The sequence below is a fragment of the Esox lucius genome, chromosome 3 (genome assembly GCF_011004845.1).
Source record: "Esox lucius isolate fEsoLuc1 chromosome 3, fEsoLuc1.pri, whole genome shotgun sequence".
Lineage (NCBI taxonomy): Eukaryota > Metazoa > Chordata > Actinopteri > Esociformes > Esocidae > Esox > Esox lucius.
The window spans coordinates 2,307,630-2,379,718 of NC_047571.1; the positions used below are offsets into that span (position 1 = coordinate 2,307,630).

General features: G+C 39.9%; 1 protein-coding gene across 2 annotated transcripts; it reads left to right on the forward strand.

Moving 5' to 3' along the window:
- Window positions 1-11,836: 11,836 nt before the first annotated feature.
- On the forward strand, window positions 11,837-31,325 carry lhx8a (LIM homeobox 8a). Of its 2 annotated transcripts, none has more exons than XM_010865269.4 (8): window positions 11,837-11,918; window positions 12,713-12,865; window positions 13,202-13,323; window positions 29,621-29,841; window positions 30,098-30,201; window positions 30,399-30,494; window positions 30,568-30,754; window positions 30,933-31,325. In XM_010865269.4, exons 1-8 carry the CDS (start codon window positions 11,856-11,858, stop codon window positions 31,007-31,009), a joined length of 1,023 nt encoding a protein of 340 aa, XP_010863571.3. In that variant the 5' UTR covers window positions 11,837-11,855; the 3' UTR covers window positions 31,010-31,325. The 2 variants fall into 2 exon arrangements, with proteins under 2 accessions (XP_010863571.3, XP_034145207.1); XM_034289316.1 differs by lacking the exon at window positions 11,837-11,918 and adding an exon at window positions 12,460-12,561.
- Window positions 31,326-72,089: the final 40,764 nt, after the last annotated feature.

Sequence of the window (72,089 nt, forward strand, 5' to 3'; positions counted from 1 at the left end):
CTGGTTTTCGATCTGGCTCATTCCTCCCTTCTATGCTCTTTATCTAGATGGAGCTGAGTGAAACTTTTTCCACTAAAGAATCTTTAGATCTTTACTTTCATTTGTTGAAGATTTGATTATTTGATTATTTAAAGAACACCATGGTTTATCAATATACAACTGGTTACAGAAAGCATTTACCTTTGGAACTATTCTATTCTTCCAAATATTGACAACACATAAGGCAATAATTTCTGCTTGTTAACAACTTATTCTGAAATCTGTCAGTCATTCCATAGTGCAGGATTCTCCTCAGACACCCATGGCTGAAACTTTTCTCTCCAAGTCAGCACTGAGGCAGGGTGCACACACAAGGTCAGAAGGTCAGGCGACTTTGGTGAAAAGACACGTGTAACAGATCAGACCTGTCAGTAGAGGCATAAATCAATGAAGAAGGATCAGTATTACTGCCAGTCAATCTTGTTTAGTTACAAAGCAGCTCAAGTGTTGTCAAAGACCTAGAACTTCTCTGTGAAAGTAGCTTGTTTGTCCGTTTTATTTGTATATACATTTGTATATACATACACGTACACTGAGAAGTCAAAACCAAACTGTGGCCATGGGCGACTGACTGAATTTGGCAAGGTACCTCACCCATGACTCTCACTATTTTTGCCGACTGGATGATGTCATGTATTCGATGTATGTAATATTGGGTTTAATGTTGTCCAAGTTGTTTTCAGTCCCGTACAACAACAATGAGGTGAGAACTTCTCCAAACGCCCCCCCTCCACTGTTCGTTTCCCCTCTGGGGCAGCTGGAGCAGGTGTCGGTGATGCCTGCGTTCTCTCTTGCTTCACCTTTGTTGTCATTGCTGGAATAATTGTGCAGATTTCTGTCATCGGCCTGCTTCATGCCTGCCTTCCTCTCAAAGCTTTTCCTTTGCACCTTTTTCAATTGTGTCATGTTCACACCTTGAAATAGGAGGAGAGATGTAGAGCGTGGGGGGGGGGTCAGGCCTACTCCTCCCTTCGTGGGTGTTGTGTGTATGTTTTGTCTGTCTGTGTGTGCAAGCAGTGCAGATCCCAAAGTATAAATCAAACTAGCCATTTTCCTACTGGTCATGATTCTTACATCCCTCCAGAAAACACCCAGAATGCAAGAAGCATATAAACAAAACCAGAGATTTGCTGGTATTTACCTTCTCTACCTGCAACAACACAAATGCAATGCTTGTGGTTTCTGTCACCATGCCAGGTTTTCTGGGTGTACAAGGATGTACTGAACAGAGTTCAAGACATAAATAATGTCCTACGCATTCCACTGCTTTGATTTTGTTTGACTCTAGAAGTCAAATATATGTTATGTGTTCCTGCAAGAGCATGCACTTGTGTGCCTGCATAATACTGAATCTGTTTATGTTTGTTAAAAGGATATGCCTGTGTGCATTCATAAATTACATGTATAAATACATTGTGAGAATTATTTCCATTTAGGTTTTTCAGGCAATTTTATGTGTTATTTGACAAGAAAATGTGTAAAGACAAAGGTAAGACTTTGCTAAAAGAGCAATGGGCAGGATTCCAACGCACACTCCAGCATACATATTGTATGTACTAGCAGCTTATACCAGTGGACCAAACGAGGACACATTTTAAAATGTTCTGTTGAGATCTTTTTCATCAGAGAGTGTATAGAATACAAAATACATGTGTGGCTTTCTAATACAGTCAATATACAATGGGTTGGGAAAATCTCAACTGGGTAAGTAAGGTAAAGGGGAAATGTACACGTCAGAGCTTAACAAAGTATCTGTAACACTAGCGATTAACGTAACACAGTTAACACTCTTAATAACTTACCTTGCTTAACAAAGATTTAAGACCTAAATGCAGGTTATTCTCAACAACAGGCCCTCCTCCTCACTTAACACATGTAGTAATCAGAGTACTCCCCTGACTCTCCATATAGACCTGCTTGACCCCCTCTCTTCCACTCTCTCCCTCTGTGTGTATGACAGACGCCAGCCTGACTAAAGGCCATGGGTACATGGGTACACAAATCAGTCCCAGATGAAAGCAAAAAGGCTTGTGTGTGTGTGTAAGTATATGTGTGGACAACTGTACAAAATACCGTATTCTTTCCTCTCTTCCAACACCCCCCCCCCCCAACACACACACATTCAGACAAACACTCAACTAAACTAGCATGGCAGGGAGATGGATGTAAGGCTTTAGCGTGTTTTTGAGTGGACAGCCAACACTAAATAAACCCAAAATGTTGATCATAAAATTAAGGAATGTTGTTTGGAGAGCGTTTGCTCAATGGCAAGACGTTAGAGACACAATAAAACGGTCATGCTAGGCCAATGTAAAAACTACATAGGACAAGACTATGTTGAACAAATTTAGAAGGTCTTCACTTTGTATCATCTGTACACTGTGCCTGTGTTACCCAGAAGTACAGTATATGTGCTTTCTGGGTTCCAATCCAAAGAGAAATGCTGTTATTCAAACTCCAAGGGCCAGACACAGATCAAACCTAGTCAAAGAAGTTTTTGTTTTATAATTTTTTTTGTCATGGATTACACTTAATCTGTGCCTGCAAAAAAATGGCAGCAGGTGTTTAAAGATTTTTGTTAGGTCTCTGCTGGGGTGCATCTAGACATCTCTATATGCCTGGATGTCACAGCCAGGCCTTGACTGTGGGGATGCCTCTAGGCCGGTGTTTCTTAATCCTGGTCCTCGGGACTCAAAGGGGTACATGTTATTGTTTTTGCCCTAGCACTCACACCCGGCATGACCGTGTGGGATGCCTCTAGGCATCTCTGCGCTACTGTTACTGTTCTCCCCAATCAGAGGCAGCTGCACCTTGTTGTCTCTGATTGGGGACCCAATTTAAGTTCATATTTTTATTTTCTAAGATTGTGGATTATTGTTTGCACCAGACGGTTTGACACTATGAGTGGCAGTTTGCGGCGCCGTTTGTTCTCTGGTTAAGTCTGTTCATGGCCTGCATACCAGTAGTTATTTTACCAATATATGGATAAAGAACTCCAAATCTATCTTAAAATAAGGTTGTGGATGTAATGGTTATATTTTGGCCTCCAATGATCATGCGGTTCTTGTTAAGGTGAATGGCATCCTTTACCAAGAACCTGGTTGCCTTTGGTATGGGGCTCACCACTTTGCCAAAAAAGATCTTCGCAACAAGGTAAAGAACTGTTCCCCACTTTCAATCTTCATATTTCTTATTTGCTTTGGCTTATAAGCAAGAGTCCCCAGTTTAAATTCGCACATTATTGTATTCATTATTATTATATTTATTATTATTTTGAGACACCATTCAGCCTACAGAGACCAAACCACATTTTCTTCATTTTTAGGCTATCCTGTCTTCAAATGCTTAAACATGTATTGACTTTGACAATGTACATTCACATACATTTGCCTTATCAGGAATTAACCTTTAATCAGTATCTCTGACCAAACAAGCTAAAAAGGCAAAAGCCAATTTGTTTAGACCATCCAAACATACAATTCTTAAATCACAATTAAAAATGAAAAGAACAGTTATGACAAACCCCATTAACTTATAATGTAGTTGATTAATCAATCAACTGAGTCTGCATACTTGAGCCACAATGAAAATGTGGTTTGAATAGAAGGCAATCATTCATAGCAGGCTAAGAACTTTAAGGATCTATATTTAGGATTGGTCTAATATTCCTTTAAATGCGCTCTAGTATCTCAATGTACATACAGTTCTCACACTTATCATTGTAAGGTGAGGAATTAAAAAAGTAAATATTCAAAATGAGGTTGCCAATAATTTTGACTACTATCATTTTAGAGAAAAAAGTATTACTTGAAGATAATAGCAATGGTATTTGTATGAAATAATTTCCTAATTTGCATCATAAAATAGAGCTTATATTTCTCAAGGGTGGCTATATTTTTTGATGCAACTGTATGCTAAAGTACATGCAAGTAATTTTACAAGCAACCACCCCTTTCCTCTTGTAAGTATGTAAATATGTAAGGCCTCAGAGTTTGTATCTCATTGCTCAATCAAACTAGATCATGTTCCAGTGTGAGTGTAATTGAGTAGTGTGTGCTGCTGCTCTAGTGGGGCTTCCCTTAGCTTGCTTTACCCCAGCATAATTGACTCAGCCCTTGCCAGATGAAAGGAGGCTGGGCCCTAAACACTCCGCTTACATCCAGGCCTTTTCCTCTGGGTGCTCTGTAGCCCAGCCAAACCAGCTGTCCCTCTGTGAGTATAAAGTGGAGGGCTTTAGCGGATGTGTGGGGGTCCAGGGGTTGCTGTTTAGGGGTGTGTAAGGGACACAAGGAAGTATGTATTGAAACTGAAGCACTGTGACTGAAGCTGAAGCGATTTCAGCTCACCTGGGCTACAGGGAGAAGGGACATAGTTCAAAGCTGAATGTCTAGACATCTTCCTGTCTGGAGGAACCCGGTGTGGCCCCAAGATGGCCACCAGGGTCCAGAGAGGGATGGGGCTGGGAACAAGCAAATAGGGGTTAATTTGGAATCCACATTGAATGACAAGTAGAGTATGTGCTCTGCAGGTTCAATTTGTATCTTAATTTTAACCGTTCTGGTCCTCCCTCAAAACCTTCCTTTTCGACTTTTTTGCTAAAGTCTTTTTTGGTAAAGGAAATAAAAAGTTGCAGTGGTCTCTTAATTTATTCCGGAGCTGTATACAGTTATGCTCAAAAGTTTGCATATGTTACTGGTCTCAGGCCTAGGGGTTACCTGGACCGGTAGCAAGCAATACACAGGCAATTAAGTCTGAGGAAGCAGTAGAGAAGCAACACAAACCTTTAGTGCATTCCTGTCTGCAGCACATATTTATTTCTGTGCAAATCTCAACAATTAACAATTGTTCATTAATAAAACATTTCATTATCTAATTAATTCTTAACCTTCCGAAGTATTGCAAACAGCCATCCAATACACATACAATTAACGTACACAGACATTCACTACAATATATTCACCATACTGTTACTAATCTAGTCGGATGAAAGCAGAATAGTTAGGTGTATATATCCATTCAATATAACTGTGTATATGTAATGTAATAGTAACATATCCTGAGTAATTGTATAAATGTATATGTCCATTCTACGTTAACAGCATTTTCATTACCATTACCAGTAACAACAGTAATCATTCCCTCCAGGCATAGCAGCATCTACACCTACATTAGCTATTAAAAGTGCCTCTGAAATGCACACACCTATCACTAACTTCGTGCCAAAACCGTACTGAGGAAAGTATCTCAAATTGTAAAGTGTAACTTCTTAAAACGTTAACACCTTTCTGATGCAACATATATTATACAAATTACAGTACATATTATCTGAATACAATATATTAACTCGTAAGACAAACCAAGCAATCAAATACAAACTGGATGACTCAGGACTACTAGCACCATGGATAGCTAGCTTTCGCTTGGTTATAAAATTCCTGTTTCCTTCACACTCAAAACTGTTTCAGCTCCATTATTTACACATTTGTTTGCAGATTATCCTAACTAGCTCATACAAATCACACAAACTCTGAACCAAAACAAACGTCTTTTAAAGTATATTTTACAGGGGTGTCCAAACAGTTCCATGGAGGGCAGAGTGTCTGTGGGTTTTTGGTTTCCCCTATAAACTGGTTCCCAGTTCACACCTAAACAACCAGGTAAGGATAGAAACTAACCAATTAGTAACCTAATTAGTCAATCAAGTACAAGGTGAGAGCAAAAACCTGCAGACACTCAGCCCTCCGTGGAACTTTTTTGACACCCCTACAGTAGAGAAACAATACAAACTTTTAGTGCATTCGGTCTGAGCACATATTTATTTCTGCACAAACTCAGGACCGTTGCCTCCCTCATGCAATTCCGCAGCAGCAACTATTGATCAGGTGGAGTATCTACAGTTTTGACCAAGACCAATACAATTGTTAGAAACAGACACCAATGTTAAAAAAAAATAAGGGTGGGTGTCTGATAATAGGATTTCCTTTTAATAGAGGCATTTTTCTAACCCTCTACAGAATTGGTAATATATATATACCATTTGTAAAGAAAACATGAGTAAGCAGGCAAATAGTTTTTGGTTCAAGTATCTTCGTATTGTGCTCCTTGAAACAACCACACCATCTTATTCCAGAGAAGCCTGTATTTCTCCTGAGATTACCTGGGGAGTTTTCTTTGTATCCTGAACAATTCTTCTGGCAGTTTTGGCTGAAATCTTTCTTGGCTTGGTATCTAAAGATCCTTGAATTTTCCACTTCTTAATAAGTGATTGAACAGTACTGACTGGCATTTGCAAGGCTTTGGATATATTTTTATATCCTTTTACATCTTTACAGAGTTCCATTACCTTATTACCAGGTCCTTTTGTCAGTTATGTTCTGGCACCCCATGGCTCAGTATCTAGCCTGCTCAGTGCATTCACGTGAGAGCTAACAAACTCATTGTCTGTTTATACACAGACAGTAATTGCAATTTCAAAAGCCACAGATGTGGGAAATTCCCCTCTAACTGCCATTTTCACCTGTGTGTCACCTTGTGAGTCTGTAACAAGTCCAAACATTCAAGGGTATGCTAAACTTTTGCTCCAGGACATGTCTGAGGTTGATTTCTGTTACTACTATTATGATTTAAACCAGCGCCAACAACTATGTGATAATAATTGCTTCCAATATTTTTTTATTGCATGATCAGTCATATTTCAAACACAATTGCCCAAAATGTCTATTTTTGCCAGGATGCAACTTATGAGCACAACTTTATTATAACTTTCCTCTGAGTAGCTTTGCTGTTTTTGTCAGCAACAAGTAACCATGGATGGGCAACTACTGCAAAGGAACTTATTAAAGAGTCTTGAGTTGACGTCATAGTGGTAGTCGGTGGATTTTACAAAGTGGTTCACAGAGCCATTCGGCATTCAACCTACAGCTTTGCTTTGAGCACTATGATTTAACCAGTTGAGCCATCAGACAGACATGAATGATAAGAGTTAAAGAGATCAGTCAGAAGTGTTTTGCAGGTCACTTGTCCGCAGCAACCAAACAAAACAGTTCAGAGAACGGACGTCCAGGGCAGAGTTGCCATTTGAGCTGGCACTGAGATGTTTTGGGTCGGACTTCCACGTGGGAGTGATGTTGTATTCTCTGTTTCCTGAGGCCTGAGTGATAGTGGCAGCACAAAGCACAGTCTTTCGCAGAGGGGCTGTCATCAGCGCTATTTTCTAATACCAAAACAGCATCCGTGTACTGAACTCTGGCACGCAACAGACCAAGACAAGTGAGTCGTTTATGCCAAACTAGCCTACCAGGCTGACCTTGAAACGTAATGCCACAAGATGCCCCATATATGTATCAAAGTGTAACACTGGAACATTTTTATCATCATTGTAAACATTTACCATCCTAATGCTCAACACCGGGTTATTTTTTAATTGAAATCAAATGTCAAAAAAAGCCTACATCCTCAGAAGAAAAAAAACTGGGCTCAGTTGTAATGTCACCGAATGAGACCTGAAGCACAGCCTGACAAAAGTGAAGATTTCCCTCCCTACCAGAAATTACCTTTGCAGCCCCATCTACCAACTCAGGTTAACCCGTCAAAGCTCATTACTGGACGTCAGGAACAGAGAGTGCTAAGCCCCCCAGGCCATTTGGGTCATATAAGTCCTGTCTCTTGCCCACCTCCTACCCACCTTCACCTTTGTTGGCTATGTCAACCGTTTGGTCAAAAGCAAGTGTACGGCCAAAATTCTGGCTATATTATGCTCATTGCACCACCTTTAGAATTGTCATCATTAGGACTTGAGAACCTCAAGAGAAACCTATATTTAACATATTTTGGAGAAAAGAACAACAGTTACAGGTAAATGTAGCAAACCTGTCCATCAACACATGATAAACAATACATAGTTTTCTTTAAGTTTGTTATTCTTTAGAGGGTAGATGATGAGATGCAACGCTTCGAAGGGTATTGTTTAAACACTTTGTTGGACATAGCATATCTTCACAAACACAATAGAGAAAGCCTCGCAACAGAAATGCAAGAGAAAGGGGGATGTACTAAAGTTTTTCAGATTGTTTTTGAAGGAGTGAAAATAGCAACAGAAGTCTCAAATAAAGGATCCATTTCCTGTTTTTACACTTTGATCACTTATCAGTTCACTTTGTTAATGTCAATCCTTCACCAGTTGTTGTTTATGTTGCCATTTCTACTCTGCGTAAAATGCTTGTTCCACCTATTTTTGTTCAGCTTGTGTAACAGGATGGGTTGGGGGTTTCATTGTAATCGGAAATCAAAAGAATGCAATGAACACAGGAGAACAGGATTAACCAGGTTATTCTTGTAATGTTGTAGATCAGCATTAGAATCTAGTAGATACATTAACTCTGCACTCAGGGGTCTGTTGAATAGACCATATTAGTAAAAGTACTGTAGCAAAGAGTATTACACTGTGCTTTGGTGATTACAATAGATCTATTTCAGAAATGTTTATTTTTACAAAAGCATGTGGGAAAAACTGACCCTTTAATTTTAGGGTCAAACAATCAAACCATATTTCTTCATTGTCTTTTTTTGTATGACATCACTTGAAATGATATCATGACCATTATCCAAGCCCTTATACACATTGGTCTAAGGCACAGAATACACTGACTCAGAAAGATGGAAAATCCAGATGACTGATTTGGGAATGACGTCGGGCATAATTTGATGTACCTTTCAGCACAATTTTATCATGTAAGCTTTGCCTCAAATGGACCCATAACAAACCAACTACTATTAGTAGTAGAGTCTTATTCATAATTTTTTTGCAATGTGTAGAATAATAGAATACATGTAATGAATATACAAGACTGAATTCAAAAACACAAAAATCCAACAACAATAGACAATAGATATACAAAGTAGATAAACATCACTATGGCTTGAGCAAATGTTTTGCAGAAGGAATAAATTAACATTTAAACCTATTGGTTTTAAACAGAGTCATTTGGTATCTGCGGTGCTGAGGAAAGAATATGAAATTCACCAAATAAGGGGTGTTGGGAGTGTCAGAATAGACCGTGCCATGCGTAGGACACGTGTCTGATACAGGTTAGTTAGGCTTGTTAAGGTAATACCAATAATCTTACCCGCTTTGTTTCACAATGTTGTTTAGTCTGTTCTTACTTTTTACATTGTTACCAAAGCAGCATATCATTAAAGGTTACATTTGATACAATAAATGAGTGATAGAAGCAAGTCTTCATTGTCGTATCCACCCTGAGAATGTGGAGTTTCCTTATAAAGAGGCGCTGATTTCCCTTAGCACAAATGGCACCCACGTTAGTTATTTTTAATTTACTATCCAGTAAAGTAACCAGATATTTGTATTGGTCAATGATCTCCACCGACTCACCATTAATCAGAGTCTGCATAGCAGACTAGAACAAAACAACAGCAACCCGAGACAACAGCTTCTTGAAAGACCACTGTTACAAAATGTCAGTCTACCCGTCTATCTGTCTGTTGTGACCCACAATTAAGAGGGACAAAAAAAGATTATTAAATTGACTTGTTGCTATTGTATCCACATTCCATCACATTTCTATGGACAAACAAGGAAATACAGTTCTAGAATGGTTCATTATCTTTGTTTCATGGGCAAATTTGCTGAAGAAGGAAGGGTTTGACATTTCTTTGTAGCATTTGAAAACTGATATTTTGAATGGTTGTGGCTTTGCTGTGAAATCCCCTAATAGGAAGAAACACCTAGATGAATAGTCTGATACTGTCAATCTAAAAAAAAGTACTAAATGTGATTTTAGGCCACTAAATGTTATTTAGATATTGTCATCATAGCCCTTACTTTTCACTACATTTGATTCAGATGGTTGATTCAGAAGATTTAGATGGTTTCAGTGGCCAAATGTTTAAATAATTATTTAAGCAATTCGAGATTGTGGTATATATGGCCAAGGGTTGTTTTCACCAGCATGACAGTGCCTGAATAATACAGCTGTTAGCTGTGGTATATTTGCCATATACCACAAAACCCATAAAGTTTGTTATTGCGATTATTAACAAAATTAGAGCAGTAAAAAAAATATGTTATACTCATGGTATAAAGTCTCATACACCTGGGCTGTCAACCAATCAGAATATATAAATTATAATTATATTTATATAGGATCTATGAATCTCATAAAGAAAGTTTAATAGGCCTTACAATATGATACAGTAGGTAGGGCCTTCTATCTATACTAAATTATTTACTCTCTTGTAGTCTCATATTTCAAGAATATGAGACTACATTAAACTTAAGAATCAATTTTTTTTCATGAATGAAACTTAAAAATATATTTACATGTATAAACTTAAACATCTGAGAATCAAGTTTAGGTATAAATCTAAAGCATAGTGATTAAGTTCATGTTTAAGGCCCTAGCAGCTAGGCAATTCCTGACATCTAGGTGGAGGTCTCTTTTTGGCATTGATGATAGTAATAGCATGCAAATTTAAACTGCAGCCAGCTTGTTCGCTTATAAAAAAAATATCTCACAAAAGAAATTAAAAGGTATGATCAAATGCATTCATACTGTAACAAGTTTTTTTTATTATTATTTCGAGGCACATGCTTTAACAGGGAATCTGTGAAAGATTGAGAACTATTTATTTGCTGAAAGAGCCGTGAGTTAGATTCAAACAGCAGTATGCAACAGCCTAGACTAGACCACTTCATTAAAAATCTGATTAAACAGTGGAACTCAAAATCTCCACCATTGTGGATTGTGGTGCATCTTGTGCTACATCAATACAAGTTGCCTATACCAAACTGTATTCACACTGTACTGGCTATTAAAGCAAATAGTCACATTTTAGTACAATAATATAATTTGCATGCATTTGTTTTAAGTATTTAACGAGTATTTATCTAGATATTTATTTAGAGAAAAAACAGGGAGGTTGAAAAGGTAAGACAACAACCTACAGAGGCTGTATAATATATATAATGTCAACATTTTCGCATTTCTATCTTCGGTTTTAACTGTTGGCTTTCCTATTGAAAAAGGTCCCCACTCCATTTGCATCCCTTTAACTGCTGCATTTTTCATGTGATTTACCTTGAAAAACCTCTTAACACAAGCACACATTTACTTACTAAAAGTAAGCATTCACAAACCTGCTTGTATTTAACAATGATATGGCCGATCGTTCATTTAAACACTAACTACTACCATAATCAACAACAGGAAGCAACTACGTTAAACTCAGCTGGGAGACAATATGCCCAGAGTGCTGTCGGTTGCGCGTTGCCCAGATGCCACCGGTTAGTACTAATAAGGTAATGGATTAAAAACCAACAAATTGCTGCTGTGTGATTTATTTATTTTTTTGAGGCCAAGGTTGCAGACATTAGGCTGAAATTGTTGCAGGAGAGTTCTAAATGGGATGTTAAATTTTGTGTATTTCGTTTTCTTTTCACGTTTGACTTTGGCTCATCGGGAAAAAATTTCAGTGGCTTCTGTTGTCCTCAAAAATATAAGAATAAAATGAAACAATCGAATAGAGGTATTGCTTCTGACGTATAACTAATATTTTTCATAGGCATATTAGCATGTCACCATGTTCACGGGAAAGGCGGGCATATTGTCAGGGAGGCGCGGCCAACACTGTCAAAAGGAAAATGGAGAGGAAAAAGTTCCACCCTCACTAATACTAAGACCGTTTTCGGTGGAGCATGGGGTTGGTGCCACAGCCTCCAACACTGGACTCTATATGGGATTATTCTCCTGGCGTATTTGTTTTAGGGTTACAAAGTAATGTTTTGGAAAAGTGAACAAATGTTGGCTTGCTCCAAAGTGAACGAAATTGAAAATGGTTTCACCTCCATCTCCGAAAGTACGGTAAGTCTTTATCCTTGTATTACGTTTACTAATTATCTTCTTTTTTTTTTCTTATTTATGACTACCTTAGTATGAACGGCTTAACATTGAGTTGAGGCATTTTTGGATCTAATTAGATTTCCAGTTATAAGTTTTTTTTAGCCAAGCATATTTGAAGTGCCTCCCCATTAGATTTCTAGCAAAAATCAGTTTGGTGTTGTGTTACATGGATCTAATCTAATTTAAATAAATCACCTGCAGCAGTTACAACTGCGGGCTGCGTGCGTGGTTTTGAAGTTGTAGCGTTAACTGACTAACTGCAGCATACAATATTTTATGTGCTTTAGGGATGTTTGTCAATACAACATGTTCGGTTTAGTCGTATTTGTCTAATCAGATCAGAAGAATTATCCCCCTGACTGCATGTAATTTGACATCCGAATCGGGGAGATTAGGATATGAACCTCGAAGGTTGTGTAGCCTAGACATCTCAAGAACTGAGTATTTCTGTTCATAGAAAATCTTAGATTGAGTTTAGGCTGTAGTCCTTAATTTGTTGTAATTTATTTTAATCCATGCCTAACGAGGGACGTGAAACTGCATTTTCGATGCTCAGGCTATTAGCCTACAAGTAAAATGATAAAAATGAACAGATGGCCTTAAGGTAGCACTATACGTAAAATCCAAGACAAGTGTAAAAACGTAGTGTAAAGCCTTGTGTACACGACTTCTCAAACATGTTATAATAAACGTATTATCGTATAATTTACGCATGGGAAATGTTGCTTTGACAATTGACTTATTTTAATATCCAGGGCACCTCGGATGATACTTTTGAAGACGAGTCATATTCACCATCTTCGTCTTTGTCGTCATCTTCGACACTGCAGACTATGGCATCAGCCACGCTGGGGAGAAGCCTTTGTACTAAGTGTGGCTTGGAGATTGTTGACAAATACCTACTGAAGGTAAATTGTATAACTTATCAAGGGCTTACCTAATAATGTAAGACTTAGCACGCTTAACGGAAGGCCTAGCGTGCTAATGTTAAATTAGTTTAAGCTATCGTAGGCCTAAACCCACAGTCTTCTCATTTTCGAATGTCCGATGATATTACCTTTCAGTTCAGCAATAGTCAATTCAGCCAAATTGTAGTGCATAGCCTTAATTTGCAATTAACAGAACATTATGCAATATTAAATGGTGCATATACTTAAATTTAACGTAGGCCTATTAACCACGGTGCTGTTCTGCCAGTCAAAACAACCTGTTGGAAATGCGATTATGCTGTGGCTACATTTCAGGTGAACAACTTGTGCTGGCACGTGAGGTGTCTCTCCTGCAGCGTGTGCCAAACTCCTCTGGGAAGACATGTCAGTTGCTACATCAAAGAGAGAGAGGTTTTCTGCAAACTCGACTACTTCAGGTAGGTAGAAGGTGCGGTTAGTTTTGTCCAGGCTACATCCAGAGAAATAATTGTATTTATTTTTTTATTACGAAAAGGCATCGAACGAGTGAATAACGAAGATAATTCGTTTGTAGTATCCAAATGTTTGATTGACCCAAACAAAAAAGTATTTAAAGCACTGCAAACGCAACGTTTTTTAACCAAGAAAAGTAGTCTACCCACTTTTTTGCCACTACACTCGATAAAAAAAAAGGTATTCGGGCCGTATACTTAAGTTTTGCTGTGTACACAAACGTGGTGATCTTATTCGTTTTATTGCCTCAATGTATGGTATTGTCAAAGTTCAAAATTCGTTGTACAAAATGTTTTATTTCAATATGAATATGTTTGGAATGTCACAGGAGGTAAAATTTAATTCATAACCTGTCCCGTGTGGCTTTTTTTGGTCTGTAGTTTAAATGTTTTGTTTTTAACGCTCAAAATAAGTGCTTTTTAAAAAATATAATTATTTTATGACTTCACAAACATTTTAACCCTGGCGCGAATGCTTTTTCCAAATGCCTGTCTGTAGCCAATTGAATTAGAACCGACTATTAAGGACTCGTTTTTCGGAGAATGTTGAACATTTAGCCTACAATTTCACCAGAATTAGTTGTCCCCATTCTCTTTATTGAAATGCAAAAACTGTTGCTCATCACTTTCAGTGTTTAAACGTTAAGGAAGCAATGTAAAATATTATATTCATGTTTTACTTTTTGGAGTTAAAATATTTTTTGCACTTAAAAAGATTTGGGGACATTTTGAATTGCATAATCTCAAAGTACATTATAATTAAAAAAAATCCTTATTTTTAGATTGTAAAATAGTATTTCTCAATTTCAAGTGAGAATATGACACAATTATTTTTGTTTAATGCCAGTTTTCTGAGTGATCAACCCATTGGTCTATAATTTGATGAATGGAACCTTTATTTAAATATTTGTGCCTGTGGCGATATGATTACAAGTTATCTACAGGCTTCCACCAGAGGGTGCCCTGTATGTTATTTTAATCATCCTGACCCCTATCTCCAAACATCAGTCTTGAATTTAGATACAGCTTGAAATCGATTAAGAATATATTGTGTATTCTCTTAGAATCCATTGTGTAGGTTCAGCTCAACCCCTGTTAGGGTAGGTAAATACCTACTGGATGCTTGATCTTTGAAAAGGGTTGGACAGCCCTGTTTTTGGGCAAAAGAAACAATGCAATCCGCTGTTTCAAGACGGTTGTAAGGTAAGACACTGCTCAAAAAAAAAATCTAGGGAGTGCGCGTGCGTGCGTGCGTGCGTGCGTGCGTGTGTGTGTGTGGTTAGGTCTTACTGAACGAATGGGGACCAAATGTCCCAATGAGTATAGTAAAAACAGAAAAAATTGACCTAATTGGAACCTTTTGCCGGTCCCCATGAGGCAAAAGTCAATTTCCGGTTTAGGGTCAAACTTACAATTGATTTTATAGTTAGAATTGGGGTTTCTTTAAAGTCCAGGCATTGTTGGTTAAGGTTAGGCATTACATCTAGGTAAAGTTTAGACATAAATGTTACTTTATTGAGGTTAAGGTTAGGTTTAGTTTAGGGCAAGGGAGCATGCAATTTCTATTTTCTGGTCCCCATGAGGGTAGCTGTACAAACTTGAATAGGATAACCGGTGCACTGGAGAGGTAACAGCAAGACAACCCCCAAAGGGAATGGTTTTGCAGGTGATGCCAAAGACCGTTGCTCTCTCCTTAACCTTCGACTGATTCTCCTCTAGCTGGAGCATGGGGCGGTACCTGCAGCCCATTCAGGTTGTGCAGGCAGTCCAGCACCTCCAGGATGGCACATGTTCTGTCACAAGGTTTGCTGTGACTCCCAGTACAGTCTCGAGCATGGAGGAGATACCAGGAGATTGGCTGTAACATGTTGAGAGCAGGACAGGGCTGCTCATGGACATCTTCAGATGAGAGCAGGTTCACACTGAGCAAGTGACAGACATGAAAGTCTGAAGATGCCGTGGTGAACGTTATGCTGCCTTCAAGATCATCCGGCAAGAACGGTTTGGCGGTTGGTTGGTGATGGTCTCGGGAGGCATATCTTTTGAGGGTCGCACAGACTTCCACGTGCTAGCCAACGATACCCTGACTGTTGTTAGGTACCAGGATGAAATCCGTAGACCCATTGTCAGACCATACGCTGGTGCTTTGGGCCTTGAGTTCCTCCTGGTGCTGCACAATGCCCGACCTCATGTGGCCGGAGTCTGCAGGCAGTTTTTAGATGACGAAGCCATTGATGCCATTGACTGACCCTCACGTTCCCCAGACCTGTTTCCCATTGAGAACCTCTGGGACGTTATGTATTGGTGCATCCGCCGCTGCCAAGTAGTGCCATTGACTGTCCAGGAGCTAACTGATGCTCTGATCCAGGTCTGGGAGGAGATACCTAGGACACCATCCGCTGTCTCATCAGGAGCATGCCCAGGCATTGAGTCGCATGAGTTCAATTTTTTACTTTGGTTTGAGTCCAGCCCTCAATTGGTTGGTGATTTGTTTTCCATTGACTGTTAGGTCATTTTTGTTCTCAACAAATTAGTGTACTTCAGTGTATTTTGATCTTTAATATTTCATTCATTGTGACCTGATTTGTGTTGCCTTCATATATATTTTTTTGTGCATATCACATCAGAGGTGAGGATCTATTGTCAGTGATATAACATTAATGCAGATACATGTGTAGTCAGCTAAAACTGTTCGTGCATGCTAGAACTAATTGTACCTTCAGTGTGCTGTTTATGGGCATGGGCGGGTGGGATGGAGTGGTTGGGTCTGTGCAGACCTTTCAGTAGTTGGCAGTATGCTCCTTGACCATCGCAGGAAGCATATGTAACTTGATACCTTGTACTTGGTTCATGTTATAGATCTGAGTCATTTGTTTAAAATGTGTATTATTGTGTAAGGATTCCGGGGTGACTGATAAGCACTAATGATTGTTTCTGTTGCTGGGTGTTTTCTTGTTTGGAATTAGGGGGCAGTGTTATATCAGCCTGTCAATGAGCTAGTATTAGTATGTAGTATTAGATTATCCTAGTATAACTGAGGTGAAAATGTATTCCATCTGTTTGAATGCTGTTTTTGATTTACTAGTTTGACTACACTCACCTAAAGGATTATTAGGAACACCATACTAATACTGTGTTTGACCCCCTTTCGCCTTCAGAACTGCCTTAATTCTACGTGGCATTGATTCAACAAGGTGCTGAAAGCATTCTTTAGATATTGATAGGATAGCATCTTGCAGTTGATGGAGATTTGTGGGATGCACATCCAGGGCACAAAGCTCCCGTTCCACCACATCCCAAAGATGCTCTATTGGGTTGAGATCTGGTGACTGTGGGGGCCATTTCAGTACAGTGAACTCATTGTCATGTTCAAGAAACCAATTTGAAATGATTTGAGCTTTGTGACATGGTGCATTATCCTGCTGAAAGTAGCCATCAGAGGATGGGTACATGGTGGCCATAAAGGGATGGACATGGTCAGAAACAATGCTCAGGTAGGCCGTGGCATTAAAACGATGCCCAATTGGCACTAAGGGGCCTAAAGTGTGCCAAGAAAACATTCCCCACACCATTACACCACCACCACCAGCCTGCACAGTGGTAACAAGGCATGATGGATCCATGTTCTCATTCTGTTTACACCAAATTCTGACTCCACCATCTGAAATCGAGACTCATCAGACCAGGCAACATTCTTCCAGTCTTCAACTGTCCAATTTTGGTGAGCTTGTGCAAATTGTAGCCTCTTTTTCCTATTTGTAGTGGAGATGAGTGGTACCCGGTGGGGTCTTCTGCTGTTGTAGCCCATCCGCCTCAAGGTTGTGCGTGTTGTGGCTTCACAAATGCTTTGCTGCATACCTCTGTTGTAACGAGTGGTTATTTCAGTCAAAGTTGCTCTTCTATCAGCTTGAATCAGTCGGCCCATTCTCCTCTGACCTCAAACATCAACAAGGCATTTTTGCCCACAGGACTGCCGCATACTGGATGTTTTTCCCTTTTCACACCATTCTTTGTAAACCCTAGAAATGGTTGTGCGTGAAAATCCCAGTAACTGAGCAGATTGTGAAATACTCAGACCGGCCCGCCTGGCACCAACAACCATGCCACGCTCAAAATTGCTTAAATCACCTTTCTTTCCCATTCTGACATTCAGTTTGGAGTTCAGGAGATTGTCTTGACCAGGACCCCACCCCTAAATGCATTGAAGCAACTGCCATGTGATTGGTTGATTAGGTAATTGCATTAATGAGACATTGAACAGGTGTTCCTTATAATCCTTTAGGTGAGTGTACATACTATTGTATTCACTTACTATTTGTGCCACCTGAATGTCTTCAGGTTTTTGGCTGCTGCTTCATGCCTTATCCCCATGCCTACACTGCTCGGTTATTAGGCTTCTTTGCTTCTGATCGGATTGATCGGTTTAGGTTTGATGGTGCCTTTTCATGTCACATTGTAGACAACTGTGCTTCATGGTGTTGCGCCTCATCTTGTAGGCCTGTCCCCTAGTTGCGCCACTAGGGGAAAATGAAAACATGGATTGCATTCATCTTACACGATTAGGGTGAACTAGTGAAAGCATACCCTTAAAGTCCACTACAGTTTTTGGGTTCTAATCAGAGATACATTTTGTTTAATGTCTCTGCCATTATGCTTTTATTTCATCCATGTAACGTAATTCATAAGAGAATTCTAAGCCAATCAGTTTTGCCATTATTATGGATGTGCTGCTACTACCTGCTGGTTACTTTTAAGTCAGTATATTGTGTCACCTAGTAAATTAATGTTTGTTTATGCATGTCTCCATTTTACTTTTAAAATAAGTCACCAACTGAAGATGGGCATGATATTGTTTACCGTATTTATATTGCCAAAATATTTCTATTTTATGGTGTTTAGTTATTGTCTTTTACTGTAAATCGCTAGTTCCTATTAAGCCCATTTGGTTAGTTTGTGCAGAGGGCATAGGTGTTTAAATTACATTCAAACTGCCTACCTTAATTAGACCTACATGATATTTTAATGACCATGTTTTTGCTTTTTGATGCCTAAACAAATAATGGTTTGTGCAAGGAATGCAACAACTAGTTGAGCACAACAATATTAAAGATAGCTGAGGCTGCACTGGCGGAAAGTCATGTACAACTGATACTGTCTAAAATATGCATGGTGAATCAGTTGAGGTTTTTTGTGGAAACTCATTACTACAAGTCATTTGAGTAACTCAACTAGTATTTCAGTGATAATACCAAAGTGTCATTGCTGCCCTTCTAACTTTAAATTATAACATAAATTACGTTAGCAACATAGAAATGTATGCTCCTGTGTACATGAATGATTAGTCATTAATAACTCTCCTGTAACTAATTGATAGGAACATTTTGTTTCATATGACAATCTGTCACTAACCCACCATGGCAGGTATTATCTAACATGTGACTGTGCTTATTTAAGCAGTATCTGGTGTAATACAGCAGTACATGCTGGATTAGTTTCTGTGCTGCAATTTACTTTCTTGATGGGACCATTGGTATTTTCCTGTTGCAGAACATTTTCCCAAATGGTTTTGATCTGTTAATTATTTTAGTTACTACTCAGTTTGAGTTAGCCATTTACTTTTTACGGTATGGGAACACAGCATTGAAAAAAAAACTTACTACATTGTCACACTGAGCATAACTAATGCATGATGGACCTGAGAACCCATTGGAGCCATAATGACAGGAGTAAAAGGTATCTGCACATGAACCTGAATGAATACATTTTTCCAAATTAAATATGGCTCCAGAATCCTTTCCTCAATTAACTCTTACACTAGCCTCCAGTAGAGCTGTTGGTGCTTGACATTGTAGTCTTGGAAGTTAATACCCAGGATTCTATGCTTGTGCATCAGAATAGCTTCTCTGTTAGCTATCAAAAGGAAGCCACTGTTGTCTTCTCCCATTGTATTAGCAGGCATGTATTTGGCTGTCGTATTGCATGTACTAACAAGCATAGAGGTATTGGTTTTAGTAATCTCATTCTTGTTTTGTTTTTTTGTCTTCTGTTAGCTCCAAAACATCATACATTTTGAAGATTTGACTTGTATTGATACACCAGTGGAATACAAAGACCATAAAGTTTTAAAAATGGTGCACTTAATCATACGTAGCCTTCTCTCAAAAATGGATCACATTAAGATCTGGGCCATTCATGCACATCAAGACATTTTGGTTTTATCAGAAACATGGCTAATGGAAAATAATCTGAACTCTGAAAATGCTCTAGCTTGTTACAGAGTTTAGTCCAGATAGGAAGGGTAAGGGGGTGGTGTATTTATGTAAAAGAATCTTTCAGTTCCAGTATTGAAGTCTGTCACCATCCTAAAGCAATTTGAATTTGTGGCCCTACGGCTACAACTAGGAATGAATTAGAATATAACAATCATCAGCGTTTACTGTCCTCCCTCTGCAAAGGAATGTCTGCTAGTTGAATTCATTGATCTAATGGCCTCCTTGGCTATCACTCCGTGTTAATTGCTAGGGATTTTAACATTGACTAGGAATGTGTATAAGGGGTTTTGGTGTTAAATTGAATCGGATGCAGTTAATTAAGAAATTAAGCCAAGAAGTCCAAATCTGAAGGACTCTAAAAATCTACCATGGGTGACGATTTTTTTTTTTTTTTTAATATATATATATTTTTTACACATTCCCCTGACAAATGTTGCAAGTGGGGTGTTCTCCTTAGATGTGACCACTTTCCTGCTGTGTGTATTATGGATGTGTGAATGCCTAGATCTAAACCCTGTCTTATCAGTCAGGAATGTTTAATCTGTTTAATGAATGTGCCTTTTTTACATGATTTACAACTTCATGATATTGAATGTCACATTCATGGTTGTTCCAGAATGAGTACTTCACATGTTATGTAGCATCTTCAATGTTATTGTGGGTAAGCATATTCCCTTAACCTTGACTTAAAAGTCTAACCATTGGTTTATGTCGGTGCTAGCTGAATTTATACATAATGGGGATGTTGCCTGGGCCAAAGCTTGATTTACAGACAGAAGCCCGGATTGGCAATCATTTAAGTGAATAAATCGATGTGTAAAATGTATTCAAAAAATTATTGGATTATTTTGTTAACCCTTTATCCAATTGTTCAGGAAACCTGGCCAGGTTCTGGGAAACCTTTTAGATCTCTAAAGGGCTGTGACTCTTTCGCTCCTGGGTCAAATTAATTCTGTCTCTGGACCCATCACTGATAAAATAATTAAAACAGTTAATCGCCATTATATTGCTGTAAGCTATATTTGATTCAGTAGCTAACTCGACTCTAATTGTGATCTGGATACTGATGGAGGAAATTTGGGTTTGGGGTTTTCAGACAACTTTCTGTTAAAGAAGTCCTTGATTCTTTACTAACTTTAGACTCTATAGGGGCAAATAATTTGGAACCTGGTCTGCAGAAATTTACCGCATCCCTTTATTGCTGGTGCGGTAACCCATCGTTTAAATTTGACATTTTAAATTTTAAATCTGTGTTGCCTCATTGGGAACTTAGTAGTAGTGATCAAAAAATATTGACAATTTAAGGCTTCCTTGTTTAGCTAAGAATCTTGAGTAATTGTTAAATGTGCAGCTTAGCTCCTTCTTGGCTGAGAAATGTATTTTACATGTGAATCAGTCTGGTTTTAGATCTTGTCATCGCACTGTTAGTGCATCTACATTAGAAGTAAATTATCTTGTAAATGCTCTGGATTTGAAAATGCTGCATTGTTCATTTACTTGTACTTAGGCCTTTGATACTGTTGATCATGGTATCTTGTTGTAGAAACTGTCATCAATAGCCCTTAGCCCTGCCGCATGTTCTTGGTTTTCATCTTAGGGACCGAACACACACTATTGTGCTGGATAGAGTTATGTCTGATAGTCTTGAAGTATACAGAGGTGTTCTTCAGGGATCCATCTTAGGACCTGTTCTTCTTACTAGACCAATAGCATTTATGTATATATCTGTAAATAGTTGTGCTTTTTACCTCTATGCAGATTACACTTTATTCTTGCGCTCCAACAATCAGTGCAGCTATGTCCAGTTTAGTCTGATTTTAGTCTGTGCAGGAAGCACTTAACGTTTTTAAAGCTTGTACTTAATAGTAGCTAAACCAAATTGAATGTTTTTGAAGTCCTCTCAAAAGATCTCACCTGGCTTACATCTTCACTCTGGATGGTTCTACAGGTGCTGGTCATAAAATTTTAAAATATAAAATTAGTCCTGTAGGCAACACAATCATGGGGAAACCTGCTGACTTGACATGTCCAAAAGATGACCATTGACACCTTGCACAAGGAGGGCAAGACACAAGGTCATAGCTAAAGAGGCTGGCTGTTCACAGAGCTCTGTGTCCAAGCACATCAATAGAGAGGTGAAGGGAAGGAAAAGATGTGGTAGGAAAGTGTACAAGTGATAGGGATAATCGCACCCTGGAGAGGATTGTGAAACAAAACCCATTCAAAAATAACAAAAAATAACAAACATAACAAAAAAACAAAGAGTGGACTGCAGCTGGAGTCAGTGCTTCAAGAACCACCACGCCCAGATGTATGTAAGACATGGGTTTCAGCTGTCGCATTCCTTGTGTCAAGCCACTCTTGAACAAGATGGTGTCAGAAGCGTCTCACCTGGGCTAAAAACAAAAAGGACTGGACTGCTGCTGAATTATGTTCTCTGATGTAAGTAAATTTTGCATTTCCTTTGGAAATCAAGGTCCCGGAGGAAGAGAGGAGAGGCACAAGAATCCACGTTGCTTGATGTCCAGTGTAAAGTTTCCACAGTCCGTGATGGTTTGGGGTGCCATGTCATCTGCTGGTGTTGGTCCACTGTGTTCCACTGAGGTCCAAGGTCAACGCAGCTATCTACCAGGAAGTTTTGGAGCACTTCATGCTTCCTGCTGCTGACCAACTTTATGGAGATGCAGATCTAATTTTCCAACAGGACTTGGCACCTGCACACAGTGCCAAAACCACCAGTACCTGGTTTAAGGACCATGGTATCCCTGTTCTTAATTGGCCAGCAAACTCGCCTGACCTTAATCCTACAGAAAATCTATGGGGTATTGTGAAGAGGAAGATGCGATATGCCAGACCCAACAATGCAGAAGCGCTGAAGGCCACTATCAGAGCAACCTGGGCTATCATAACACCTGAGCAGTGCCACAGACTGATCGACTCCATGCCATGCCGCATTGCTGCAGTATATCGGGCAAAAGGAGCCCCAACTAAGTATTGAGTGCTGTACATGTTCATACTTTTCAGTTGGCCAACATTTCCAAAAAAATTTTTTTTTGTATTGGTCTTAAGTAATCACATTTTCGGAGATACTGAATTTGGGATTTTCATTAGTTGTCAGTTATCACAATTAAAAGAGAAATTTTGAAATCCGTCTGTGTGTAATGAATTAATATAATATACAAGTTTTACTTTTTGAATGGAATCACTGAAATCAACTTTTTGATGATATTCTAATTTTATGACCAGCACCTGTATAATTGCCCAGGTCCCTTCATACAAATACCATGGTATTTGGATTGACAGCAACCTTTTCATTTAAGAAGCTTACAAATGAGCTACTTAAGTTTCTTTAAGTGTAAATTGGGTTTCTTCAATAGAAATAGGTCTTGCTTTTCTCTGGCGAACAGGGAACAAATTTTACAGTCAACTTTCATGCGTGTGCTTGACTATGGTGATACGATATACCAAAGTGCATCTGATTTAGTTTATCATAGCACCCTTTGTTCTATTAAATCATTGATAATACTCATCACTGCATCCTTTACCAGAAAGTTGGCTGGATGTCCTTAAAAGCCTGTAGATCCCTTCATTACTCTATTTTTGTATACAAGGCTCCACAGGCTTCTGGTATACATAACATCTCTGACACCCAGATCCTCTGTCTACAATGCAAGATCAGTTGGTTAGTGTTAGACAACTTTTGTAACTACTGAGTTGGGTAGTTCTGCCTTTTCATATAAATCACCTCATTGGTGGAATAGTATCCAATTGGAGTTTCGTTTGGATTCCGTGGTGTCCATGTCAATAAAAAAAAAAAAACATTAGGTTTTTATAGTGAAATGTTTATTTTAAATGAGATGGCTAATGTCAGTGTATGTATTTTTTTTTTTTATTGTTTTATTCTTGTGAATGAGACCTAGGTCTCAATGTCTCCCTGGTTAAATTAGTGTTGAAAGCTGGTTTCATATATAGGTTGAAGAAACCGTGCTGCTTGAAGTTTTCACGACAATGTTTATTTAGTCAAAAACAAAATCCCCGACATGTTTAATTAGCAATTCCGTTTGTAGTAGTAAACAAAATAAAAATCATGCTGGTGCAAAAAATAATGTAATTGGTTCATTTGGCCACCTTAGTTTACCAATCAAAGTGGTCTTTAGGAAAGTTTGGGTAAGATAATTAGACATCTGGTTTGGAGTTACCCATACAGGTGAATGCCAAACACCATGCTGGGTGGAAAGTAGATCTGAGGACATCAGGAAGGGGGTTGAGAGCACAACTCTAGAGAAGGCTAAACCACCTTCAAATATTTCAACACCATCAGTCCACTGTGAGGCAAATATATCAATGAGGGGCATTTTACATGACAAACTCACCTGTGAATTGGACGCCCTTCCACAAGAACAATAAATGTGGGTATATTCTAACCCAAACACAACTTCTGCGATTTGCGGATGTCCCCTTGTGTCATTTAGGTTACTGTGTGTGCTTTGTCATTAGTGGGGGGGTTGCATTGTCATTAGTTTTGTTTTTCATTTTTTTATTTCTTTTTGACTTTGTTTTTAAAGCAGGTCATTAACCAGCAATATTCAACTGGACACAACAGTACATAAAATATATAGATGTGGGAACAAATATGTAAAGTCTACAAAAGATGCAGCCTTATGTGCAAAGTGTGTAATTCTGCTTCTGAGTTGAGATGCAGGTAGTGTGCGTGTTAAAAATCTAAACAGCCAATAGACTAAAGATGCACAAACATACATTAAACCATTAATGAGCCACACATGATATTGATTGGGAGCTAGACATTTCAGGAAGCTAAAAAAAAACACACACACAAAAAGAATGTACTCCAGAGGTTATTATAGTGAATATTTTGGACGCTTAAAGTGCTCTGAACCAGACATCTGGCAAGATACTATCCATGCTTTAATTATCTGTGTTAAGTTTATATAGCCTTGTGTACAACATTGTAAATAAAACAAAAAATGAAGTCCCTTGCACTGAATGAATCAGCGGTTTCAAATTCAGCTTCTTAAGATTGCAAGTGTGTGGGTGGTGTATGAGAAACGGTATACTTTAGTCAAGCAACAATTTGTTGTTGATCTTGAGAAAAACACATTGTTCCAGGGATGTGGTTGTTCTACTTCTCAGGCCAGGTGTGCTCCACAAATGCTTGCAAGGCAGGAGCACTGAGATCCAGTGCCACAGGGGCAAGGTTTGGATAGACTGCCTCTCTTTATCTGCAACTGTCTCAAACACACCCTGTTTGACATCATTAGAGTACTTTATTTCGGTCACATTAGGCTGATTTGTGGAGGTCATGTTGACTTCTGTATGGGACGCAAGGAAGCGGTATTTCTGAAGGACAGCAGAGAGGCTCCTGTTGAAGTTTGAGAACCAGCTGGTTTATACTGAGCTGCCAGGATCTGCACAAAGGCCTGAGCTGCTGTCTGGTGATTGAAGAACCAGCGAAACACTTGGATCCATTTGGCAGGCTCCTGCTGGTGTAGCATCAAACCCTGTGGAAGCAGGGCTAAGAATACCAGTGCCATGTTCTTGCAAGGACTTCAGCATCACTTGAGCAAATTGCTTACCAACAGTTGTTGTCAGTAGGTGTGCCTCAAGTTTGAGCAGGCATGGCACTTCTTGAGTGCCTGGCTGTCACTCTGAAGCTGGTCTCTGAACGGCAAAGGGCTCAAGCAGCTTGACAAGGTTCTCCAGCTTAGCCCATTCGCTTGTTAGAAGTGTCCCTGCCCTTATCTTCAAGTAATTGGTTTAGTTCAGCTCTGGACTCCAGCAGACTTCTCAACATTTCAAAAGTGCTGTTCCAGCATGTGCTTCAATCACAGGCCAGAGTTTTGCCACACCTTTTGATAAATTCATTTGCCACTGATTATTTCCTCGCAGCATGTATCGGTGTTCTTGCTTTTATGACTGAATCAGCACATGGGTGCTTCATGGCATCTAAGTGTAAGCTGAAGGTTGTGGGCTAGGTATGGCATTCTCGGGATCTTGTTCTCCCCATCTTCTGGCAGGTCAAATTCTTAGCAAAGCAAAAAGATAAAACGGACAGAATTTGATAATTTAAACCTCAAATGTTAAACGCGTAAAATAGACAAAGTTCTGTTACAATCCAGAAAGAGCTATGCATTTTATTGAATTAAAAACTGATTCATGGCTCTACTCAACCTAGATTCCAGAGCTGGGATCATATTTATGTAAGCTTACCTGTTTTATTTAATTTCTTACACTGTGAAACAGTGGTTGAATCTTGGCTTATTTTAAGCTAACATCAAGAACTTAATTTACTGTCCTAAACACAGTTGTTTTAACTAGGGATGGGCATATGAAATTATTTCACAAACTATAATCCTGTAGGATACTTTTTTCACATCCAACAATTGTCATAAGAATTCAGGAAAGTATTTGAAAACTAACTTAAGGATATTCTGATATTTGATTAACCATCCCTAGTTTTAAAATCTTAAGTTTTCATATTTGTCACTATAAGATGAGAAACATCTTCTGACTCGCTACTTTGCTCTCACCTTCTATCCCTAAGCAGCCGCACAGTCTTGACGATGTTGGGGCTGTTATCTGTCACAACAAGCAGCCCTTTGTCTTGTGCTATACCCCACGAATCTAATGTCTGTTCAATGCATTGTGAAATGGACTCCCTGGTGTGAGGGTGTTCCATTCGCTGTAGGTTAAGAAGTGCATGGTGAACCTGGCCTCTGGGCGGATTGGAAAAACAGGCTGACACACCCATGAAAGACGCAGTTTAATCCTCTCTTGCTCCAACCATCAGCTTTCTCGCCTCACTTATGATCTCTTTCAATTTCTGCTTTGCCATATCCATCTTAGCTCTAATAAGGCTATTGACTCTTGCAGCTCCAGGTGTTTGGAATTTTGGTTTGAGTGCTGAACTTTTTGAAGGCAATTGACTCGCACAATCGTGTAGACATCCCAGTCTCAAACATGAACCGATGCTTCCTCCTGCTTGTGGCGTTCCTGCATATTCACTGACCAGCAGCAATCGGGTCGCCAGTGGAAGCATTGCATTAGTGTTTTCTGGCCTACCGTTGTCTCAAGCTCCATCATGCTACCTGGAGTGGGGTCAGCTGTTTCGGGGAGGGGGGCTTGGCGTTCTCCCTTACCTTGCCAAGGTAAGCTAGGTTAGCCTTGTGCACGCTTTTCAAATGGACTTTCGGATTTGTGGGATTTAAAAAATTTTATTCCCTTGAGAAATGCTCCACATATTTGATCACCTTCAACTGCAAGGCCCTTGCTCTTATCTGAGAGAGTCACATTCGTGGAAATCCCAAATGCGACTCTGCCACTTTCTCCTGACTTTTACCGCCATGATGCCAGGTGAGGGGCGTGAATTAAAACTTGCACAGCTAAGAAATTGGAAAATTGGTTTCATATCCTCCCAAAATACTAGGCTTACGTAAAATAAATCGACAAACAAAAACTAAAGTTCTTCATAATTTTAGTGTATTTTAGTTTTTGTTTTTTTGTCAAGCCTTGTTTTTTATTTCGGTTAACAAACTTTTTTTCCACACCTAGTTTGGTTTATTTTTGACAGCAGAGGCTTTCTCCTGGCAATCACCAAGGTTATCGTTAACGAAAAAACAAACTCCATATCTTTGCCAAAGACTGAAGGTTTCTGGAAGTTCATTCTCTGGACAGATGTCAAACAGCCGTTTTGATTGTTTAGTCAAAAAAGCCCTGGCTTAAGTCATGATGTGCTGTGGCAGGACTTTATTTGTTGTTCTGTAAGGAGTGAGCAAAAATCCCTTATGTCAGTGACTGATTAGTGACTTTAAGAGATGTTTACTCCATTATCACTGCTAATGGAGCCACAAGCTATTAAAAGGGTTCACAAATATTTGCACATGAGTTTAAGTAACTTTCTTAATATTTTTTAAACTGTCTTTTTATGACACTTCAAAAGGACAAACAAGTATTAGTATTAAATGAGTTCCTTCAGGCCTTTGTTCTAATCAAAATCATTATTGTTGCCACTTTTCCAAATTGTGTGTGAACCAAACCCTACAATGGTGAGCGGTGTTATTGATATACCTTTGTGATAAATCTCCAGTTTATTTTGGCATTCCAGTGGACTGCAAATATTGGACCGAAGTGTTTATACCCTTCTGTCCAACATTAACCATGTTGTTACTACTTGATGAAAGTAGCCTATGCAGCTGCTCAAACATGTTGAAACCTCTAAATATCCCCACAGAAATAACATCTGATGTGTGTGGCAGGCGATATGCGCTCGTAGGCTACTCTGGCTGAGGTTAAAGCGGTGGGGGGTCAGCCTGTAAGTGCTCAGACCATACGCCGCACACTGTGATCAAATTGGTCTGCATGGCTGTCGTCCCAGAAGGACGCCTCTCCTAAGGATGATGCAAAAGAAAGCTTGCCAACAGTTTGCTGTAGACAAGCAGACTAAGGACATGGATTACTGGAACCTTATTTGGTTCAGGAAAATTATTTGGTTCAGATGGTGTCAAGTATGTGTGGTGACAACCAGGTGAGGAGTATAAAGACCAGTATAAAGTGTCCAGTGTCTTTCCTACAGTCAAGCATGGTGGTGGGAGTGTTATGGGGCTGCATGAGTGCTGCCGGCACTGGGGATCTACAGTTCATTGAGGGAAAAATAAATGCCAACATGTACTGTGACACACTGAAGCAGAGTATGATCCCCTCCCTTCGGTGACTGGGCCGCCGGGCAGTATTCCAACATAACGATTGTAGCAAAGTCAAATTTCTTCAGTGTCACATGAAAAGATATAAGAAATCTAATATAAAAAAAGTGAGATCCAATTCTTGTTTGGCAACAAAAATAAAAACTAGTATTAGTAAAGAGCTGGATTCTCGGGCCCTAAAAACCAGGTACCAAGTGCGTAATCTTGGTGTTCTGATTCAGACCTCACATTGAAGTCCTATCAAAACAGTCACCAAAACAACATTCGATCCTCTTAAAAATATAGCCAGAATAAAGGGTGTGGTGTCCCATCCATGCTTTTATTTCTAGTAGGGTTGACTACTGTAATGGCCTCTTAACTGGACTCCCCGAAAATGCTAAATCCGCTGCAGCTCATTCAGAATGCTGCAGCTAGAATGTTAACCACGACCAAAAGTACGGAGCACTCCAGTTCTTAAATTTTGCACTGGCTTCCAGTCGGTTACAGAACATAAAGTAGTGCTTTTAGTTCATAAATCAGTGAATGGTATAGGCCCCAAATATATTTCTGATTATGTTTGAAGAATATAAACTGAGCAGGGCTCTTAGATCCATGAACGCACGTCCGCTAGTAGAGTCCAAACTAAACATGGTCAAGCTGCTTTTTGTAGTAATGCTGCACACAACTGGAATAAACTACTCGAAGATCTTTGACGTGCTCCAAATGTATACATTTTTAAATCCAGGTTAAAAACATTCATGCGCCTATGACTGAGCACTTAAACCTAACCTCACTAACCCGTACAGCTTTTATAGTTTATCCTGTTTTTATTCTTTCTATTTTCTTATTCTGTTTTCATTTGACTATTTGTTTTTATGCTATTGTATTTTTTTCTTTTTCATTGTAAAGCACATAAGCAATTCAATGTATGAATTGTGCTATATAAATAAGCTTGCTTGCTTGCTAGTTGTAATGGCATGCTTGAAATTCACATTGTAACTTATAACTGCAATGTGACCTTGTTGAATGTAACTACCTGTACTTTATTTGCCTAGGGGGACAAGAGATGTAATTACCTCAGCATTTGTCTTTAAGTCCTCATTACAATGGTATATTGATGTAATGGCTGGTTCAGCAAGTTACATAGTAATACAGGCCGTTATTAGTTACTTATTAAGGCAAAGTAGTTTGAATGTATTCAAATTATACATACACTCCATGTCTTCATAGTTTACAGTCAACACATCCTAAATATATAGAACAATGTTCCCACAGGAAGTATGGAACCCGCTGTTCCCGCTGTGGCAGGAACATCCAATCAAATGATTGGGTGAGAAGGGCAAAGGGAAACACTTACCACCTGGCCTGCTTTGCCTGCTTCTCCTGCAAGCGTCAGCTCTCCACAGGGGAGGAATTTGCCCTGGTTGAGGAGAGGGTGCTGTGTCGCGTCCACTATGACTGCATGGTGGACAACCTGAAACGGGCAGTGGAAAGTGGTGAGTGACGTTAAAGATGTATTCTGACTTGTTTGCTGTAACTTTGTTAATATTGCAAACTGATGCGGCAGTCCTGCCATTAAGGGTTAAAAAAGGCCTGTATTTTGAACTTTCACTTGCCTTTTCTACATGCATGATTCTCATTTACAAAATATTTTGAAACTTTCTTTTGAAACTCAAAGTTTGTAGTTTATTTTCTGAATTAACATTTTCAAATGTTCCTATGCAATATGTACCTCTGGTCGCGTCCTTACAGGGAAAGGCATGAATGTAGAGGGAGCCCTGCCGTCTGAGCAGGAAGGATCCCTGCCTAAACCAGCTAAGAGGGCTCGCACTAGTTTCACTGCAGACCAGCTGCAGGTAAACATGGCTTTTTCTGTCAATTTAAATAATCTGTTTTATATTTAATCACATGTTTTCTTTTGTATTTCTTGTCTTGCAATTAAATGTCTTTGGTCTACGTTGTCTAGTCATAGAAACAGACAATTTGTTGTCAACCTGGTTAAATGAGTGTCACCCATCAGATTTACAATGCCTGTATCATGTTGTTGTCTCAGGTTATGCAGGCACAGTTTGCTCAGGATAACAACCCAGATGCGCAGACCCTCCAGAAGCTGTCAGAGAGGACTGGCCTCAGTCGCAGGGTCATTCAAGTAAGGACTCATTAGTCCAACAATTCTGTTTTCTCAAGATGGCAAAAATAATAAATCCCAATTTTCTCTCCAGGTTTGGTTCCAGAACTGCAGAGCCCGTCATAAGAAGCATGTGAGCCCCAACCATCACATGTCATCCACAGCCATGTCTTCACTACAACAGTCTGGGTTGTCTCCACCTCTCATGGATGATCTACAATACACATCCTACATACCAACGGAGACACCCATGCTTACCACACTCCACACATATATGGATGGTGAGCAAAGTCGGCACTTGGAGATCACAGGTTCATATTTCTTCTGTGTCTTGTGTATTATAAGTGACATGTTCATTCTATTTAAGCATTCAGGGTAAAAATCTATATCACCCACTTGAATATTATTCTAATTCAATAGTGCATTTTTGAGTAACCCCAGCATTTTTGTTTTTTGAAGTGCATCCTCCATCCTCACTGGTGTTCCAGCCTCTTCTACCCCATTCCATGACACAGCTGCCAATAAGCCACGCCTGATCATTAAAGGTTGCCCCCCTTTGCAGAACCTGGACTTAGAAGCCTGAGGAGCTTGTTTGCCACCTACAATAATTATTTAAGGTAGTTTGATGAAGGTTCAGAATATTCATTGTTAAATGTATAGTGTGTTAATATATAGTATCTATATTGGTTTTGACATTTCATATTTAATTTATTTGTATGTGACTGGGCACTTTGTTTAAAAATGAAAGGATGAATTTCTTAGTTTGTTTTGTCTGTGTAAACAGTGGCTACATATAGCTGTTCTATGTTTTTCCATGGCTGTGAAGAAATCTGAATAAAAGCCATAAGATCACTGCTGACAGTGATTTCTTTGAATTTTCACGCCAGTTTGGACAGTTACAGTTTAACAGTCTACCAGTCTATCTAGCCTGCTATCTATTCAATGACTGAGTGAATTCCTCAGCTTTTGCCGTCGAATAGTGGACCCCACCACCTCGTGCCAAAAGAGGTACTAAATGTAAGAAAATGAATGATAATTGTAATTTTATGCAATAAATTCAACGATTTATTTAAAATGTAGTTACCCTCAATAACGTCTTAGTATAAACAATTAAGCTAGATATACCTTTCCTCAGGAGACATTCAGAAATACCATAACAGCTAATTAACCTAAAGCATAGGCCTGTCAAGTCATTACTATTTTATAACAAGTGATTAATTTCGAATTGTTACAAGCTTTTCCATTGATTACAATTGCAAGTGAACTATAAACGTTGTCAAATGTGCATTGTCTCCCATGACTTACTGCAGAGATGTATGAATTGCCATACGTTAGCTAACATTTTGTGTCCATGTTTTCTGGCCATAACAAAGTACAAAACATATTAGATCGTCTAACCAGCTATTTGTTACATATCATCCCTTAAAACTATACTTTCCACATGAAACTACGCTTAATATAGACTAACAGAGTCTGCATTAATTCAAACAAACCTACTGATGCGTTTCGGTGAATAAAAAAATATCCTTGGATGGAAGCTTAATAGGAATAAATTATATAAAATTAATGTTTTTGGTTCATTCTGGCTGGTACATCCATAGATGCAAAATGTAAAGAATAATTAGCCCATATCTATATTATGATCTCTTATTCTTGTTTATTAAAAATAGCATGTCCCAGAGTAGATTAGTAGGCTTACTTAGTCAGACTATCAGGCCTGCAGGAGAGCACTTTCAGCTGGTACAGATGCTGCCTGTACTTGGCCGTCAGCTATATTTCTTAAGTCTATAAGAAATAACCAATCATTACTGCTTATTAGCAGGAAATACAATTAGGACTGGAAATATTGGACACTGACACAATTTTTGTAATTTTGCCTGTTAGCCACCACAATGGATTTGAAATGAAACAACTGGGGTGCTTGAATTGAAGTGCATACTTTCAGCTTTAATTCAAGGGGTGGAGCAAATGTATTGTATGAAACGTTTAGGAATTGCATACAGAGTCCCCTTATTTCAGTGGCTCAAATGTATTTGGACAAATTAACACAATCAAATGTTAATTTTTTATACTTTGTCAAGAATACTTTGCTGGCAATGCCTGCTTTGAAGTCTGGAATGCGTGGGCATCACCAAACACTGGGTTTCCTTCCTTTACTGCAGCTTTCTTCAGTTGTTTCATGGGTCTTTCAGTCTTAGGTTTTTTTCTTCAGCAAGTGAAATGCATGCTCGATTGGGTTGAGATCAGGTGATTGACTCGGCCATTGCAGAATATTCCACTTATTTGCCTTAAACTCCTGGGTTGCTTTCGAAGTATATTTTGGGTGATTGTCCATCTGTAAAGTGAAGCGCTGTCCAATCATCTTTCTGAATTTGGCAGAATCTGTCCCTTTACACTTCAGAATTAATCTGGCTGTTTGTCTTCTGTCACATTATCAATAAACACTAGTGACCCAGTGCCATTGGAAGCCATGCATGCCCATGCCATCGCACTGCCTCAGTGTTTTACAGATGCTGTAGTATGCTTTGGATAATGAGCCATTCCAAGCCTTCTCCATACTTTTCTCATCATTCTGGTACAGGTTGATCTTAGTTTAATCGAATAGAATGCTATTCCTGAACTGGGCTGGCTTTTTTAAATGTCTAATCTGGCCTATCTATTCTTGAAGCTTATAAATGGTTTGCACCTTTGGGTGAACCCTCTGTATTTGCTCTTGTGAAGTCTTCTCTTTATGGTAGACTTGGATAATGATAGGCCTACCTCCTGTAGTGTCCTTCAATTGGCTGAATGTTGCGAATGGGTTTTTCTTTACCATGGGAAGGATCCTACGATCATCAACCACTGTTGGTAGAAATATACAGTGGCTTCTGTCACTGATTTATGACCCTTGTGGGTGGGATTTGTGGTTTGGTAGCCGGGACTTCTGGGTTGTTGGGTGGGACCTTCTTGTGTGACGTATAGACTTCCTGTATGATATGTGTTAGGGTGGGACTTCCGCAGTGACGTATGCATGTCCGGTAACTTTTAATTTGTGATTGCATTGGTGTGTTCATATTTGATGTTTTGCAACAATTGATAAACCCCCAGAACAATGTTAAGTGTTATAACAGTAGCAAGATGTTTCTGTTCAGATAGATGCTGTAACAGATGTCTGATAACCATTGGGTGTTAACCTTTCATATTTTATGATGCAAGAGGTGTGGTCTGTGTATTTAAACCACGCTGACCCTGGTGTTGGACATTCAGCCTTGCCTGAGTAAACGTACATACACAATATAAACCATGGCAGAGTGTGCTGCAATCAATGTTTTGGGAAAAATAATTCATTAACTACACCATATGTTAGTACAGAAGTGGAAGTTGGACGACTGGCAGATCGGTGGATACATTTTCAACCCAGAGATGCCGGAGGTTGCATTCTATGAATTACCCGAAGGCCAAGTGATTAAGGCGGGTGTGACTGATCAAATGGTCTTTTCTAGTTCATGGACCACCTTTTTAAGTTTTATTTAGGCCTAAAGCTGGGCACATCTAACACGATAGCTGTACTGTTAAAAGTAATCGACAGAATCAAGCCGCATGACTGTCAGATTGGAACTGTTTCCTGACCATGTCGGTGTGTTAGTGACTGCGACTGCACACTGTTTGACTGACATGCAACCCTCAAGCCCCACCTTAAGCTAACACATTCCTCACCAAAGCATAAAACCAGACAGTCCGCCTGTGTCTATCAAGCAGCCGGCAGACTTTACAAAACATGTCTCAAGAAAACAACCTACCGGAGTTTGAAGAACCAAAGGCTGAGTACTGGTTGTGTTATTCCTTGGATGACGATGCTGAATCCGGCAATGCTGCCTCTGGCCCCTTGACTCAACCGTCTTACCCACTAAGACTCCCATTGGTTTGACCGGCTTGGTGCTCAGCTAGGACCTCTTAATCATACCTATCAAATGCTGACAAGAGTTATAGCAAAATGAACAAACGCCTTCCACCACAGGTTTTAAGCTCATCAAAGCAACATTCGTTATGATCCTGGAAAACGTTGTTGCAGCATCGTATGAATGTGAAGTGTCCCATTCGAGCCAGGGAAGACATTCTTGGCTTGAACCGCCTGATTATTATTATTTTTTTTAGACCTATTGTGATGACATTGTGGAGATACTTTTAACACCACGACTGAAACATACTGGTCAAGGCTTTGAATGCATCTGGTTTTCAAACGCTGCTGATCAAAGTTCACGTGGCAGCTGAATTTTCTGCACAAACTCAAATCGGAGCCATACATCACACAGAGACTGCGTTAGAATGAGGATGAATACATGGATACATTTAATACGGAAGCTGTATGGAACACAGTCTTTGTGTGACGAAAACAAAGACTGCTGTCTAAGGATGGGTAACTGCAGTTGTTGTGTTTATGTATCTAAAAAAAACTATGTAGCTTATGTGATTAAATAGTTGATGCACAAAGCTATCAAGAGTGGATTTGATGGTTGTAGAAATTTTTTAGAACCAAAACCATGTCTGTAATGCAATTTAATAATCTGAACAAGCATATGGAAACGGTCAGTAACACATCTGATAATTGGCCGAAATTGTTGTCAAACGGTGTTGATTCAAATGCTCTAAACTTCATGTATGAACTTCTAAAATTTGTAACTGCTGACAGCAATGATTTTAAAACTGGGCACCTGTTAAGTATGTACCAGATGTTTCTGTGATAAAATTGATGAGTAATGAATTTATGGATGTAGATTTGTATTTCTAAAAGACTCAAATAAAACTGTATTGTATGTATTGCTTCTCATTATTAACACAATGTGCTATGATGTCTTATGTTATGAAAAGTATTTACGTGACCCGTCAAACCCTGGTGCTTATGTGGGTAAACAGGGTTTGAAAAGAGCGTACTTTGAGAAAACTGGGGAGATCCTCAAAAACAGCGTGGCAAATGACTATTTGTCCAGGACACATAAACGCTACACAGGCCTGTAGCTATGCATTTTCAAGTAAATAGTTATTGTTCATGATTTTTCACAATTTCAACTGGAATTGGTTGACATGGGTGTTTATAGTGTGGAAAACGATAACATGAAATGTATGTTAACATGCAAAGATGTATTAAGTAAATACGCCTGGGTTTGTGTGCAGAGAAATAAAAGCGCTATCGAGGTCAAAGGTGCATTTGAAGACCTTAAAAGATGAACCCCCCAAGAAGTCCAAATGGACAAGGGGAAGGAGTTTCATAATTCACATTCTGAATTGTTAAGGAAGAAGTGCAACAAACATTTTGCTACAGTAAGTGATGTCAAAGTGAGCATCATTGAGAGATTTATTAAAACAATGAAATTTGGCGGTATCTCACAGCTGCCAACACATTGATGTGATTCAAGATTTTGTTTATGGTTACAACCATAGCTCCCACTAGTCTTAAGATGAAGCCTGTTGAGTTTTTTGTACGGCCCCCCTGATCTGAACCCGAGTGGTGTTCAATTATTGGACTTCTGTGCTAGTCACAGTTTGTCCATAACGAACACCATGTTCAAGCATAAGGGTGTCCATCAGTGCACGTGGCACCAGGACACCCTAGGCCGCAGGTCGATGATCGACTTTGTTGTCGTTTCATCTGACCTGCGGCCACATGTCTTGGACACTCGGGTGAAGAGAGGGGCGGAGCTGTCAACTGATCACCACCTGGTGGTGAGTTGGATCCGATGGCTGGGGAGGAAGCTGGACAGACTCGGCAGGCCCAAGCGTACTGTAAGGGTCTGCTGGGAACGTCTGGCCGAGTCTCCTGTCAGAGAGATCTTTAACTCCCACCTCCGGCAGAGCTTTGACTGGATCCCGAGGGAGGCTGGAGATATTGAGTCCGAGTGGACCATGTTCTCCACCGCCATTGTCGAAGCGGCCGCTCGGAGCTGTGGCCAAGCGGATTGCAGCCCGGGTGGTTGTGGAGGCAAAAACTCTGGCCTGGGAGGAGTTTGGTGAGGCAATGGAGAAGGACTATCGGCTGGCCTCGAAGAGATTCTGGCAAACCGTCAGGCGCCTCAGGAAAGGGAAACAGTGCCCTACCAACGCTGTTTACAGTAGAGGTGGGCAGCTGTTGACCTCAACTGGGGATGTCGTCGGGCGGTGGAAGGAGTACTTCGAGGATCTCCTCAATCCCGCCGTCACGTCTTCCATTGAGGAAGCAGAGGATAAGGGCTCAGAGGTGGACTCGTCCATCACCCGGGCTGAAGTCACAGAGGTGGTCAAGAAACTCCTCGGTGGCAAGGCACCGGGGTTGGATGAGATCCGCCCTGAGTACCTCAAGTCTCTGGATGTTGTGGGGCTGTCTTGGTTGACACGCCAGTGCAACATCGCGTGGCGGTCAGGGACAGTGCCTCTGGGATGGCAGACCGGGGTGGTGGTCCCTCTTTTTAAGAAGTGGGACCGGAGGGTGTGTTCCAACTATAGGGGGATCACACTTCTCAGCCTCCCTGGGAAAGTCTATGCCAGGATGCTGGAGAGGAGAATTCGGCCGATAGTAGAACCTCGGATTCAGAGGAACAGTGTGGTTTTCGTCCGGGCCATTGAACGGGAGATGATGGATGGACGGGTATGTAATAGATGTTAATCTCATGTTTTTACAGTGCTTGAGTAACATGGAGTTGTGGAATGTGTGACATTTAACGAGTATAGAATTTAATATGTGAGAACATTTATTTAATCTTGCTTTTTTGTGTAAGATATAAGGAAGGGGTCAGGACAATTTTGGAGAGTTTCTGCCCATTTTTTATTTTAACATGAAATGGGTCTTAATATCAGATCCGCCTATTGTAAGGATCCCTAAAATAACCCTTAATATAAAGTGCAGTATATGCAGGTTGATAAACATCTCGTGTTTCACACAATAATTGTAATCCACCATAGCACTACTTTAAACTGCATTATATGGCAACATTTTACAAAGTTACCCAGAAGGTTGAGTTTAAATTTGCATGAACAACGGTGATTCGTTGACAGCTTAAGATATGTTATTTCAGGTAAACAAAACTTCTTAAAACATGTGAGCATTAACGCGAGATTGTGTTTTGTTCACATCATTGCCTGAAATGTGTAACAGGCAATGATGCTTACAAACTAGTATTTGTGAGCAGAGTTTTTCCTAGCCACTGAAATCCAACACTACTCTTGCTTGCTCCTTGGGGTTTAAGGCCGGGTGTCTCTGTAAAGCACTTTGTGACAACTGCTGTTGTAAAAAGGACTTTTTTCAAATACATTTGATTGATTGATTGAGTTGGGGAGTAACTGTTGCACTGAACAACTCAGAAAGGAATTATTTAGAAGATTAGGCAACTATTTGTTAGATAGCTGTAACGTGGCGCTACCTTCAAGAAAAAACATTTATAAGGAATTTATCACAATAGTTGAGGAGAAAAGGTGTTGGGAAGCACTCTGCCAAAGGAAGATGATTTGCATTTAACGCAGCCACCTCAACTTCATCCATACAGGTAAGCCATGTGATCCTGCTTTTGCTCTGCATCTCAGAAAATTGTGTTTATTGGTTGTCATTGGCTGATGACAGTTTATTTATTTTCATATGCGTTTTGAATATCCATTGCAGCTTGCCTTAATAATCGCAGGTTACATTCAAGCGGGTAAAATGTATTTGTGTGCCAGTTTTCTCAATTGCAAATATGCATACGCGTGCCTGGGGCTTTTGCAACGTTTTGACAACGTTGGTGGTTGCGAAGCAAAACATCATACTGCAGATTTAGTGTACACGCGAAAAGCTATATATAAAAGCTATATATCTTGATTTTTATATACAACAATGTCAATACCCTGTTTGATAAATTGACAGTAAATATTTTGATGGAATTAAAAACATGAATAAAACACAAAGAGAATAGACTAAAATCCTTAGATTTTGAGTTATGTTCAGAAAACAGCCATGTTCTGGAAGATCAAGGGTTATTGGATTAATTGTAATTACTGAATATCTGACTGACCTTTAGCTTATGTAGAGATGTAGCCCAATCATATTGAAATAGTAAGCAATGGTTTAGAAACCCTTTCCAAATGTACTGTACATAACCCTTAAGGTAAAATTCCATTTCCGTATTTGGCCAGCTATGTAAGCACTAACATTGATTGATGCCACAACATTTTTTCACTTGGTTAAAGGACCTTCCTTTTTGTTTTCTAATGCATCTTAATATTAAAGTAATCTAAAAGTGTTTCAAAGTAATCAGATTACGTTACTGAGTTTGAGTAATCAAAAAGTTACATTACTGATTATAAATGTAGACAGGTAACTTATAACTGTAATGGATTACATTTAAAAAGTAACCTACCCAACCCTGTTTGTGAGTTTGTGAATACTTGTGTGTTAGTGTGTGCAGATGCTGGAATTCAGGGTAAGATGTATTGGGTTCTTGTAATGTTTTGAAGTCGTGAAATCCGATTTTTGATTGTTGTATTATGGACTTATGTTTGTTAAATGTTATTTGAAGAGATTAATGGCAATATTAAGACAAATACTATCTAGTGTATGCTAGCGGATGAGTTTGTCATTAATAGATAAAATGAAATAACGTGATGTCCTGGCAGAGACGTGATAACTAATGAGAAAGGCGTTTCTATCGGACCGGAAGTATCAATGTGTTTGTCAAACGTATACAACTACCCAAACTAACTAGTTAAGCTTTATCCGTATCATAAATGTAATCAATGTAACCGTTATACTTCTAATGTGAAGAACGATGATGTATAACCAATGACAAAATTAAGAGGCGTAACATTTTGGAGGCGTCCAGGTTGTTTTATTTGTGTCATTATTAAGTCTGCGGCTGCCAGAGAAGACATCTGTTGTTTCCAGCACGGAGTAGGACGTTTACATAGTAAGTACAAGTTATTTTAATTGAAGGAATTGCTTTGAATTGTGTTGCAATTATAAACACTAACAAATGACCCATTTGAACTTAAGAATGTATAAAACAATTGCATAATGAACATGATGGAGCAATCCAAACGTTAAGCTTTTGTCTGTCTTTCATATTGTCTGTTTTATATCTCTGGTTTAGGGTGGTTTTAGAGTGGAATTAAACACAGCCTTGGAAAACACATTTTTGGACCTCCAGACCTGGGTAAGTAAACATTATTAACCATCAGCTTTAAATACCTGTATAAGCTTGGTCTTCTGTTACCCTAGTTCTTTTTTTATTTTAGACCAAGTAACCACCAGCGGTGTTGATTGGTGCAATTTTACACAACATTCTCTCTAAAGTCTAAACATTTCCTGACATTTTCAGCATTGTACTTAAATGTTATTAACATCATGACAACACACAGTTTAATCTCTGTACTCTCTATATCAACAAACAGAGTGTGGATTCGGAGATGTTGGAGACTAACCCACCATAAAGGCTTCAGCTACGGAATACTGCCTTGTGTCTGTACATTGTCAGGGTATTTTTGTTTAATTGTTCCCCCATTACACAATGCTTGAAAGCTGAACGTAGTACATATTTTGCAGTCAACTAATCAACACTGTGATGTAATTGAATTGAAACGTGGATCCTAAAAAAACTGATAGACAATGCAGAAAGTGTAAAGCTACGCTGTGGTACTAATGTTAGAGTAATATAGCATAATACTTTTGACAATGTGGAATTATGACAGTTGATAAATTGACAAAATACTGGTGACGTTTTTGGCACATTTTATGCACTCATTTTGGAAGGCTTGGATTCTATGATTGTTATAGTTTCAGACTTTGTACACAGGCCTGGTGAATCTCAGATCTCCTCTGTACATGTGACCATGAGAGCAGATGAATATAATGAACACACATTTGGTCATTTACTTCAAAGTGTTATGAAGAGATTTTGACTGATGAAACCGTAGAGCTAGTGGTACAAATTGTCAACAACTGTGAGGGTGGGGCCCCACGGCGTAAAGCTCACACACTATTGGTAGATCAGATTATCAATTAAAAAAAGATATTTGTATGTGCCTGTGAATAATGATTCTACATGTTTTTCCGTTTGTTTGATGGGTATGTTGAACCCACAGTACACATGCTGAAGCCCTGGTTAGTGGTCGTGAGTTACATAAGGGAGCTGATTTAGCATTAGATAATTGTGTGGCATTCACAGATATTGTTCGGTTTGAAGAAATGACAAAGGTGTAAAATTGTTGTCTTTCATCGAACACGGGATGGTCACTTTACCAAGTTTCAAAACAGCAAGGAAATCCACCCTAGAACCGTCTTTATGTACTTACATGATAACCATTTCCATGGTATCATGAATCTGAAGGGTTTTCTGGGTGTGTCATATGTTTGTGACTGGAGTTATACAGGTTTTAACACTCGTAGCGATCATGGCTGAAAACATAGCTGTAGTGTCTGTCTTCATGAAGATTGTCATACCCAACCCCATACCACAAAGCAGTGCCCGGACTATAAGTGGATATGTTATTGTGACTTTTGTTATAGATAGCATAAACGCTTGAAGCACCACACAGGGCTGGGTCGTTGGGTTAGTAGGTGTGACCTGAAGAAATACTGTGTCAATTGTGGACGTTATTGCAATGTTAATTAACCTTCCATAGTTCTTTCAATTTTCTCCCATGATTACAACGTTAACACAGTCTTTTATGGCAGGACACATAGTAGGCGGTCAGTTTCATAGCCAACCATTACACAGACTATTATAAGAAATAGTTTATCCTACAAAATACCCTTGTATGGCGTATTCCAACCTATGACCCAAGGGTCTACTCAGAGAGCTCTATGACAGTCACATACACAGTTCCTAGCAGGTGGTATGGACAGGGTGTTTGGGACCCATCAGTAATGGGGCATCACATTTCCTACCTAGTATCCTTCGTACAGATATAGTTAGTACTCTCATACATTTTGTCAAGCTTAATTAACTGAGCTTATTATCGCCCCTGCCTAACTCTCTGACCTTCTTCTTCCATATCAACCAACTCACACTCCATTCCAGTACTGCAGGACACCTCATAATCCCCAAGTCCATGTTCAAAGGCTTTGGTGACAGGGCATTGTCAAGGGTTGCTCATCGTCTCTGTAACTCTCTCCCCAAAACCATCCATGACTCTGAAACTATCTCCATCTTCCAGCAATGCCTCAAGACTCATCTGTTCAAAATCACCTACCCATAGCCTTGCCAAATCCCACACTCTCAATATTTGTTGTTTTCTCATAGTATTTATTTTGTTTCTGTTTGTTTTCCGTTCCATGCCACTTTTGTACAGCGTCGTTGGGTCCCTGAAAAGTGCTATATAAATTTAATGTATTATTAATTAAATTACTTTTCATGTCTCTCAACATGTACGTTGTGTTGTTCTTTTAAAGCTTCAAGCTTTGTCAGCCATTGTTGGTGCATCAACCCATACTGAATCTTCGTTACCGGATTGGTGTTTGCTGAACAATGACACTTTGGGTGACCGTGCCAGAAACAGCCTAGAAATTCATTGACTGTGCTCACCCCATCGCGTTCAGCATCTCCATCAACATAGTAGGCACCGATTTTCACTTCACCCCTGTTCAGGGCGTGCTGTATTGATATATTCTCATCAGAGGTCACATATTCAAGAGGTCACACATTTTGAGAATGTCTTCTGACAACGGTTGTAGTTGTCTGAGGAGACCAATGCAATAGTGTCCTTGGTGAAGAATCTGTTGCAAAAGACTTTCATGCAAGCCGAAGCAATTGTAATTGACCGGAATGGGTCAACACCACCACACTCCAGGAACTCGAGTCTGTAGCACATACAACCCTCTCTCAAGATGACCACATCATTCATGCAGTAAGCCTTATTTCATCCTGCATGACAAAGGGGTCTGTGGAAACAGTTACGTACCATTGCAAAAACTCATCTTTTTCTTTAGCCATCATGGTATTCACCACATAGTAATGTGGTTCTGGATTGGTGCCAAGATAGTTCTCATTCTCCTTGATGTTAAACGTGTAAGGAAAGTAGCCTTTTTCGAATCTTTAAAACCCATAACATGTGGCAAGGCCGCCAGCTTCATCGGTAGGAAGCAAACACTATCAGTGTATCTCTGATTGAATGTGCTGTCTGTAAGAATCATGAACTTGCTACCATTACTTGCTACCAGTGTCGTGCCAATACCGTTGTTAGCAAGGTACTGCATCAAGATGTAACCATCGAAACCTTTAGAGTTGTGTGCTATAAATATGTAGTCATTATATTTCTGTTGCCTAAACCTTTGGAAAAAAGCAGCGACACAACCATCTACGGCTGAACTCCACGTCTCGTTATCAAAGCTTATTGCACACACATAATTTGCTGTATGTACACCGTTCATCGGATTGGCAATTGTCTCAAAATCATAAAATATGTAGCGCTCATTGGGGACCTCGGGATCAGATGGTTTTATGAAACACTGATGATTCATTTTAACCGCCAGATCCACGTTACAATTGGGACAATTTAACCGTGCACTTGTGCGCTTTATAGTTGGTAACACTAACTTTGTAATAACGGCCGCAATCGACACAGTATTTCTTCTGGTCACACCTGCTAACCCAACGACACAGCCCTGTGTGGTGCTTAAAGCGTTTATGATGTCTGTAACAAAAGTCACAATAACATATCCACTTACAGTGGCACCACAGAGAGATACAGTATACGGCAAATTTTCAGAAGTCATTTATTGCTTTGACCTTTTAGCAGCTGCATCTGTGTGATAATATGAAAATTATTATTATTTTTTTTTTTATGACCGGAGGGTATCAGTTGTTTTTCCGGGGGGTACATGTCCAGTTAGAGAGGGGTTGAGCAGCAGTTACCTTTGGTTCATTCTCTGAGAGTTAACAATAAATTAGAGTTTGACTTCTCCTGGTTTGCAGTTACTCTGTATAAGAATCAAGAGATGGCGTCTGTGCTTAGTGATACACCCGTGACAACCCAGACTTACGAAATAGGTAGCAGACCGGTGGAACGAATGAAACGATACGTTCCAGAAATATACGATGCACCTAAGAAGCGTTTTCTTAATGTTTATAGAACTCAGATACCACCATTTAAGCTGCTGATGGATCAGCATGACATTGCGGATGGAAAAATGCTGGGCTTTGCGTTTGATTATCCGGCTTCTAAAGTGAAGTTGTACTTTTTAGCCATGGGAGCTGAATATACAAATGACACCTGTGGTATGAACCTCCTAAGTGGTCTCATAAATTGTATGTTGCAAATACATACATCTCAACAGGGGTGTGAGAGTATCCTGTGTCATGTGTAGTGATACGTTTTGATCATTGGAAGTTCCTGAGATCGTAAATAAATAAATCCCAGCGGGTGTTGTCTTCCCAGGGTGTAGCATTCAGGGATATCTTTAAACAGATGTTACATGGTAAACAGGTCTCCAAAAACAGTTATAGAGTTTCATTATTCTCTCTTTACCATTCAGTAATTTGTTGAAGAACAAGAAAAATATCTCGCCAATTCAAAAAGGATTTTGCTCTCTCAACACATTAAAAGGTAAGATATGATACTAATTTAACATTATGTTTAACTAAGATGATGATAGCCCCTCAAACAAGTTTCTAAACTCATGAGGATTTTCGACATGTCGTTTGATCAGTTTCAATCGGAAGTAATTGACTTAATGCAATCAAGGCCTGAAGAAAAGGTTGAAGTTCCGGACGGTTCCTCTCCATCAAGATATGTTATAGGTGAGATTTAATTCATTTATTGATAACATTTGATGTAATGTTGTTTTTATAGCTGACACTCCGCCACCGGTATCAAGATCGCTGTATAGACCATGGAACCTGCCCTCACATCAAGTTGTTTCCAGGCGTATAGAGGAATTTAATATTGAAATATGTGCTAACGGTAAGAATAGAATTAATCGTTCTGTAAAATAAAATAAAAGCATTTTATGTCCCAATCTGAAAATTCTTGCTTTAAATGTTCAATTACAGATTCTGACCAGGCGTACCGTGATTTACCCTAAGTCCTCCCAGACACTGCACAGAATAAAATCAGCAAAACTGTTTCTCTGCATAATTGACAACATCAAACACTAGATCGTTTTCTACCAAGCACTCAAACTGTAAGAAATTGTAAGTTTTATCTTAAACGTTATATATTATATTGTAAAGTGTATTACTTTTTTTTTTATTAGTTCTATTTAAACCTTTCAGACAACGTAGATGTATCAGGCTCTGAAGAGCCGCAAGATGGCAGTGCTGATCAACTTGCCCCGCATACTCCAGAGCAAGATGATTTGATGCAAGATGGCTTGAGGCAAGCTATCTTGACAAGCGCAAGTAGCAACGAGGGTGTTGTTCTGGGTAACCGTGTTGTTGCTTCTATAACCCAACCTCGCAAAACATTGTTTGAGAGTTCTAATAGTGAAGAAAAAGCAGATCCACATTTGTTTTTCAGAAAAGAGCTTGCACAGCTTGTAAAAGCTAGGGAAGATCAATTATACACACACACATATACACGATCTATTAAGCTTCCAAAGGCGTCAAGATAAAGATTTCTGGAAAAACAACTTCCAAGGCTCATAGGCAAAAATCTGAAAAATGCATCCACTGCCAGAAACAAAACCCGATTATAAGGCATTGATAGATCAAATTAGATCATTAAATCCTACTTCTAACATAACACCGTCACAACATTTAGATACAGAACCATCAGACACTGATTATTCAGCGCTGTTTGAACAAATGAATAAATTAATCCCAGATCCACCTGCTTCGAGTTCAGAAGCATTACATATAAACTATGATGAATTAATCACAGCTTCGAGTCCAGAAGCATTACACATCAACCCTGACTATGATGCTCTGATTAGTCAAATAAAAGAGTTAAATCCTGAACCAGCTTCTCACATGACACTGCCAAATCCTTTAGAACCACAGGTTTCCCTTTCAAGTGTTCAAATTACGGAGTTAAATCCTAAACCATCAACTCCTTTAGAACCACAGGCTTCCCATTCAAGTGTTCAAATTACGGAATTAAATCCTGAACCATCAACTCCTTTAGAACTACAGGCCTCCCATTCAGGTGTGAATCAACAGGGTAGAGGTGTTGATAGAAATGTGAATATTGTTTATCGCAATAAATTCAGCAACGTTGAAATCCGACAACGTTTTAATTTTGCTCACATGAATGAAATGTATGATTATTCAGCGTTCTATGTCAATGTGTTAACCACTTTAACAGAACTGTTACAGCCTACACTGAGACTAGAGATGTACTGCAATTAGTAATTAGGGGTGATTCTGTACGAAACAATGTAACCTTTATTATGGAGAGTGGTGATGCAAACTTGAAATAATTTCTGGATATGCTTGAAAGGCATATACAGTCCAATTTATCAATCTTGGCTGATAATACCCTAGAACTGATTGTGCAAATATTGGGAACTCCTCAGGGTGTGGGCGGACAGAGGAGGAAGGCTGAAACTCTTTTGAAATCCAAAATAATTAACAACAAAAAGGAATATCTTATTATTCCTCAGAATGCTGACAACAAATTGTTTTGCCATTTGTCTGGCGCATTTATTGAATCCCGGTATTAGTTTAATAGAAGGTCTAAAGGTTGCTCCTGAACTTCAGGGAGCCGTGGGCTTGTCCTATATGAAACTGTAGCGTATTCTGATATAGTCAAATTTGAAAGCTCGTAAAGTTAGTTCACTAACTGTAGATTTAGATTTAGTGTCCAACCCATCTTATATTTTTGCATGTTTAAAAAAAAAATGAAAATGTGCTTATCATTATCTACACAACAAATCAACATTAGGGTGGAGATTAAGAACTCTTAAGAATGGCAATGTAGACAGAAAACAGATGTATGACATCACTCAAATCAAAGAACAATCAGGGAGTGATCCCCAGGATACTCCAACCTAGATCTCTAAACACAGTCACATCAATCAACCCCATTTGTCAGTTTACCAGGCTAAAATTTAAACGCCAGTAACGAGCATCAGGCGTAGGTTTGAAAACACAAGTATAAGCCCAGATATAATTGTAAATTACAAAGTGTAACCACATTATTTAACCAAACCCAAATCAACATTTAAAATAGGATGTCTAATTTCACGGGCTTCCGCTATTTGGGGAATAAACAGGCTTTGGCCAGTGCTACACTTTTACAGGCTATGACTATATTGGCTGCGAATCCAGTCTTCCTGGAAAACAACGTGTTATCTTAACTTGAAAGACCAACGCCCTGGTCTGCATTCTACTCCATACAAGGAGAGAAAAAAATAATACACAATTTTAACCCCATATAACGAAACCACAAGATCATATTTTACCAAATTAAGAAGCAGCAGTGTACCAATTTCCAAAAAATCCCTCTAATTAAACTTAGGACAATTTATGTATACCATCTTAAATTAGCAGGCGAACACCTCCACGTGTGCCAGCCACCAGCACAACCCTAGAAGGCAAATTTCAATTTCATGGATTCGGCTCTAAGGCAAAACACGAAAAAGTGGGCCCTGCAAAAGAATCACAACAACAACGCAATGAATGCGTTCACCCGAGTGCACAACCAACAAAGCAAAACCTGGCAAAGGCAACACTTCCAGGCTAACAACAATCTCGAACAGATACTCAAATATTCCACCAAGGAACACACAATGCAGCCAATCGGAACCCTTGTGCACAGGGAATACCAAAATGGACAAATGCATTGACTAGATGTCGACCACAAACAGATATTGACAAATGCCCATGACTCGGGCCATAATCACATACAGAACAAACACAAATGGTGCGCGCGCATATACAACTTCATTAGTACAACTACTAATTTAAACCATAAGCTGACCAACAACTTGGGCAATTTACAGGAGCAATCCCTACTCCCTCCTACAGTCTCTGAAAGTGGTGGACATAGAGCTTGACAAAATCCGCGAGGTCCTCTGAGCACAGCAGCTGGCTAAACCCCACCACATAGATGCACATCAGATATAGCCCCTAAGCCATCAGAGCCCTTTCGATGTAGTTGGAAATCAACCCGAGGCCTGCACACCGCTAGCCCACAGGACTGATTCTCCCCTACCTATAATACAGGTTGCACGAGGAGACATAGGGGCACAATTCCCCTACTGTCGAAAAACAAACGAGACAACCTTCTCGCTTTTCACATAGACAGTTGCACAGAAACCAATTCCACCAACAGAGAGCTGCTTAAAATCCTACACGAATCGCCCTGCAATAGGTAAACTGCATGGGAATTGTTGTCAGGACATGGAACAAAACAAAAATGTTCTAACTACAGGCGCTATAACTAAAATACCCCCAAAATAACTTCTAGTTACCATACTTTCTCAAATCCATCTATCAACTTCCACAAAACCATCAAAACTGACATACTAAACCCAACCACATATTTTACTAAAGCATATGAAAGCTGTAACTCCTGTATCCTCTAAATATGTTAGAGAAAAACCAGGATTGTATTAAGGAATGATCTCACCGGTTGATGCTCCCTGGTCCGTCTCCTCTGACCGTCAGCACCCTTCCCTCAGGCGGTTCAGTGTTCCTGCGTGTTCCTGTTCGGCGAGGCCAAAGAGGCAGCCGAAATTGTCTCTATTCATGCGGGAACAATACATCTAAACAGCCGTTGTCTTGATTCCCACAGGTATCTTCCCAAATCCAATGTCCAGTCGAATGTCCAGTGGTAGCTTCATACATTTTTTACATAGCGGTTAGCATAGTCTCTTCCTCAACCCCGGGTCTGTAATCATCTTTGTTCTCAGTCGCTGCAAACTCTGGAGATTACGGATCTTTTGTGTACTACTCCCCACTTTTGGACCTTTTCTTGACACGCTCAACACTTCCAAAGTGGAGCAAAAATGGCCTCCAGACGGCCTACAGCATTACCACGTTCACAACGAAAAGGTCCATAGAGCGAAACCAAACGGGGGCCTTCCCGGCCACCAGCGGGGTTGGCTACGTTGATTTCAGGGAAATGTTCTCCAACGATGCAGTGTCGCCGGGCGGGATGGGACCACGCAAACCTCCAAGGAGTTCCAGCTATCGGCCTGGCGGAAACTCCGCGGGAGGGTGAGGGCGGTCAGAGGGGACAACCTGAGCGAAAAGGACTACAACACAGAGATCAATAAACCTCACACAAACTTTCCCAAAGCTTCCATCAGTCAACACTGTCTACATAATATAGCCTACGCCTTCCAAACAACTTTATATTACGCGTTCTGCAACTTCCATACGTTACCACGTCCATCTGCCCAGCAGGCCACGCATCTGTCACCGAACGAAAACGCCAGTCACCGGAAAACCTAATAACACTCAAAGAAACATATGTTCTCATGTCCAAACACCATAAACATTAACTTCGCCGCCAAAGATGTACCACAATGCTTACCCAACATCAAATGCAGCAAAAAAAACATGCCAGGCGAAACAAACCCTATTTAATTAATAAATCTCATGACGTGAGCGCGTCGCTCACACCAGAACCATTTAAACCTAATGTGCCCTAACACATATACCTTCGCCCTAACGCATAGAAGTGCCCTAACACATAGAAGTGCCCTAACACTTTCAACTCAATCAACGTGCCATAACATTGTTAATAGTGAGATGTTCAAGGCCCAGCCTTGTTTGCAGAATTTAAATGTGCCCTAACACATACTTGCGCCCTAACGCAAAAAAGTGCCCTTACCTCCCGAGTTCGAAATTTTAGCCCGGGTACCTGTACTGAGGAATCCCAAAAAATAATTTAAGCTGGGCCCTTTTCACAGCCAGTCCACAAGCAGGGGAGGAATTGGGCTCCGGGACCTAGTCACGGGCCGTGCACGGATAACCCGCCATGATTTGAGTACGAGAACCCAGGATCAGTAACTGAGGACGAGCTCCCAAAGTGTAATGGCAATTCCATCGATCGACACTCTTAAAGGAGTAAGAAACAGAGACAAAATTCTCTTGGCACAATTTAACCATTCATTAATTATTTGCAAATAAGAGAGACGTGTCAAACGCTTACAAACATAATCGTCCGAGGAGTCTCTAACTTAATACATCAACAGTCCATATTTATTACAGTGAAAAAGGGGTGTGGTAAGTTGTTGCCCAGCTGTCCTAAGTCAATAAAACACATTCCCTTTGTTCTGTTACTACCTCGTCTTCACACAAGGGGCAAGCTGTCCTCCCCCACATGGGTAACCTATTGAACTCTAAAGAGCTCTTACGGCATCTGGACAGACAAATTATGCCCTGATGTGTTATACAGATTTGCAGATAAAGATTAACCATTTCATCTGCTGATACCAGTCAATGATGCCCCCTAGGCAAATACCTGTTCCCCCGGGCTCTCAGTCCTTTAATCACTGAGAATACATTGGTAAGAGAAATTTCCACAACAGTTCCCTGCATCTGTTAGTCATGTCATGTCACCGGCTTTACGCAATTAGAAGCGCACTCCTGTCAGTATAACGGTTCAGTATGCATTGATGCGGACTGCCCATATCAATCTCTACAGCTCACAAAGTGTTGCGACTGTAACCGTACATGCCGTTCAGCTTCCAAAAGGTTTCCATCTGCGCAATGCATCACTCAACAAAACGTTCATGGTGGTGTATGACAAAAGAGTACTTCTAGCAGACGGTACCACATTACCATTTGGCTTCTGATTAGATAAGATGGAGTGTGTAGAAGGTTTTGATTCAAGATTGCATTTACCTTTCTCAGCTCTGATTGTAGGAACATCCAGTAGTGGGAAAACCATGTTTTGTCAAAAATGTTTTTGTAAATTCTGAACATTAATTAACTCAGAATTTTGACAATATAGTGAGGTGTTACAGTTGCTATCAATCGATGTATGATGAAATGTTGAAGAAAATAAAAATAAATAATTGAATGATGATCAACTCTTTCCTCCTAACAGAAATCATCTTTTAGTTCCGGATGATATGCTGTTTGCAGGTAGTGAACATCCTCAAATTGCCAGAGCTTTTACTCAAAATACTCACCATCGAAACTTATCTGCGCTCTATTTGGTACAGAATGTGTTTCACCAGGGTAAAAATAGCCGTACCAGTAGCTTGAACTCCAATTATGATTTTGTTTAAAAATCCCACAGACAAACTGCAAATTAACACTTTGGTTCAGCAAATGTATCCGGGGAGAAGAGCATTTTTCTTGGAAAGTTACGAAGGCGCAACAAAAGAAGCATTTTCCTATTTGCTGGTAGACCTAAAAGCCTCCACACCAGAACATTTAAGACTCAGAACAGGTTTGTTCCCGTGGGAGTAGCCAACAATTTACATCCCAAAGAAAAAGTAAACATGTCTGCACGTTTAAAAAGACATTTGCCCTTGAGAGCCCTAGTCGTAGCCAGCCCTAAAAAACACAAGTCTTTCTTGGTCCATTGTTCTTCAGATATTATTTTGGCCTTCTGCGAGATAGCTTTGAATGTTCTCAAAGGGCGTATCCCACTCAGCCGGGAACAATAAAAAAAACAAAAGAGACAAAAGTCAGTCATCAAGCTATTTGTGGATAAAAGGAGCAGTATTAAAAAAAGAGGTGTGCCATATAAACAGACGGGCGGTTTCATCCTACCCCTACTATGCGTAGCTCTCCCTTTCCTCAGTAGCCTAATCGCCCCCAGGAGTGGGAGCTAATGTCTAACAAAATGTATTTAGTGCCTCAACATCAGCTGGATAAACTTAAGCAAAAAACTATTAGACAAACGGCTGAAAGGGATCTGGATACAGATACGAAGGATGTATTGGACATGAAACGAATGAATCCTTATGACTAGGCAAAGAAATACTCTCAACTCTTACAATGGTAATTGTCTTTATTGAAACTAGATGAAAATAACACGGGACACTTGACCCTCTCCCTATTGGAAACAGAGTCTACAGAACCTCTTGTTCCAGGGAGCTTACAGGATCACGGCATAGATGAGGATGATGTTATGAGTGACATGCTTGAGCATACTCCAGCACGTAGCCGAATTTCTTTTATATACATTATGAATAAAATAAAGGGTTCAAAAGGAAGAGCTGGCTGGAAAGGTTGAATTGATCAGTAATGGTAACATTTTAAGAGGCTCTAATATGATACTTGACTTGATCAAAAATGTAACTGCCTCACACAAGATATCCGAAGACAAGACATCTAGGAAGGACCCATTTTCTTAAGACCATGGCTGATCTCAATTTACCTCTGGCCGGCGTGGCTAATTATAAAATGTGTCAACAGATACAAAATTTAAAATCAGTTCCCTCCAAAAGACACTCATTTGAAAGGCAAAATACGAAGACTGGTTACAATTTTCTGAATAAATACACAATCGATAATTGCAATGTAATGAGATTTTTATTTCAATAAAAATACATTTGACAAAAATCTTAGCATTTATGGCATTTTTTAAACATTTGTCTTGAACATGCACACTGAGTATAAGGTTTTAAAGGGAGTACATTTAAAAACTTTTGAGATTTTCTAACAAAACTATCTACCATGACATCATTAATTACTTCTTAAATCATCACTATATTGTGATATAACATCTTCATATGAAAGCCTTCTGGCTCTTTGACAGAGATTGAAAATACAATGATGACCGCCAGAACTTTTAAATGTCTCCCCGTATCCAGGTATAGATTATAAAATTCTCTAACGCATAGACCGTTGTTGAAATTCGGTTGGAAGGCCTTAGTGGGAATTTGACATCCGTCTTGTCAGAGGGCTACATACCCTGCATTGAAATGACGAAAACATTTTTTTTAATCAAAACTGCAGGTGCAGGCTTTGTGATCAACCTGTCCTATAACAATTTAGTGGGGTAGCGATCCCAAAAACAGGTTGTCCTGACTGGAAATTCTAGAGCCTATGCTGTTCTACATATTTACCTATGTTGAATAATTCTTTGTATGGGGTAAAGGGTATTTCCTTTCATTAAGGCCTGAGAAGGACCTAAACTAACGGCCGGAGATACAGTAACTTTTTTCACAAACAGCGAGGCACCATCAGACAAAATTCATCTTTTGCTCTTGATAACTTTATTCTTAAATCAACAGCATTTAGGAGTAAACGCTCTTGAAAGAAAGTATTGTGATGTATTGTTCCCAAAAGATCCACCCTTTGGGATTTTCTAGTGTAACCGGATCGAGCTATCAGCCCTCTATTTGCAGCTGGTGGAACGGCTCCGGGCTGGACGGACTCCATACCGCCTCCTGTATCTTTGTTAAACAAGCCGGCTGCAAATTGTTTATTTATTGTGTCCACAGAGTAATTTAGTAAACATTCCATTATTGCCCTGTAGGGGTAGGTAGAGCTGCTTTGGCTGATGAGTCGATCTCCTAATGTCACGTCCACATTTGAAAAGATAGCCAGGGGATAATTAATGAGAGCCACCTTGGCATCAGCTGGAATATTACAGCCATCTTTCTTGGTCACTTTGATGCTGACCCTTAGCAGAGTGTTATTCAGGTCCAATTATTGCTCACCGTGACCTGGGATAAAAAATTCTATAGGGCTGTTCTCTGTAAGGTAAGGGCTGCCAGCAGCAAAATGCTGGCGGCCCGCCATCAATTGCTCAATTAGATAATATTGTGATCATTCAATTTTTTTTTATGTATGATTAAAGATCTCCTTTCCAGAGTCCGTTTGAACTTTATTGGGAATTCCAATCTCTTTCAAAATAGATGCAAAAGCCGTATTCACTTCAGCACTGCTCTTATTTTTTAACACTCTCACAAAAGCTACTTTTGAGAAAATGTCTATTGCCATTAACATGTAGCGATTTCCATAATTTTTATCAGCTAAAGCTTGCATATCAAGTCGGCCTGGAATTGGGATAAACGTTGATTGCTAAACACCCTATTTGGCGGGTAGGTTTTTCTCACTGGCTTATAGAGAGTTTAAGCATCCTGGCCTGACAGCCAATCAGTTATAGTTCCGTCATTTATACTACTTCCTGTTTCTTGTGTAACACCTCTCCGAAGTCGCTCCTTTCCCCCGAAAGAACTGGGGTGAGCGGGATAAAAATATATATTTTTCATTAGCTGCTCCATCCTCCAAATTCTCGTTATTATGGTTTTTCCAAAAGTATGCATCAGACACTTATAGAGAAGGTTAAGAATAATTTATTCACAATATTAATCAAGAGCTTACAATTTCAATCAAGAGTTTAAAATCAGTTTACATGCTTACAATATTAATCAAGAATTTACAATATCAATCAAGAGTATAAAATTAGTTTTCTCGGTTACATAATAATTAATGACTTTGAATACTTTGATTACATTTACCGGCTTATGGCTCTGTATTTTTAAAACACACACATCGATTATATATGCATACAAACAAAATAGATGATTCACATTACAAGTGGTTCAAAGTAAATACGTAGAACTATAAACAAATATTTTTCTAATTGGCCATATACTTCTAACGATATCTAGTGTAACCATTTTTGAGTTATACGGACATGATCCAAGATTTCCTCCATTCGTTGCACGTTCAACATAAACAAAAGTTTGTGATGTGTAGAGTGAATAATTATTTACTTTCCTTTCAATAATTTGCATCATAAAATCTAACATTTCTCAAATAATGTACATAAACAGTTACCCATTATAGGGTTTCAGGAAACCGCCTGACTGAGAGACAAATCGTCAGGTATGTTCTGCCAGAAAATAACTTTGTTTACCAGGTCCTGGCAGTCTTTGTTCTTGCTCAGCAGTGAATCATAGATCTTGTTCAAAGTCTTACTGATGTTTGTTGACTCTTTCAACTCGTTTAGAAAAACCTCAGAAATTCCATGTACTCTAGGTAATTCAACTTTAAGTCCCAAGGATTTCAGAGATCTGGCCAATACTGGAATGAAACGGTCAGTCCACAGTCGCTTGACGGGAGCCGCTGACTACCATGGCCTGTAAGACAACCGTTGCAGTTTTCTTTTTTGTGCTCCTCGATCACAAGCTCTAAAAGTGCTTCAATGCAAGCCTTGATGGTGTTCACAAAAATCTGACTCAGTCCTCCATCAAAAACGTCAGAATCCGGGGGGATAGGCAGGCAGGTCAGGTGATGGTGGTGGTGATGGTGGTGTTGAAGGCTGTTCAGGTGAAGGGGTAGGAAGCCACATAACCGGTGAGTAAGAAGGCAGACTGCTGCACTGTTCGTTCACACTTGTGGAACTTATATCCCATTCATGGTCTCAGGTATCGGTGTCATGTCTGGGTTGTCACGGGTGTATCACTAAGCACAGACGCCATCTCTTGATTCTTATCCAGACTAAAAACGAGGATAAGTTGAACTCTTATTTATTGTTAACTCTCAGAGAATGAACCAAAGGTAACTGCTGCTCAACCCCCCCACACACCAACCACCCTTGCATATCTAGAAACCCACACCACCAGTTGCATACCATCTTTTCCCAGAGAATGAAGCCCTGGAAAAACCCACTCTCCACTCCACTTGCTCTGCTCCTCTCCATCTTTCATCTCAAGACTAATTTAGATAAACATAACCATAAAACACTTGATTAATCACCCCCACCTAACCGGACATGGACCCCCCGGATAAACAACTGTTTACAACATAAATGAACAACCATTAACAAGTAATTTTTCATAATCCTTTTGACCTTAAACTTTCATCCCCTTGAATCCCCCTTTCTAACCGGACATGTACCCCCCGGAAAAACAACTGATACCTTCCCGGTCATAAATCTAAAATAATTTTCATATTCTCACACAGATGCAGCTGCCAAAAGGTCAAAGCAATAAATCACTTCTGAAAATCCACTGGTACAAAGTCCTCTTATGCCAATTGTTCGATTCACTGAAAAGTCCTCTTGTGGTTCCATTAAGATTTAATTCCAAAGTCATCACAAATGTTCTGCTCCTCCAAACCTCAGACAGTCAGTTATAAACCTTCTCTTGGCAGACCAATGTAACAGAACATGGAAGTCAGATGTATATTCCAAGGTGTTGTCTTTCATAGCTCAAATGCAGGTTACCATGACACAGCTCTAGTTGTCTCCATTCTAGCTGCTTTATCAGCCAGGTCAGGAGAATTTGTGTGCTCTCCTTTGTGAATGCCAAGATGACCAGTTTTATCTAAGAATTCTAGCTGCAGGCCGGGTCTGAAGTGATGGTTACTAATACCAAAAAAACTAACTTTTCCCTCAGTGACTTCAATTCACCTGGCCTAATTTTTAAGCACTGAAGCCCTGCTGTAGCGTGTGTGTCGTCAACCCCAGGCTCCTCTCTCAGCTACCTGGATAGCAGATGAGATGTACCTGATATGGACCCAACCAGCGTGGCATGATGTCGTGCAGTTGGTCTTTCCGCGCCCCAGTAAACGCTGTCCAGAACCGGAGCTTTCCTTAGCCTCCATCCTCTCGGTTGGAGGTTGCCTTCTCCATCTAATGGCAGAATCATAAGGACTAAAATGAGTCCAGCTGTCAGGAACCAGGCATTACTGTAGACTCCCTACATCCTCACAGTTGTCCTTTAAGCCAAACTCAGTCTCTCCGGGCTCCAACCAGTCCTCTATCGCTGAATCACTTTCAAGTGTCCTGTACCTGTCAGTGAATTCTCCTTGAGAGATTAGTAGCAACTGCACAGTCCACAATCAAAAATATGTCCATTACATTAGCTTGTTGCATCTTGCTAATGCATTAGAACCCAGTCCTACCTAACACTTAAACGTGTATACCTATATATCCAATAACTTTCTGCTTCCTTTGTCTAAATAGATTAGAACAGTTGTAAACAGTAACAGTATAGTTACAACATTAACATTTCTGGTGCTTCTGCTCTGCTAGTGTAGCAAAATAACAATTTCACTCTTCTATAGTTGATTTAAATTCAATAACCAGCCAACTACAAAAGCAGAAGAACACAATTTCCTATTACTGTTCCAATTACTCATCCTCAGTTAAGACAGTTTGCTTTCACTGAAGTATCTCAGTTGATATACACTTGCATCTGATTGTGTTGTCTCGGAACTACAATCAAATTCACCTGTTTAACAAAAATGTTTAAAAACCTTATTGCCAAACAAAACATTTCATACCACCTTGAAGTTCAAATAAAATAACTGTTATTTTACCTAATTTCTCTACAAGATGAAACTGTGAATTTCTCCAAGCCTCTTATAATCCTAGCACATCAAAGACACTCAAAGACATAAACCATGACCCCCCCCCCCCCCCCCCCCCCCCCGTTTATGCCCTATCTCCCCAGAGTTCACCCTGGAATAGGGGTGATGGTTTACTGACCTAAGGATAACGAACCCTAGCCTTGAAGAATAGATACGTAAATAAACATGGAATTGACTTTTCCGGTTCCTTCAAGTCAAAACCAGAATTATGAACACAAAGTATTCAATTTAGCCAAATTAGAATACCCAATTTTGATAATGTCGCCAGTAAGTCTGTTTCTATTCTAAAGAGTTCAAACAAGTCAAAAACCCATTTCAAACAGCCCCCCACACACTTGTATTTGTGTGAGTCGAGCACTCCAGGGGGTCTGTACCTCTCTTTACAATTACCTCTGTTTAAAATATGTAAAACATCTCAACTTGATTTTCTTGAATAGAACTTGATGCAGAATTGCTTTACTAAGTTTTGCAATGTTTTGATTGATACTGCTGAACATGTAAGGAATAACAAAATGTGCTCCCTACACCTTTTTACCCACTTATTCCATAATGCATGAGATTAATATGATTACTTCTAATCAAATATCAAACAAACAAACTGAACAGTCACATTCTCATAGTCACAATTCATCCCTTCAAATATTTTTTTTCCTTGCTAAACCAAATTAAAATGGTAAGATGTATTCTACTCAACCATAACCATGTCAGATTTTACATCAAACAAACTTTTTCCAAAAACGCAACACGTCTGGAATATAAACCATATAACCTATTGACAATTGTGTCGCAAAACAACCCTCAAATTTGCATAAGAACCGTAACCAAAATTTGCATCGTCACAGGCAATGGCCAAACTACATTGTGACCACACAAACATGATGACTCAATGAACCTCCTAAAGTTTAGGGAATTTTGTCCAACTTTGATGCATGTCTATGTTATTCCATACAGAGGCAATCAGACAAAACGCAACTTTCATGCAGATTTCATGCATCGACAGCAAGATTATTTGAGGAATTAACAATGTGGGATGACTCCAGGTCTCTACCCTCACCACAAGTATGTTTCTAAAAAATATTTTGACATGAAAGCTATTGAGAGGAAAACATAGTTAGCTTGCACTTAACGTTTGATTAACCCAAACCTGAATACACTAATGTTGGGGAAATTACCACAGGTGAAACCAGTCAGAACACTCCAATTTGACCCGTAGTACTAAACTACTGTGATTTAATGGGAAAGGTTGGTAGAGGCCAACCCAGGGGGTCTGCCCCCCCTTCCTGGAGCCCAGGAGTGTTCCCACTTCTGGTAGGCCATGAAAGCCCAAAGGATTGTTTAAAATGTTAATGAAACGTACATGAGTCCACACAAAGAGTCCGCACGCAAACATGACATGGTCTTCAGCCTGTCTGTAGTAAAAGAAGTCATGCTGTCAACTTAGCTGATATTCTACCTTAACTGAAGGTTCAGAGTTATTACCCCAATCACCTAATATCATTGCTGTTTGTAAAAAAAAATGCTTATCTTATCAACACAGGAACAGCAAAAAAAACTCCCAAGAAAGGCCAGAAAATAGATGCATGAATTCACGAAAATCAAGGAACAATCAGGGAGTGATCCCCAGGATACTCCAACCTAAAACTCTAAACACTGTCACATCAAACAACCTCATTTGTCCATTTGTGAATTTACCAGGTTAGAGTTTATACTCCAATAACAAGTATCAGGCTGTTGGCTTCTGGCTCTTTTGCAGAATAATAACAGACCCAAGTCAGGGGTAGAAGCGTTCCTTGTTTATTATTCACAAAAGATAGTACATGTCTGTCTTAGATATTCAGCCTTCTTTCCATCTCTCTCTTCTTGATCTTTCCAGCTGTCTTTGTGCTTCCCCAAATATCTTTTGTCTTAAACAGCATATTTATACTTGACTAAACCTTCAACACATCTCCTTCACTATCTGGCTTCCAATCATATACAGTACAGGCCAAAAGTTTGGACACACCTTCTCATTCAATGCATTTTCTTTATTTTCATGACTATTTTCATTGTAGATTCTCACTGAAGGCATCAAAACTATGAATGAACACACATGGAATTATGTACTTAACAAAAAAGTGTGAAATAACTGAAAACATGTCTTATATTTTAGATTCCTCAAAGTAGCCACCCTTTGCTTTTTGGATAGCGCTGCAAACCCTTGGTGTTCTCTCAATGAGCTTCATGAGGTGTGCCTTGTCAGGGTTAATTAGTGATTTTTTTTCCCTTATTAATGGGGATGGGACCATCAGTTGTGTTGTGCAGAAGTCAGGTTGATACACAGCCGACCGCCCTATTGGACAACTGTTAGAATTCATATTATGGCAAGAACCAGCTAAGTAAAGAGAAACGAGTGGCCATCATTACTTTAACAAATGAAGGTCAGTCACTCCGGAAAATTGCGAAAACATTGAATGTGTCCCCAAGTGCAGTCGCAAAAACCATCAAGCGCTACAACGAAACTGGCTCACACGAGGACCGGATAAGTTCATCCGGATAAGTTCATCCGAGTCACCAGCCTCAGAAATCGCAGGTTAACAGCAGCTCAGATTAGAGACCAGCTGAATGCCACACAGAGTTCTAGCAGCAGACTCATCTCTAGAACAACTGTTAAGAGGAGACTGCGCGAATCAGGCCTTCATGGTCAAGTAGCCGCTAGGAAACCACTGCTAAGGAGAGGCAACATGCAGAAGAGATTTGTTTGGGCTAAGAAACACAAGGAATGGACATTAGACCAGTGGAAATCTGTGCTTTGGTCTTGTGACGGTAATTTTATCGATCAGAACTCTTTTAGAAGGAAGTACAGAGACGAAATACTCTTGGCACAAATTAACAGTTCATTTATTAAATCATTTGCAAATGAGAGAGACGCGTCAAACGCTTACAGACATAATCATCCGAGGAGTCTCTGACTCAAAACATAATTTCAACAGTATTTATTACATAGAAAAAGGGGTGTGGTAAGATGCTGCCATCTGTTTACCCCAAAGGGCGGGCTGTCCCCCCACCTTATCCTTCCTGCCATAATGTTTACTGTTGTGTTTACCTAAGCTTCACACAAAAGGACAAGCTCTCCTTCCCCCCATAGGTAACTTCTTCAATTCTAAGAGTTCTTACAGTATCTGCACAGACAATAGATGCCCCCTAGGCAAATACCAGCTCCCCCACATTCCTTTACCTATCTTAACAATGGGACTCAAGTCCTTTAATCAGTAAGAATGCATCAGGCTTCAGAATCTTCCCCAACAGTCTGATGAGTCAAAATTTGGGATCTTTGGTTCCAACCGCTGTGTCTTTGTGCGACACAGAAAAGGTGAACGGATGGATTCTACATGCCTGGTTCCCACCGTGAAGAACTTTTATTCAAAATTGAAGGCATACTGAACCAGCATGGCTACCACAGCATCCTGCAGCGACATGTCATCCCATCCGTTTTGCGTTTAGTTGGACCATCATTTATTTTCAACAGGACAATGACCCCAAACACACCTCCAGGCTCTGTAAGGGCTATTTGACCAAGAAAGAGGCCTCCACAGTCACCGGACCTGAACCAATTCGAGATGGTTTGGGGTGAGCTGGACCGCAGAGTGAAGGCAAAAGGGCCAACAAGTGCTAAGAATCTCTGGGAACTCCTACAAGACTGTTGGAAAACCATTTCAGGTGACTACCTCTTGAAGCTCATCAAGAGAATGCCAAGAGTGTGCAAAGCAGAAATCAGAGCAAAGGGTGGCTACTTTGAAGAAACTAGAATATAAGTCATGTTTTCAGTTATTTCACACTTTTTTGTTAAGTACTTAATTCCACGTGTTCATTCATAGTTTTGATGCTTTCAGTGAGAATCTACAATGTAAATAGTAATGAAAATAAAGGAAACGCATTGAATGAGAAGGTGTGTCCAAACTTTTGGCCTGTCCTGTATGTGTATTCTACATCTTAACCTTGTTGGCCTGGTATAGTGTCCCCTCTTGATATATTGGCTCCACACACAGACACTTATCAGATTGTATGGGGCCTTCTTCAACTGTTTGTGAAACGGTATATATAGCACAATATAACGAAATACCACTCCTCTGTGTTGGGTTTCCAAATAAGAGAATAGAACAAAAATTCATGTATACCTCTAGGAAAAGACATTCTTTCGCACAAGGCATTGGGTTTAAAACACAAGCATTATCCCAGTTATCACTCCAAATAAAAACAAACTGAAACGAAATCATTTAACCAAACCCAATTCAACATGTAAAATAGGACATCTAATTTTAAGGGCTTTGGCTATTTGGGGAACAAATGGGGCGTGGCTATTTTACCCTTTGTTGCAGGCTATGATTATATTGGATGCAAATCCAGTCTTCATGGAAAACAGCGTGTTTTCCTAACGTTAAAGACTATCGCCATGTAGTTCTGCATTCTAATCCAGACAAGGAGAGAGAAACACAATATTTTAACCCATTATAATGAAACCACAAGACCATATTTTACCAAATTAGGAAACATCATATTAAGTTCCTATTGCCAGTCTATCACTCTGATAAAATATAGGACATTAGTCTTATATAGAATCCTAAATTATCAGGCGAATACCTCCACGTGTGCCAGCCACCAGTACAACACTAAGAGGGAAATTGCAATTTCGCAGAGTCGATGCTTAGGCAAAGCCCGAAAGAGTGGGCCTTGCCAAAGAACCACATTAACGACGCAATGAATGCGTTCACCCAAGTGTACACCCAACAAAGCAAAACCTGGCTTAGGCAAAACTTCCAGGTTTACAACAATCTCGGTAGACAAGGTCAAAAATTCCAACAAGGAATACACAATGCAGCCAATCGGAACCCTTGTGCACAGGGAAAATGGACAAATGCATTGACCAGGTGTCGACCACAAACAGATATTGACAAATGCCCATGACTCGGGCCATAATCACATACAGAACAAACACAAATGGCACGCGCGCATATACAACTTCATTAGTACAACTACTAATTTAAACCATAAGCTGACCAACAACTTGGGCAATTTACAGGAGCAAAATCCGCGAGGTCCTCTGAGCACAGCAGCTGGCTAAACCCCACCACATAGATGCACAGCAGATATAGCCCCTAAGCCATCAGAGCCCTTTCGACGTGGTTGGAAATCAACCCGAGGCCTGCACACCGCTAGCCCGCAGGACCGATTCTCCCCTACCTATAATACAGGTTGCACGAGGAGACATAGGGGCACAATTCCCCTACTGTCGAAAAACAAACGAGACAACCTTCTCGCTTTTCACACAGACAGTTGCACAGAAACCAATTCCACCAACAGAGAGCTGCTTAAAATCCTACACGAATCGCCCCGCAATAGGTAAACTGCATGGGAATTGTTGTCAGGACATGGAACAAAACTTTTCTAACTACAGGCGCTATAACTAAAATACCCCCAAAATAACTTCTAGTTACCATACTTTCTCAAATCCATCTATTAACTTCCACTAAACCATCAAAACTGACATACCACTCATTTTACTAAAGCATATGAAAGCTGTAACTCCTGTATCCTCTAAATATGGATACAGGAGTTACAGGATATCTGAATCTCGTCTTTACTCCCTCTTCTTCTCTAAATACTCTGACTGTGGAGCATCCACCTAAAGGTGGAGGTTGTTCATGGTCAAGCTTCTGAACCATCATTGTACACCTTATCCAACACTGGAAATAAAAAGAAGAACAGAGAGAATTGTTTTCTGGGTTCTATTTATTCTATAGCCATTAAGTGAGACCAAATATCTTGTTTACCACATGGAACCAATGTTTTTATTTAGAAATGTCACTACACATTCTCATTGGCTCAATTTAACAAAGAAATGAAAAAATTACCTTAAATGCCATCCCAAAATATAGAAAATAGCCTATACATGTCACTGACATTTTAAAAACGTAGCACTGTACAAATTCTACCAATATGGCTTTGACATCCTTCCAACAACAGGAGTCAAGGGTGTTTAGCCTTAAGTAAAAACCTCTCCACTAGCTAGACATGTCAACTAGAAACTGTATTTAAGTTTTAAAAATGTATCTCCACAAGATCTGCAATAATCTTGTTTATAATATGGCGAATACACTTTACAAGTGTTGATGTTTCACTGACTGTTGTACATGATCATGTCCAGTGCATTTGATAATCTCTGCTCCAAAAAATTAAGGGAACACGTAATCATCACAGTGTACAGTAACACCAAGTCTATTAAACTTTAGGGATATTAATCTGCCAGTTAGGAAGCACAAGAGATTGCTAATCAATGTCACCTTTTTTGGAGCAAATGAAAGTGATTCACTGGAGAGGTAACAGCAAGACAACCCCCAAAAAGGAAATGGTTTTGCAGGTTGTGGCCCAGAGATTATGTTAGCCGGCAAATGCCGTCTTTTTGATAGTATTAGGAGTAGTTGTCCGGCAGATGAAAGTACAACTTAATAGAATTAAGTAAATACATGCTAAGAATGATAAAGTCCTGTTATTTCTATTGTTTCAAATAGGGATGATTTAAAAATAAACTTAATTTATATAGCACATGCTAAGTACAATAAAATCTCAAAGTGCTTCACCAAATAAGTAAAATCGGTCATAACAAATAAATTGCAAACATAGCCTTTTAAAACAGTAACAATTTGATTGGGGAAATGGTCTGAAATGCATTAGACATAGGTGGAAGACAAAATGTATTCATTTTATTTATTTTTATATTTTTAATGTCATCTGTTTAATGCAGCCTGTGTTGAGTAGCTGCAGGGATATTTTTTTATTCAGAGCAACCTCCGAAGCAGAATGCAGCGCTAATACGCATACTAGACTGATTCCTTACCACTATTTGGGAAAAAAACAGAAGAACAGTTCGGTCGCAGAAGGTGGGAAGCAACAGAAGGCGCAGAAAGTTACTACCTACAAGGCAACAGTCAGCATCACTGGACTTAATGTAAGTTTAATTTAATATTCACTTTACTTCTTTTATACATTCGTTGATGTGTGTCTCAGAAAGCGTAGACCTTCTCCGAGCCCCCGCCCTTCACTGACTTCTCACGGGAGTGTTGTAGTGCATTGGCAACTTGGTGACGTTAAGTGAGATATAGTTTAGCTAGCTGCTAAAGGGCTATAGCCACTTAACGCGACCACTAGCGTTACACATTCCAGCAGCACAACTAGCGACCTACCACTACCAGACTCACTGAAGAGTTTGACGACGGATGAATCTAGCAATCACACGCTCATTCCCCGCTTAAAGGTGGTGTTAGAAAATTAGTCATTAGTAGAAGCACTAACAGACACCTAGTATGCCATAGTTCAGAGTTTTTTGTTGATGGAAACTTTCCATAGTACACCGCTAAAGTCCAATATCATATTAAAAGAGCGTGAATGAGCATAATAGGGCCTCTTTAATCTCAAACTGAGTTCTACACTGCAATTCCGCATTCTCTGTAGCTTCTAGCGACGCTCATTTTAAATTCTGTGTGAGCAGACTGAGACACAGAGATTGCTGTTAACAGAACACGAGTCAACTGCCCGTTCCCGCCAAATTCCATTTCCGCTGCGTCGGTTCTAAAACAAACTGGAGGCAGGCTGCTTTTCATGACAAAGATGAATACATTAAAAACTAGAGTAGCCAGTGTAGATGTATTGATTGTATGAGTTAGTGAACTGTTGTAAGCTGTTGTAACCAATGTAGATTTATTGATTGTATAAGTTAGTGAACTGTTGTAAGCTGTTGTAACCAATGAAACAAAATATTAATTGTTTGTAATATGAGCTGAAACTGAAGGTGCAAGTAGGAGAATAGGAAACCCTGTTCAAGCGGTTGCCGGGGAGAGAAAGATTTAGTATGTCTGTCTTTTGAGAAACAGGTCACAGGTCAGAGACACACACACATAGTCGGACAGACAACACAGAAACCACAAGGGGGGCAAGGGGATACTTGCAGTTATCCTATAAGGAATAGAACTGGGATTGGACCAATAGCACACTTGCTTTGTAACTTAACGCCTCTATCTTTTGGGCGTACTGGAAGTATAAAATGATCTGTTGACTGTTGATCCTTAGACATTGTGCGGCGACACTTGTCTCCAAAAGCTTTTGTAATAAACGGAATATGCGGTACGGTAATTTACCTGACTCCTGGTGTTTTATTCTCCTTTCCAACAAACCAACTCGGGGAAGTGTTAGACTTCAACACCAGAGTAGTTAGTACAGCTTTACCTATAGCCACTGTGACTCGTTCCAGGCTGAGAAAAGTTAAACAAGGTAGTGCAAACAAAAACAACCTTATTAAGATAAAACCTTCCTCCACCTCGGTCACAAATAACAAATAAAAATTACTGTATCACCTCGCATCTCAAAATGGGACTCCTAAATGTTAGATCCCTTGCTCCAAAGGCAGTTGCCATAAATGAATTAATCTCTGATCATAAACTAAATGTTATTGGTTTATGTGAAATATGGCTAAAGCCTAATAAATTCACTGCCTTAAATGAGGCCTCTCCTCCTGGTTATACTAGTGATCATATCCCTTGTGCATCCCGAAAAGGAGGGGGTGTTGCTAATATTTCTCATCTTCATCCGCTAATATTGTAACATAACATGTTGCTAATATTTATGACTTTAAATATAAATTTACTCTCAAAGATATCACTGAGTTTCGTTCCTTTGAAGTTTTACTAATGAAAGTTAACCAATAAATAATTTTACAAAGCTACCATTTATAGGCCCCCTGGGCCATGCACAATGTTCCTCAATGAGTTTCCAGAATTCTTGTCTAACCTTGAAGTCATGGCAGATAGTATTCAAATTTTTGGCGATTTCAATATTCATATGGAAAAGTCCAATGATCCTCTTCAAAAAGCCTTTGAAGCCATTATTGACTCAATGGGTTTCATCCAACATGTCTCAGGTCCAACACATTGCCACAATCACACCTTAGATTTAGTCCTGTCATGAGAAATAGATATTGTAGATCTAATAATTTCCCCCCAAAATCCTGGAATATCGGATCATTGTCTTATTACATTTACTGTTTCAAAAGCCGTACTATAAATTCTCGGACTACAAATAAATTCCTTGATATTCTTACAAGTTCACTCATTAACGACAGAGTAAATAAATCTGTAAACGAACAAATCGAGGATCTAAACTCAACACTGCGAAATACATTAGACACAGTTGCACCACTAAAAACTAAAGAAATACGCAACAAGAATCTTGCTCCCTGGTACACAGACAATAATAGAGCACTTAAGCAAGCCTCCAGAAAATTGGAGCGAAAGTGGCGCTCTACCAAGTTGGAAATATTTAGACTAGCCTGGTTAGACAGTACACTACAATACCGAAAATCACTCACGTCTGCTCGATCAGCTTATTTCTCATTGAGGTGAACAATAACAATCCAAAATTTCTCTTTGATACAGTTGCAAGGTTAACAAAAAAGCAATGCTTAGCAAGTGAAGTGGGTCTTCACTTTAGTTGTAATGAATACATGAACTACTTTGATGAAAAGATCATCACCATTAGAAAACAAATAACTGACTCCTCCTTAAATAGTTATGGTCCTCAAAAACTTCTCAGCCTCCCCGGGAAAGTCTATGCCAGAGTTCTGGAGAGGAGAATACGGCCGATAGTAGAACCTTGGATTCAGGAGGAACAGTGTGGTTTTTGTCCGGGCCGTGGAACACTGGACCAGCTCTATACCCTCTACGGGGTGTTGGAGGGTTCATGGGAGTTTGCCCAACCAATCCACATGTGTTTTGTGGATTTGGAGAAGGCATTCGACTGTGTCCCTCGTGGCATCCTGTGGAGAGTGCTTCGGGAATATGGGGTCCTGGGTCCTTTGCTAAGGGCTGTCAGGTCCCTGTACGACCGAAGCAGGAGCTTGGTCCGCATTGCCGGCAGTAAGTCAGACTTGTTCCCAGTGCATGTTGGACTCCGGCAGGGCTGCCCTTTGTCGCCGGTTCTGTTCGTAATTGTTATGGACAGAATTTCTAGGTGCAGCCAGGGGCCGGAGGGTGTCAGGTTTGGGGACCACACAATTTCGTCTCTGCTCTTTGCGGATTATGTTGTCGTGTTGGCCCCTTCAAACCAGGACCTTCAGCATGCACTGGGACGGTTTGCAGCCGAGTGTGAAGCGGTGGGGATGAGAATCAGTACCTCCAAATCCGAGGCCATGGTCCTCAATCAGAAAAGTGTGGCTTGCCCACTTCAGGTTGGTGGAGAGTGCCTGCCTCAAGTGGAGGAGTTTAAGAATCTAGGGGTCTTGTTCACGAGTGAAGGATGGAACGAGAGATTGACAGATGGATTGGTGCAGTTTCCGCAGTAATGTGGTCGATGTATCGGTATGTCGTGGTGAAGAAAGAGCTGAGTCGCAAGGCGAAGCTCTCGATTTACCGGTCAATCTACGTTCCTACTCTCACCTATGGTCATGAGCTTTGGGTCATGACCGAAAGGACAAGATCCCGGATACAGGCGGCCGAAATGAGCTTTCGCCACAGGGTGGCTGGGTGATCCCTTAGGGTGAGAAGCTCGGTCACCCGGGAGGAGCTCAGAGTAGAGCCGCTGCTCCTCCACATCGAGAGGTGTCAGCTGAGGTGGCTTGGGCATCTGAAGGCGTTCCGGTCCCGTCCCACCGGGAGGAGACCCCTGGGAAGACCTAGGACACGCTGGAGGGACTATGTCGCCGAGCTATCCTGGGAACGCCTCTGTGTCCCCCCGGAAGAGCTGGAGGAAGTGTCTAGGGAGAGGGAAGTCTGGGCATCTCTGCTTAGACTGCTGCCCCTGCGACCCGGCCCCGGTTAAGCGGTAGATGATGGATGGATGGTCCTTAAAATCTCAGTTGTCCTAAAAATGTCCTGAACCTCCCTGACCAGGTGTCAATGGGGACACTTGAATTTTTTGATACCGTATCGCTCAACACATTTACTAAATTTGTAATGAGTTCTAAACTCTCAGCTAGACCAGATTCCAACAAAATTACTTAAGGAACTATTTCCTGTGCTAGGTCAGCCAATGCTGAACATAATAAATTGCTCCCTTTCCTCCGGATGTGTACCAAACTCACAAAAAATTCCCAACATCTGAATGCCTTCCTAAAGACAAATAACATTTATAAAATACTCCAGTCTGGTTTCAGATCCCATCATAGTACTGAGACTGCACTCGTGAAGGTAACAAATGACCTTCTAATGGCCTCAGACAAAGGTTCTGCATCCGTCCTGTTGCTTCTTGATATTAGTGCTGCTTATGACACTATTGATCACTCCCTTCTCTTGGAGAGACTGGAAACCCATATTGGGCTACGTGGACTTGTTCTAGCCTGGTTTAAATCTTATTTATCTGAAAGATATCAGTTTTAGTGGGGATGGCATATCCTCTGACAAGTCAAAGGTATGCTTTGGTGTTCCTCAAGGCTCAGTTCTGGGCGTGAAGGTGACCAGTAGCACGGTTTATAATTAGGTGTAGCCTGGCCCGGGGGCGTGAAGTTGACCAGTAGGCTTGATACTGTCCACCCTTGCTGTCTTACCAGGTGGGCTCTCTGGTCGCCACTGGGATGCCCTCCCTCCAATGCCTTTCGGGGGAGGAGTCACTGGCTTGTTGTTGACTCTCTGTTGCGCACTTGTGCTATTGGGCTGTACGCTGCTGGCAAAACTCTGCCCTCATTCAGGGGGGTTGCGGTTGGTGGGTGTCCCTTTGGTTGATGCCTGGCAATGTGGGTGGATTGATTTCCTGCCTGTTGGGCCCTGTCCGGGGCCTCCCCCGGGTAGGGCCACAGTGTCGCCGGACCCCCCCGTCTCAGTTCCAAGGTGTTACGCTGCTATATTATTGTGCTGGGGGATATGAGGAATGCACTTTCTAACATTTCCCAGTCTCCTCCAGTTTTAAACTTTAGGAGGACATGAGGTCCTGGTCCACACCTGTGGAGTGCCTGGTTTGGGGGCCCGTTGCTGTCCCTGTCCTTGTCCACCTTGTCATACTTTTGACCTAGTCTAAAATCAAATAGACTCTGGATTTAGCCCAGAGAAATGTATTAATTAGTCCAATTGGACCCTTAATATCTCACCCGGCACAGCCTGGGTCCTCTAGGTTTCTTCCTAAAATTCGGTCTTCTTAGGGAGTTTTTCCTAGCCACTGAAATCCAACACTACTATTGTTTGCTCCCTGGGGTTTAAGGCCAACTGCTGTTGTAAAAAGGGCTTTATAAATACATTTGATTGGTTCAACTCAGGGTTTTGTGTATCACGATGGTGGATCAGTTGTTACCGGGTTCAAATGCTGTGGTAACTTATGCTGAACACCTAACCTGGTCGGGAGCAGGTTATGTTGGAGATTTGAGATCAACCGGTGTAAAAGCACTGCCTACTGACCAACCAATACTCAATTGATAATGGCGTCACCGTTCTTAGAAGATCAGGTGAAGTTTGGTGCGCAGAGAGAGAAGTGCGCTCAGAAAAGTTTAAAACATTTAGAGAGCGATAACCCCATTAACATTTCCTGATGGATATTTTTATGAAAGTTTTTCAGTGGAGGGAATTACATGTAGGCTATTTGTTGGCTGGTTGAGCCGTGTGTTGCCAATGCGCACATCGGTTTGAATTATGTTTTTATATTTTTTATTTGCTCTCACGATCGCTTACCACTGCCGGGGTTGCAACTGATAATATAATAGGCTAAAGCAACGACAGTTTATGGAAAGCACAAGCATAATTATGGTCAGATCTTGTGCCTGACTGATGGGGAAGTGATATTGATAAGCGCTGTGATTTACGCATCTACAGCGTCGGCTATTTTGTTGCCAGCTTTCCTTCAAGCAGCGACTATTGCGGTTTGCCTGTAAAACTGTGTCTGTGTTCTTCATATTAATGTAGAGTTATAGTTTGCTCTTCTTTTATAAAATATGCGGCTCTGGTAGATGTTTTGCAATTGGTCGTGCTGTGTAAACACCGCCTCTTATGTGAACGTGTGCGCCGCTGGATTGGGAAACCCTGGGTTGACTAAACTAGTTGTTAGCCACCGTCGTGACACAGCTTATGCGGGACTGGGGTTGTTAGGGTTAGTGAAGCTGGGTAACAGAAAGAAATCCAGGGCATGTTGATCTTGATTCGTAGTACAGGCCTCTGGTCTCCCTTGTTAAAGTGATATTTGATTTCAATGGGACTTGGTTAAAGAAAGATAAATTACGTCATCTGTTCTGTTCCATGTGTTAGTTTGATTAGTATCTCTTTTTCATTCATTCTGATGAGCCAGAGCTTGATGGTGTTGCAGTGGGCCTCCTTACTGTCCTGGTAATCTTTGGACTGCTCTATGCACTACACCTCAGCTATCCCAAACCACTGACAAAAACTTTTTAATTCACTCAAAAGATTTTACTTGGTCTAGATAGTGGTAAACTGTCACTCAGGTTGCAGACCCTCACAAATGACTTGATGTAGAAACTCATCTGAAAGAAAGCTAAAGCATTATAAAAGGCTAGTAGAAAGTTATGTCCTTTTGTCTAAATAATGCCTCAAAAAGATATTGCACTACTTTGCAGGTGTTCAGCCAATAGGCCCAAACTACACAATATGCCTTTGTTCTCATTAATATGATGCAAAAGTAACGCTAATGTTTTGCATGTTTTAATGTTTTTCTCAACCATTGTGGCCTGTGCAGGATGACCCACATTTCACTGTGCATTTGATACTGGTTAATGTATTATATTTACATTTTAGAGTTTTAAGGGAAAATTTTCTTACAGTCTATAGAATTTCATCCAAATGCCCTGTTGTCTTACTCCGGAATTAGCCAGGAAGCCAAAAGCACAGTGTTTTTTCATTTATAGCTGTAATGAAAGAATTTCATTTTGGTATTATTTATTATTGTTTTTGATTACTCCGATTATTTTCCTGACTATCTGATTAGTTGTCTGGTCAATATCATACATTTGTGATATATGCCTATTTCCTAGGGCCTTAAGTGACCAGGAAGACATTTGGAAGGCTAGAATCAGAATTTTTAGTTTCTTCATAAACATTATTTTGTTATTATTATTAAATTACTATTTATTTTAATTTATAAATGTTTATTTATTTCTCTATTTCATTTTAACATTGCAGTGTGCTAAAAGCGAGCAGGCAAGAAGATACTGTTCAATAGCAGACATTCATGACTTTTAGAAATATTAAGTTTGTTAAACTCAATGTAATTGAGTATTTTAAGTTCATGTTTTTATGTAAACAAACTCATCATATTTGACTAATGTGTACTTAAAACAATGACAACATAAACTAATAAACATTGAATTTTGTTAAAATGGTGTGGTTGTGTACTTATTTTTTTAAAGTTCTGTGAACTTATTCCAGTAGTTTGAAAAATCAAAACTTTAAGTCATAATAAGCTGAAATAATTGAGTTCAGAAAACTGCAAATATTAACTGCAAATATTTGATTTGAGCTAAATTAGTACTATAATTTAACTGTTATCAAAAGGTACAAGTAGCAAGTCATTCAACCTTTTAAGAAATTTAAGAAAATTGACTTTTAAGTTAATCAGTGTCCTGATAGCACAAGTAACACTTTCCACAGAGCTCGGTGGTTGCCACAGACAATTGTTCTCTCCTAATCCTACCTGACTGAATCTTCTCGTTTTGCATTTTGCTAGTGTCCTTGTCACTACTGGTAGCACAAGGCGGTAAATGCAGCCCATTCAGGATGCATATGTAGCCCAGCTCCTCCAGGATGGCACATCTATACGTGCTGTCACAAGAAGGTTTCCTGTGTCTCCCAGTACAGTCTCAAGAGCATGGAGAAGATAACAAGAGATGGGCAGTTACATCCCAGAACCGTACAGCTCGATTGGCATGAGGCAGAAAACACCAGAACTAGCATGTCTGCCTTTGGCGGCCTGTTCTCTTCACAGATGAGAGCAAGTTAGTAGTTTATATAGGACGGCTTCTGTCACTTTTGGATGATTGATTGACAGTAGGTTGGACTTCCGGTTTTTGTGAAATATGGTATGGGGTGTGCGTGGTATGTAATTTATGGTGGCTTTGATGTTTAACAATAGGGCTCCAGGGTTCTGGGGATGTTAAATTCACCAGACATTCAATGTTACAATAAGTCTGATAATTAATGATAGGGCGCCATGATTCAGGAATGTTAAATTCCCAAGGCATAAGATGTGACAATATGTAGTGTGACGTCTGGTGTTCAACAATAGGGCGCCAGAGTTCTGCAATGTTTAATCTCACAGGCAATCGATGTTACGACAAGTTTGTATAACAGATGACCTATAACCAGTGGATGGTAACTTTTCCATGTTTTTACAAGCCATAGGTGGCTGGCATGGTTGTTGTAGACCCCAGGCCCCAGGTGTTGGTCATTCAGACTAGCCTGAGTAAACCTAAGTGTGCATTACAAAACATGGCGGATTCCACAGCGATCAA

Bases quoted from the DNA above. Each gene is read 5' to 3' on its own strand.
- lhx8a (XM_010865269.4), top strand. From the start codon at position 11,856: ATGTTGGCTTGCTCCAAAGTGAACGAAATTGAAAATGGTTTCACCTCC. The intron at 11,919-12,712 runs GTAAGTCTTTAT...TTTAATATCCAG, and splicing joins CCTCCATCTCCGAAAGTACG to GGCACCTCGGATGATACTTT. The intron at 29,842-30,097 runs GTGAGTGACGTT...GCGTCCTTACAG, and splicing joins GAAACGGGCAGTGGAAAGTG to GGAAAGGCATGAATGTAGAG.